We start from the raw sequence: 71,267 nt of genomic DNA, 5'->3' as shown, positions 1-71,267 counted from the left end.
TTATGAGCCAAGAAGTGTATTGCAGTGGTGGCGTCAAAATTCTTTAAAAATAGGAAACATGCTCATCAATGTTAGGGGTAGCTGAGCCGTAAGAGAGAACTGGACGCACGAGCTACGAGTATTTCATTCATGAACCAAAGGTGAAATTTTAACTGAACCCTGGAGCGTCTGCAATGTAGAATTTTTGTAAATCTTATCACCTTTACTGCCGCCTGCCCGATCCTGGGGAAACCATTAACAGTGCTCGAGAAATGGTTATCGTTGCACTTTTATTTTATGAATGAAACCATTCCCAACCCCTGCGCGTGTTAGGGGTTGTTTCTTGGCCCTAATCTGCAGCAAAAGTTTAACTTGGGCCAATCGCATTACAGCTATTTAACATTTGGTCAATGGCGGCGCCGACGGCAACGGCTGCGACTGCGGCTGCTATTGATAATGAATTATATGGAGAGCGATAGTTGCAGATAGTTTTAAGTATTAGACACGCGCCGCAACTTGACGGATGATAAAAAAGGGGCAACATCGACTAGATAGAGTAATTGAGTTGTAAATGCAGCTGTCTGGGGCATCTTATCGACACATGCGCCACTTTTTACTTACCCTACAATAGGATGGGTTTTTGTTTTTGTTGTTGTTGTAACTAAACAGGTAGACAAATGTGAAATGCATTCTGAGGCTCTAATATGGCACCATAAAGTTTTTCTATCTAGTATTTATTTACCAATATTCGCAATCAAATCTAGCGAAATGTTATGAGTTTCTAATTCTCTCTTGCCGCGGCCAGTATCTATTGTTTATAGTTACAGATAGACGGAACATAAATAACGTATCTATCTGAACATTGATGACGTTTCTGTTGTTCCGTTGTTAAAGTAACCATGACCTCCCAACTAAGTGGAAGCAAGAGCCACAGCTGATTGATTGTGCTGCTCTGGATAAGATATTGTGCTGCAGTATCTTAACTTTTCGTGTAGCTTACCCCAACTTGATAACTGGATGTGACGTATGCGATTCATTATCTGAACATCACAACGGTTTTGAGGCGTCTGAGTATTTTCAGTTTCAGCAATCAAAACCCCCAAACTCATATTCTAAAAGGATATGCACATTTCTAAAAAGGATTGCCACATTCTCGCCATTTACATAAAACCTTTTAATAGGACACTTCTAAGAGTAATATAATATGATTGTAGTTTTGTCAAATCAGTATTCAAATAGACATTAATATGTTATTTTGTCCATAGCTTGACAATATTGTAAATATATAATATATTATTAAAACAAGAGCTAACAGGAGAAAATATAACGAGTAATTTCACTAAGATTATTATATAGTTTTTTTATATGTATTTAATTGTATGGCTTTTAATTTTGCTTATATATTATATTATATAGTTTATTTATATGCATTTGAATTTATAGCTTTCAATTTGTTGTGCTGGCTAATGGCAGAAAAACAATGCTTTCCAGCCACAAAAATACCAAAATTATTTAAGTGTTGGGAAACACAAGTTCGTTTAGAGTATCATAAAAGCCGTGTTAGAAACGGCGTCAGGAGCAAGCTAGATTTTTGCTTCTAAAGCCGTTTCGTTCTGTTAGATGTGAAAAATGCATTAATACTCAAATTAAATATGCATTGTTTTGATGGCCTTCGTTATTATAATGAAAGCTCTACCCCAGCCAACAATAGAGTGGGGTTGTGTCTAAATGGATCTGGACATTGCAGAGTCCTAGAAAAAATACAAAGAGAGTCTTTTCACAATTAACAATAGTTCTATTTCGATACCAAACAAGCTTGGAAATTCGTATACTAAGACCAAATATATTGTTTTAAGTATGTTTTCCAATTTATATTGACTTTTTTAATATCAGGTTGGTTGGACACACATGACTAGATTTTGTTTTATTCTGAAATGCATATAATTTTGTTATGTTCTATCGCACATTAATATTATGCTTTGAATTGTCACATCCATAAACATAAATTATATTATGTATTTATGTACCTTGACATTCACGAAGGTATTCATTGATGTTATTGAATTCTAAGAGCTGAGATTTCTTGAATTCTTAATGTTCTTAAGCCATTGAGTTAAATTGAAGAACAATTTCTTCTTGAAATAAGATAATCGCTATTTTTTGAAGTTTTGTTGTGCTTTATCGATCTCCTTTTAAGTAAAAGTAAAGACCATCTCGAAGGTCTGATTTTAAGAGAGTAAACGGTGAACGGACGTTTTCGGATTGCTTCTAAACATACGAGATTCTTAGTATTTGTAAATCTATATTTTTGATTTCTTGAGGTAAGTAATCATTATTTAGAATAATATAATCATTACTAGGCGCGGTAGTCACGGATAGGTCTCTGACTCAATTATCAATACTATACACTAGCTTTACATAATTACACAAATTATTGATGTTTATTTCAAACATCGGCTTATTATGCCAAGTGTAGGTGGATAGGTACATACTTGTACAAGTAGGTGTGTTAGTCAGGGAAGACTGACTCACTTAGGCCCACTGGACATATAAAGTGTTGTTCCGTCTGCCCATGGTGTTTTGCGTTTGAATGCATATTTTAGACCCAACCAGAAACCTGGATGAATTTGGATATTTCCTTCGGTTCTTTCCTGTTTTAGGTAGGGCCGGGCAATCGCAGATAAGGATGGTCACTATTTTCTCCCCTTCTCCATGACAGAAGTCATTGTAAGTAAGCCGAAGTCTGTCCGCTGAAAGCCCCGATCACCACCAAGTGCAGTAGTTTGTGCTTAGTTTGGAGATCTGCGTTCAGTGTTTTTTTGCCGCGGATCATTGGTATATAGATGCTTTCCTCATCCAGATGGAGAGTGACAGTGTTACCGTGTCGTTCCAGCCCGTCGGCTTTGCAATTACCTTCTAATCTGTGCCTATGACCAATTGAGAGAGACAGAGAACTGTACTGCCATCTCTGGAAGAAATGAGAACAGTTTTGCATGTTGAGCCTTCACATAAATGACACAGAGTCCGAATATTTGCAGATGTTTATTATTCATATATCCGTAGCTAGTACTGGCGTAATGGTGAGGTCGCTCCTGGATAGCGAAAATTTCGGCCTGTGACTTCCGCTTGTGTAGAAGGGAAATAACAATTTCGATTGTATTTTTTATGTTTATGTGTTATTCTTTATTTAACCCTTCGTATGTCATTTTTTCTGATTTCAATGCGGGACTAGTCGGATACTACAACTACACTCTAAATGAAATACCAAACTGAGAAATTTATCTTTATCAAAAAAAAAAGAAAAAAAAAAATGTATATTTTCTACATTAAAGTTGTTTCTGGGGGGTGAAAAAATGTTTGTAAATGAAAATGATTGATTAAAATAAAAAATTCTTTTTATTAAAGCATTACTCCACATTTATCCCATTTTTAGTTGTACTTTTTATATTGGAAAATTTAATACAGAAATCGTATAATTTGCTTGTATCCCACAAATCACAAAGAGATCATAATTTCAATTCGCTAGCTTTTTTCAGTGTAATCAAATCAATTGAGTTTAAGCGGATATGATGTTGTAGATATGCATCTTAGACATACGAAGGGTTAATATCTGTCTTGGGTTGGAGAATTATTAAATTTTATGAAAACTCGTGACTTCGATTATCATCGCAGAAGATGATTGATGACCCTGAGAACCTGCTCTGGAACGAGCTCATATTATGTGATTCCTGGTAGCTATATATCAATGTGACATCAAGTATGTAGAAAGAAACAAGAAAGGAATGCTAAAGCCGAGCAGGCTCAACTCCTAAATACCCTGTACCACGCCACAAAAAATAAATAAATTTAATTTAATTAATTAATATATTTAATTAATTAACTAAATTAAATATAAAATATTACATACATACATTTACATCAGAATCGTGTCTATGCGTGTACTTGTACATATGTATGTATGTGTGCATTGGGCCTGGTTATATGGCTATAACTTTCTTTCTGATCAACCTATCATAATGAAACTTTGTATACGGATCTATAATCACTAACTGGATGTGTCTACCAAATTAGTTTAAAATTCGAAGAATTACGGGAGTTATAGAAAATCGCGAATTGGGGGAAGTAGGGGGGTGCATCGGGAAAAATGAACAAACTCGTCCTTTCTCGGGCTCAGGAGAATCTAGATACCAAGTTTAGTTATTCTAGCTCTTATACTTTCTGAGATCCTTGCGTTCCTACAGACAGACAGACGAACAGACGGACATGGCTATATCGACTCGGCTTGTCATGCTGATCAAGAATATATGTACTTTATGGGGTCCGCCACGCCTCCTTCTGTGTGTTACATGTACACTCGCACAAAACTAATATACCAAGGGAAACAGAAACATATAACATGTATGGAAGCTTTTGGAATTGAAGACATTGACTCACTAATAACATTCATTATGTTTACTTCTGTACTTTCCAAGTTGTAGCTGTTGAGCCATAAATATACAGGATTTCCCTTTTTTTTTAAAACCAGATAGGATTCAATATTTACATATTGAATTTTATTAAATTTAAGAAATAGTTTCATTCATATCGGTCGGCCGGTTTCAAGATATAGGGAATTAATCTGAAAGAAATTCTTGGATAATATTGTAGCTGCGTAGAGCTGGAGGTGGATACGGGCTATTTATTTAAAAGCAACAGCAATCTTGAGGTATTTTTCTGAATGAATGTGAATGTGTAAGTGAACAATTTTTACAATATTGTTGAACTCGTTAAATGCGAAGTAAAGCCCAGCCGAGGCCCCGGCATGAATCATCTGGGTATTGACACAACTTTAACGGTGTCGTGCCACCCCCAACAATTCATGACTGACGCTGACTGACGTCAAGGCCCGAACAATACGTACATACTAAACCTATACCTATACTATATTCAGTCAGTCAGTCACTGACAAAACAAAATTTGATGGCTTTGCGATTTTATTTCTTATTTAACAGACGCGAAAAATACTTTTTACTTCTATTTCCGCCAACACTTGTTCGGGGACTTTGAGCCAACAGGCCGGGAAGAGAAGTTGTTGTCAGGGCATAATTTTTTTGGGGAAGTCAGACTGTTTCCTCTGCCGCCCGCACGAAAGTGCTCAAATGAAAAGTGAAAAATGTGTGCGGCAATGTTGACACAAGAACGCAGCAGAGGCACACACATGCAGAGAAAATCAAACAAAGCTCGGGCGAGAGATCCAGCCAGAGCATGGGTCTATAGTGAGCCAGAAGAGCGTCCCCATGAACGGCATTTATTTTATGATTGTAGGTGACAAATTGAATGCGCTTTGTAGTTTTGCCGACGCAGACGCAGGTTTTAACTTTGGCTTTGGCGGTTTTCTCTTGTTGGTTTTTGTGGCGGAAATAGAGGCACACTTGCAAAGTGCGGTCAAGTTCGCACTCCATGTGGCCGGAACTTGGTCCGTAGCTGTTACCAATTAGCTCGCGCTCACAAATTGTTGAACCCATTCATCAATTGCGCCTTGTCCATTGCAGATGGAAGCGCAGACCACGCAGCAGCAACAGCAGCAGCAGCAGCAGCAATTGCAATTGAGCAAACAGCCAGTATTGCTGGACAAGATTAAAAGTGAGACCAGCAATGGCGCGGATAAATTGACGCAGCAGACATCCAACGCAGGCACACTGGAGGCGCAGCAGTTGGCGCAGGACCATCAGCAACAGCAGCAGCAACAGCAGCAACAACAACAGGCCACCACACCCGTCGGAGTTCTAGTCCAGACAAGCCAAGCCAGTGCTGTGGAGGCGGATAATAAGTTGGCCCCATACATGATAGTGCAACGCCCCCAACGCCGCATCCTTACCACAGCGGGCACCCTGTAAGTACTATAATAACACGAGTATATCATTTTACATTATCGTATTTATCCTTTGGTCATTTAATATACACTCAGTTTATTCCGATTTTAAATGGTTACCACAGCTTGCCTAAGTAATATTTATATGAGGCATACAAGAATGAATGAATGCTAGAGAAAGATAAAATGTCCTTCATTCAACTTATGTGATTTGTAAACAAAAAACGCGGAACAGAGGAGATGTTGAATACAGAAATATGTAACGTCGTTTTTTTTTTTTTTTAATATTGAGTTATATTTTCGAAAGGTGTCTAATTCAAATCCATTAACACTGCCCCAATCTGAAAGAACTATTGAGGGACTAATATTTAGAGTGGCATATTAGGCTTAAAGAAAGCATGGTAAGAATGGCAAAAACAATATTCGACTTTAGAGAGTATATGTTATGTATTCTAGATTAGTGTAATGAGACGAGTCGGTGCAGATACAAGCGCATAATAGCATTAAGAAATATCATTAAGAACAAATTTCTCTTGCAATTTATCTAGCACTTTTTCAAAAATCAGGCATATTCTAAAAATATTGATTTTTTGGGTATAGGGAATTTTACGGTCGGGCTAGCTTGAACCTATGTATAATTATGTTTGGTTTTATTTCAAATGAGGTTCAAGCTGTTCATTTGCCTATAAAGACTAAAGCTATTATCGTATTCATATATAATATATTTAAAACATCCCTTGAATTTTTAAACAACATTATATATTAGTGCTTAGTTAGTTAGTTACTTAGTTAACTTTATTTGGTGCAAATGTAGAATGAAATATAGTGTTGTTTGGCAATAAAAAGTAATAATAATGCAATTGTTTCAGGAATTTAATTTCTATCCCTTAAAGTTTTTCCTTAAAATTTAAGAGCTTTCTTCTTCAACGCGATAATATTTCCTTCAAAAAAAACACAAATTGTATACAAATTTAATTGTTAAATATAGAGAATATTATATAGAAAAATATTCTTACCTAAAATATAACAGATTACCGATATATATAAAAGATTCTTTAATTCAACTTTTATGGTGAATGGTTGTGATTAAACAATTTTATTCCGTTAATAAAGCGAACTGAACGATCCACGTGAAGTGGAGCTTTCCACAACCACCAGCAGCACGAGCTCCAGCTCGGCTACAGCCGCAGACGCTCACCAGGAATATCAGCGTACACATCACTCTTCACCTGCCGCCCACTACATCCAAATGGCTCCGCGCAGTGGCGAGGAACAGCAGCAGCAACAGGTGGTGACGAGTACAGCGTCGGGTGCCTTGTTCTCCTATTCCAGTGGACAAATTATATACACGGCGGAAGACGGGGCCGCCATTAAAATAGAGACAATTGACAAAAGCGAGGTGTCCTCTGAAGCACAGCAACAACAACTGCAGCACCACCATCATCAGCAACAACAACAACAACAGCATCAGCAATGTCCCACACCCAATGGTCCCTACACGGACACCATTGTGGTTTCCAGTGAACCACTGCAGCCCCATCATCATCAGCAGCAACAAGCGGCTGCGGCAGCAGCTGCCGCTCACATAGCCTCGTCCGGCCAGAGTCTGCCGCACAACGCTCATGTGAGCCTTCGCTATGAGGATAGACGATTCACCAGCGCCAACACCGATCCCGACTCGGCCAACACAAGCCTATACTATGAGGGGCCTGTGGTGGACGCTAGTGTCCATCCGAACGAGTCTAAAACGTATGCGGACTTGGGTAACGCCTACGCCTTCCCGCCCAGCTCGACGTTTCCCACGAGCAACTCCTATTCCACGGCGTTGCAGCAGGGTACGCTTTATAGCGTGCCGGCTGCTGCTTCGTTCATTACAAAATCAGACCCGAACATGAATCCATTGCGGCAAGCTGGTTCAGGCTCCTACCAAGCCATACCCTTTCAGGATAACGGAAATCCCAGCGATCCTGCGCTGTGGACCGCAGCCGGTCCCGAATACCAGAATGTCACATTCGTAAGTATTCGAAAGCCAAAATGTAGGCCGTGCACGGTTGCCACTTAAAGTTTGCTTTTCTTACCCACAAAAAGGAGAAGATTATGAACCAGACTAAAATATTATCAATACTATATCTTTTGCCTGTCGAAAATCTTCCACAAACTTTTAATCAAACATGCAAACAATATCCAAATATTTAAACTGTCTTATATTTGTGAATACCTGTTATACTTAAAGTGGAGCTCATCAAATTTTACATAACAAGCTCATTATAGTTTGAACTAGTAACTTTTTTATTACCAGCAAGGCTATTTACATTGCTACTCATTGCATCCAACTTTTAAATCTTCTGCTCATCCCTGTGTTTCGTAATGTCTTTGAAGCCTTTGTGATCTCTTCGTCTACTGCTCATTAGAATTGTTTGATCATTTATTTACGAGCACAATCATCTTCACATATCTTGTCGACGATTGAGAGTGCGATTATTTTCACTCATTGAAGAACACATGACAGTTTTTCCGGATATTTCTGAAAAGTGGCAACCGTAAAGCCTATGCAAAACTTCTAAATGTTTCTTCTCCGTACAGTCCGGCTATCACCCCCAGGTGATCGATGAGTACGCATCCGGGAATATGACTACCGCGCATTGGCCCATGGCCGCAACTATAAGCAACTACGACGGCACCCTGACCACGGCAACAGCCATACCACCTTCACATGCTGGAATGACAGATGTGAAGTGCGAGTCCTGTAGTTCGATGTACATACGTAAAGGCTCGGACTGGTTTTGTCCCAATTGTTCAGGCTATAGTCGAGCCGCACGAATGCCACCACGCCAGGCGAAGCCAAAGACGACCGCAGCGCCAAATAATAGGCGGAATGGGATTATCTGTGCCAATTGCCAAACCAACGCGACGACCCTTTGGCGCCGAAACAACGAAGGCAACCCGGTGTGCAATGCGTGTGGGCTGTACTTCAAGTTGCACAATATGAACCGTCCGCTCTCCATGAAAAAGGAAGGCATACAGAAGAGGAAGCGCAAGCCAAAGAACAATAATGGAGTGCCTATGCATTCACGAGCCACCCTACCCAGTAAGTACCATAGATCCATAGATTCTCTATATATAAATATAAGATTTCATTTTTACAGGCATGTCCCAGGGCGTAAACTTGATGGTTAACAATAGCCCGCTCTACCCCTCCCAGGTGATATTGAGTAACAATCAGCAAACCGGTAGTCCCGAGCTCCATGACATGTCCACAACTGGTGCCGCTGCTTCTGCTGTCGCCACCGCCGGTTCCCGTGTGGTGGCCATTGCTCTGAATCCATCGGTCCCGCCCACTTCAGAAGCTACGGTGACGGGCACTCTAAACATGTCGCGTCAACACGAAAGCCATTCGCCCTACAGCCAACCAGCGCAGAGTCAATCACCGCATTTGCCGAATTCGAGCACCTTAAATCGTCAGATGTCGCAATCGTAGGTAGAAATAAAGTCTAGCAATGGACATGATTGCTCTAATAGATTACATTTTGTATTCACACACAGAGTACCTCCAATTGAAACCGGCCGTAGCTCTAATGGTGAGCTCCCTCCAAGCGTTATAACGCGTGTCGAGCGTCCATCGAATAACTAAGCTATGCCCAAAATAATCTAAACCACCAAAATTGCCAAATTATGTATTTATAAGCTTAGATATAGAACTGTATCCCAGTAAAGTCAAATTATAATCGAGAAGTGATCGGCGTTCTTTAATATGAAACAAGGCATTCCAATTTGTAACAGATCATTTTTTATGTGTATATTACAAAAGAAAAAAGCTGCCAATGTGTATCGCCAGGAGGTTCTGGAACTACGGTCTATAGGGTGTGTTGTGCTCTGTTACTTTTGTCAGGCCTATATACTGCACATATGGACATTAATCGGACTGAGTTTGTGACTCACAGTAAAAGCAATTGATATCCCTTCCTAACTTCAGACTGAACAAGAGTTTTTGTCCGATTTATTTCCTGGTGTATATTTGCAACATGTTTGTCATTGAATTCCCTCTTCCTCCCAGAGTAGGGTGCATATTTTATGATTGCATGTAATACAATTAAGGGTCGGGTTGACCCGTTCAATATATTTTCAAAAAAAAATTATTATTTAATCTTAATGAAATGATCTGAACTCATTGTCCTATTTAATTATTTCGCGCACCTTATTCGACCGGCATTTCATTCCTTATACGAATGCAGATTAATAAAGATCGAAGCCAACTTATTAGATAATACTTTAAATCCGTTCTTTTTTTTTCAATTTTGAGAGCAGATGGCACGTTGAATGTGGTTCACTCTCCCAATAGCTAAATCTATACAATAACTATATCTTCCTTCACAAATAATAGTTGAAAACATAGTTAAAGCGAAAAATAAGATTTCTTACAACAATCCGTTAGTTAGAGACTGTAATAGGTAAACGTTGAAAAGAGTGAGACCTTGCCGATTTTCGCGCTGAAAAGTAATTAGTTATATGTATAACGTAGACCTATTTCATAAGTCGGCGATAATCAATAATGTCGGGGCGCAGTCAATTTTTTTGAATGATTACTTTTGAAAAAATTCATTTATATACGCACATTATATTTATTTGTAAATAAATGAGTTATAATGCCAAATTCCAAGTGATTTGGGACTTTGATGACTTTACCACTGGAGCGAATAACAATAACAACAACAACAACATCATCTACGGCATCGACGACGACAACGACGACTAAATAGTGACGTCGCAGTCGCCTCGCACCTTAAGCCGCAGCCTGTTATATTTCATTGTCAACAAAGTGGCAGCAAACCAAATTGATCCAAATTAATTTTAATGACCCTGTGCCCACAGTGCGGTACCCTGAAATCTTAACAAGGCAAAAGCCAGCGCCAAAGAAGCCCCAGCACCGGGCCAGTCTAAATAGCGATTTGGTGTCATCGCTTAAAAGCCTGTCCAATGGCCACAACGCCGGCGAAGAGTAACGCCACCGCCTGGTGCCGCTGCCTTTGATGTGTTGTCAATGGTATGGCAAAAATGTCTCGAGAACGGCGCTGCTCTGGAGACGTAATATTAACGCCTTGAGTGGCCCGACAAGTCAGAGTCAGAGTCCGAGCCCCAGCCCCAGCCCGAACCAGAGCCATAGTCAGAGCCATAGTCAGAGCCAGAGTCAGAGTCGGAGTCGGAGCATGTCCCTTTGCCTTATTTTCCCCTCGACTGAAGTTTGTTCTTTTGCTCTCTTTTGGCGTACGCTCGATCAATTAGGCAAACTTGTTTTACGACCGCTTTTATTAGTTGCGCCAAGTTGAGCTCCAGTCCGAAGTGTTTGCGGGTCGTTCGGCTGTTTCAAGGGACCGGCCGGTCCGCTAGCCCGCCCGCCCGCTTCATGGGTGAATGTGTGTGTGTGTGTGTGTGAGTGCAAGTGCAGGAATGAGTGATGAGTCGGCCGTCGCAGAATCGCCAGAAGCTTCGGAATGTGTTGAAAAAAATTCAAGCTTAGCGAGAGTTGTGTAGAAATTTTCATTGCGTTAGATTGAGATTAAACTTAATATTTTAATACAGGTATATGGGGAAAATTCTATATATAAAGACAATATCTGCAAATTAGTAAATAAGTAAACAAAAAGTCTTAACAAGACCAGAGGCTTGGCGCTGAACAGGTTCCCGGCCATATTAAATTATGTATTAGGCTCTAAGACAGGACTCTGTATAAGTGAAAAAAAAAACACTTTTATTTCAAATTATACAACAATATTGGCTTTCTAAAATTCTGGGGCAATGTAGTTTTATCTTGGCCCGAATTTGAACCCAGTTGGATTTATGAAAAAAATAGAACAAAAACAAGTGAAAAAGGTAAAATTCCGGTGCCTCGCATTTGAAATTCCTTTTACTTAGGTGCCTATTAGATGCAAAATACTTGTAAAAATTAAAAAAAAACATAATTGAATAAAAAACAAGAGAGTACGCTACAGTCGAGCAAGCCCGGCAGTAAAATAGCCTGTGCTCTCCACAAAAAAGAACAAGTAAAAAAGCTAAAGTCGGGTGTCCCGACTTTGAAATACTCTGTACATATGTTTACAATAATTATAAAAAATAAAAAAATTAAGAAAATAAAAAAAAACAAGTAACAAGTAAAAAAGCTAAAGTCGGGTGTCCCGACTTTGAAATACTCTGTACATATGTTTACAATAATTATAGAAAATAAAAAAAAGAACAAGTAAAAAAGCTAAAGTCGGGTGTCCCGACTTTGAAATACTCTGTACATATGTTTACAATAATTATAGAAAATAAAAAAAATTAAGAAAATAAAAAAAAATTTGATCGATTTTACCTGTCTCGGTATTCGAACTCACGTAAAGGGTTTATAATTGCACATTTACATAGCAATTGCGTCTGTGTGAGTGTATGTATGCCTATGGGCATCTATTCGTGTCTGTGTAAGCATTTTCGCAGTCAACCAAACAGCAACATCAACAACAGCCGCGGGCAGCGCTTGAGCAGCGCTGCAGCAGCGCTGCATCAGCAAATATATTTATGGCTATAACTTCTTGTTAAATCGGTCTATCGTAATGAAATTTGGCATACGGCCACATAATAACTAACTGGGGGTATTTGCAATTTTTTAGTCCGAAATTCCAAGAATTACGGGAGTTAGAAAAAATCGCAATTTTCATGGGAGAGGGGGGAGGGAGGGGAATTCCAAAATATACATTTTCTGCGTATTCACATAAGGCATCTGGGACTAAAATTTGGTGTTCCTAGGTCTTATAGTCTCCGAGATATAGGCGATTATACGAATGGAAAATCGAGAAAACCCCCATAGGGGGGAAGTGGGGGGGAAAATCAAAAAAATAAAACAAACTCGTATAGAATACACACATAACGCATCTTTGTGCAAAATTTTGTGTCTCTATCTCTTATAGTCTCTGAGATCCAGGTGTTCATACGGACGGACAGACGGACAGACAGACAGACAGGGCTAGATCGACTCGTCTCGTCATGCTGATCAAGAATATATATACTTTGTGGGGTCTGCCACGCCTCCTTCTGCCTGTTACATTTTTCAGCTCCCGCAAACCTAATATACTCTTGTACATTTCATGTACAGAGTATAAAAATTGAAAAAAATGTTTAAAAAAAATTACATTATTGAAAAAAAATTTAATTAATTTATTAAATTAATTAAGAAAATTTATTTAATACATACATAGATGACATTTTTATGTACAGTTTTACATTTACATCACTTATCTATGCTTGTTTATATACGTGTATATATAAGCAACAACAACAACAGCAGCGGGCAGCGCTGCAAGCAGAGCATGGGCAGCGATTTTATTTATGGCTATAACTTTCTTCGGAGTTGACCTATCATGATGAAACTTGGCATACGGACACATAAGCACTAACTGGACGTAACTACTTAAACTGATTTCAAAATTCCAAGAATTACGGGAGTTATAAAAAAAACACGAATTGCGGGGGAGTGGGAGGGGGGGTGTATCAGAATAAAAAAAATAAACTTGACCTGCCTAGGGCTTAGAGGAACCTGGATACCAAGTTTGGTAATTCTAGCTCTTGTACTTTCTGAGATCCTTGCGCTCATACAGACGGACGGACGGACGGACGGACAAGGCTAAATCGACTCGGCTTGTCACCCTGATCAAAGAATATATGTACTTTTTGGGGTCTGTCACGCCTCCTTCTGTGTGTTACATACATTCGCACAAAACTAGTATCACCCTTCGGGTACAGGCTATAACTAGTTTTAATAGATTATACCGCGAGTACCTTGTACCTTGGTATTGAGGCTACAATTATATTGGTATAACTTTCTTTACAATTGACAAATTACAATAAAATCGCAAGTAATTGCCACACTTAAGTAGAAAATTCCGGGATACATGGAAAATCACAAATGGCGGCGGAGTGGGAGGTGCACCTCCAACTTTGGAGAAACTGGAAATTGAATCTTTCTGAGGTCCTTGAGTTCATACGGACATGTGTTACATACATACACACTAAACTAAAAAAGGTATACTCCTTTTACCCTTTTGGTACAGGGTATAAATATGCTATATAGTATGCGGCCTGGGGATTGTATTTGACTATGGAGAGGTACTTATGAAATGGTATATGTAGGTAAATATGCGAATTAATTAATTTAGATCATTATTGACAAAAACAAAATTAGCAACATGGAAAGCGAAACTTAAAAGTAGTTTCTATAAAATCAAGCCCGTTTGCATTTATTGCCATATATGAAATCAAACTGAAAAGCGATTTAATGAGTACATGATCAAAATTTGCGAAATTGATTTAAAAAGCTTACTTTGTGCATAAATTTTCGGAGCTGTTTGTGGTTTTATTACTGTGCTGCACCTTTAAAATGATTCTAAAAAAAATTATAGGAAGAGATTATTATTTTTTAGTCTATTAGGGGCTCATATTGCATTTACACCTGATATTGATTAATTGGTTTAATTTTTATTGGGGATCATGAAGCTCCAACTTAAATAGCTAGTGATAAATTCTTTAAGCTTAAAGAAATCTAACAAACAATAAAACTTGTGATCAAATAACTAAAGTTATGTTTATAAAATGCCTCGAACAAATATATTCCATAATCACATTAGTTACAAGATACACTTGGATTTAAACCAGTTTTAGTGACTTCTCGTCTGGAAAACGACTAAAGATACCGAACTCTTTCTTTATACTGTTTTGCAGGATCAGCCCCATTCCGTAAAAGCGTTGGATGCAAAGCTAACAAATGGAATCCTTATTTTATATAATAAACTTGTGCTGTGGATGCGAGATTTTGAGGCACTATTGGTTGTTGAACCCTGCCTGCTCCAAGAAGGGGTTGAAGAGGCTCAACTTTACAAACTATAAATAATTTCTCTAAAACGTGGAGTTGATAGGTTTAAAGTTTTAAAGTACTACTTTATATTTTATTATTGTTATTGTATTTGTGTCATTATTGACTATGCTTTCAAATGTTTTGCTACTCCACAATCTCTTAAAATAATTGAAAAATATCCTATTTCCCCGTGGTTCAAACAATAGTCACGAATAGGCAGCTACTCGCTATTTAAACAAACAAACCTGTTTCGTTGCTTAAGCCATTTCTAGATCACAAAACGACTAACCAGACCATAAAATAAATAATTCAATGTGACGTGCAACAAGATATCACTGTCGTGAGTCTGCTGTGCACAATTTTTTACTCACATACTTCCCCACACAGACATTTCCGAGACCAGAGCGCCAGTGGATTGCGCACACCTGTGCCATTTATGACATTATCACCAAACTTATGACAATCATACAACTGTTAAAAAATTGTGTAAAGGCGGCGGTGGATAATGTTTGGTGTGTGCATGCATTTTAATGTACATTAACTTAATTGCTTTGAGTATGTATAAACATTTGATCATCTTTTACAACTACTTAATCGCTTAGACCACTCGACTATTACCATTGAGTATAATTAATAAAGAGCAAGACAAATAGTTGTGTCTTAATTATTATTTATAGGCCGCGTGATCCCATATTGCAGTGTTACTTGAACACCATATAACCGAATAAAAATAACTTGACTCCGTCATTTACTCATGATATGCATGTGCGGTATACTTATATTTCAATTTAATTCAATTTTTCTCCATCCATCTATCAATCTGTCCTTTCGCATGCGGGCAATGAATAGTATATGAGCTAGAGAGTAACATTATTCTAGAAGGAAACGACAAGTTTTAGCTTTTCTATACGAGTATGTATATCCTAGTTAGTTTTATTCTGATATTAAGATCAGAATTGTGGGAGCTTTTACAGAATGACAGGGCCAACAGCTAATATATCTAAACACGAATGTGTTGGATTCCACAGGAGATGTTTATTTATATTTAGACAGAGTAAACTATATTAATAGTACTTATTATTATAGAAGGAAATTCCAATTTCTAACTTCTCTATTCATCTCTGTGAGTTTTATTCTGATATTATTAAGATCAGAATTGTAGGAGCTTTTGCATCGCAAGCTATTAAAAAGCATCTCTGCTACAGATATGGAATGACAAGGCCAACAGCTAATATATCTAGACACAAATGTGTGCTATATTCTACGGGTGATGTATATTTATATTTAGACAGAGTACTCTAATCTACCAAATTATATCAATGGTACTTAATGCAAATCCCAGCCGTTATCAATTTGTGGCTTAACCATTCAACCACTTGGTAAATGGGATAAACAGCATTTATAATTCTAGTACTAAGTATAAGTAAAAGAAGTATAACATGAAATTTAATCCTCATCCATAAATTCTAAATGGCGTGGCAAGATTCTGGCCGATTTATTACATAATATGCATTATATATACCATATGTATTCACATAATGAGATGATGATGCGTAAACAGCACAATGTGTGGTGCATTTAATTACGCTGAAGTCACTTCGATGCGACATTTAAGCTATGCGTAGGTAGCATTTGGCTTTTGAACCCAAGAGGTTTTGAGGCGCCACTACGGCAACTTCAAAAGGCCGAAGCCACAGCCGCCACCAACAGTCATTGGCTGAGAAAGCTTTGTGGCATGCTGGTGGTGGTTTGCTGAAGCGAGTTGACCGCATCATTTTCGAGTTGCCGTCATCGGTCGCATTACAAATCGACAAACGACACGAAAATGCGCTTTAACAACGCGCAGTTAAAATAGATAAAAGCCTCGATAGGAAGACGGCGCTACCACCATGGGAGAGCGGCCAGAGAGCTAGCTCACCACCAAGAGAGGGAGAGATGGAGCTGCAGAGAAAAAAGTCTGGCGAGCGAGATTGGAGTTCAGTTGGACCAGTATGTTTATGATATTAAACTGTTTGCCATCTGATATACTACTATCCAATGAATGAGAAACTATCAAAACTTTATAACAGCTCATAACTGTAAAACAAAGGGAAATTCATTTTCAATTTTCAGTCTGAAAGAGATCTAATTTACGGCCGCATTCAGGCTCAGTGACTACAAGCAGTGAGGGACTGAGGTGGTTCCCCTACTACATGGGAGCGCCTCGTGCTGGCTCTGCTCAAGAGTTCTAGGAAAAAATATCAAAATTCCAAGAATTCACACAAAGACAAAATGGTACGAGTATTGCGGCAAACGAAAGGTGCGCAAGGTATTCCCTCGCCTCTGCTCGAAATAACTCACACGCGTCCCTTTCCCACTTTGTTCGTTCTAGAGGCTCCGGCTACGGGCTCGCTCGAACCCAAAATCACATTATCTGTTCTGCCCAATGCACGGTGACGACGACGACGACGGCGACGACGGCGGCGACAACGCTGCTAATGGATACTCCCCGATGCAAAGCATATCACTGATGATGATGGGATGGCTCTGGCCGGTCGACAACGAAAGACAGAGGCTGACGCCGCCGCCGCCACAGAAAAAAGAGGAAGATTGAAGATGCGGCGCTTATCGAAATACAACAACAACAACAGCAACACACAGACTGAGAGCAAAACCGAAAAAGAGTTCAGCTGGCTCGAGTTCAGTTGAGGACGGCAGTCGGACTCAAGCACCACTCTGCTGCACATATTTCTGTGTCTTTGCTTATCTTTGTATTCGTCTTCGGGCGGCAGACTTTTTCCTTCCCAGTCCTCCCGCTACAGCTGCCTTCTGCCCGCTGCCTGTTGGCTGATGGCCGATGGCGGATGGCGCTTGCATTTACACACTTGGGCAAAAGGCAAAATATTCATGGCACGGCATGGATGTGGATATGGATATGGGCATGGAAAGGGCCGGGCGATGGCAGCGCAGAAATGCGGCGCCAAAGGATGCGTTCAAATTATATTTGATCTTGATCGCGATGAGTGTGCCGGTGCGTATCCGAATGCGTATGCGTATGTGTGTGTGAGTGTGAGTGTGTAGTGGTACTGTAATTTAGATGGCGCCTGGATCCTTGTTTCACACTAATGCACTGGCAGCTTTTTTATGTTATTACAGCTCTGATGACATTATCGAATCGCTGAGAGAGCGTGTGATAGTGATATGGCTTAAAGCCAAGTTAGCCATGTTGATTTAAAAAGCATATTTGAAAAGATCGAAAAACATTTTATCGACTTTTGACAAATATGTTTAAAGGGAAACTAAAACCAAATCAAGATTTGTTCCACCAGCAGATGCAATGGCATGTTAATCACTCCCCAAAACAGTGGCATTTCAAAAGAACCTCCTAAGTACTACTCTGTATATGAGCACAATTAAATTCGTTTCAGTCCTTTACCTTAATTATTAAGTATACCGAATAAATCCAGCCAGAATGCATGAATGTTCTACTGGAATTGAATTCGAGGCATCATCCAATAACTTGACGAAACTTTTTTAGAAAAACTGAGTCAACCTTCAAACAGACTTGTACATTGTAAATAATAAAATTTTATAACCTTATCTTATGACTTTAATTTAATTATTAATCAATTTTATTCTACGGCTAATAATGTTAATGTAGTTGACGTTGTTTCGAAAATTGGGGAATCTTAATGCAAAGGGGAGCCCGGAGTTCCATACCTAAGATATCACTAATACATATATTTCGATTATTTCCTATCTAATTGTATGCATTTATAAAATACCCATTACGCTCAGATTTCATATGGATAATGTATAGTAATGAAAGTAATCTATTTAATTTTGTAATTTCTGAACTACAGAATGAAGGTCATTCGTGCCTAGTAATGTGTACAGATCTTCGGACAAGCTTTTGAGAAGACTTATTAGTTTTGAAATACGGATTTTAACACAGATTGACCTTCAGACAAAAAGAGGGCACATACTTGTATATAAAATAAAGTTCTTATAAAAAATCAATAAATTCGTACGACACGTTTTAATTTTGTTTAAATTTTTCTAAATCGATCGATTAGATCGATCGGTATCTGACAGGTGTTCATACTCTACGGTATCATAATTATTCGGATTAATACGTGTAGGTTGGCCTAAAAAAATTATATTTACACTTAATTAGCAATCGTGAGAATATTTTTGGAAAAGTATGTCCGTCCATGTTTTATGAGTGTAAACTTGAGATAGCGGGAAACAAATGGCATGTGTCAAGGAGCCTAAAAAAATTGCAATGACAGTGCCTCGGATAATGGCTGTAAACCTGCCGAATACAGACATTGTTTGGAAGTTAAAGATGGTAGAAGGTTGACAATGTTGGGAACTGTTTGTGTGTGAACGAGTATTTATACATACATACGTACATATTCGTATTTACATTTACGAGTATATGCTGCACAAGTTAGCGCTGTTCCTCAGATGGGACAGCCCCCTTTTGGTCACCATAAAAGTGACTTTCCTGCAATATCAGTGGGTTGACTAAGCCAGAGGTGTGGTGCTTAAAAGTTGAAAGGGGTCCTAATTCCAAGGCAACAAATATATGCCGTGTCTGAATATATTTTGCATTCGCACAACAAAATACTTAGTCCTGCAAAGCTTTGAAGAGGTAGATGAGGATTAACATTAAAATGGTAGTTATCAGAGCTTTACAATATTTAATTGCACAAATGTACCGAATAATGTATTCAAAATACAAATGCAAATACCTACGATATGCAAAATATTTCCTTTGCTAAAAATATTGTTTCATTTTAAGTAAGATAAATTATGGAACACAATTACATACTATATTTCATCTTCATTATCGTAGGCGTTATTCAAACAAAGAATTCCGCTTCCAAATTTGATTTCTAATCGACGTTTACTTGCCAGTTTGTTCATAGTACATTTTTTCTCCACGTTGGAATTATTACAATGCTACAGTCCAGCGGACCCAACACTTTAATGACTTTTATGACTATTCCCTCAAAATAATATAGAGTTTATAATACTTGTGCCACCTGCCTTCAAAGGGTAAAAGGGTAAACTAGTTTAGTGCGATTGTATGTAACATTCTGTGTGCTACGGGGGAGGAGTCGTCCGAACTTTGTATTCAGATTCACCTCCGGGAATGGAAAAGTTTGGGGTTTTCTTTCAAGGATATGCCATTTCTAAACGCAGTTATAGCCACAAAGTTAATCTCTTATTATTGTTGCTTTGGCTTAAATCGTGTGTGCACTACAGAGTTGAGATAACTCAGCTCCTGCTGGAAGAGTATTGGCAAAGTTTGCATTTATGACTCTAACTTCCACCAGAGTTACCCTTGACATGAGGACTGAAGAATCAGATCTAAGCACGAACCAGTTTGCCAAAATTCAGTAAAAATTTGGAATTTCTGGTGACTCCTAAAAGGCGGGACAGTTTTTTTTTTAAATAAACAAACTTGTATTTTCTTCTTTCTTGTACCAGGCGGACACAACTATGTATATCGCCTTGCTTTCCCTAAATACTAAGTATTTAAATCAATTTAAAAGTGTATTTGGTAAACAATATTTTACGCTGGACTACTTTTCCTATATCGAAAAAATTGATTAATTTCTATGATTTGTGTTTTGAGATAATGTTTATTATAACTTGATGTGGATATGCTAATAAGTTGAAAAGTTGTGTCTAATGCCGAGTCATTAGCATATCCACATCAAGGTATATGCGTACATTATCACGTACTTTGATTGTTTCTCTACATTCTACGTGTACAGTATTTCTGTAGCTGTATAAAATAATATTTTCTGATATTGCCAAAAAGGTAGCTGAAGCATTGAATTTTCTTCTCACTTCACTTACATACTTCTAATTAAGCCACGCTACTTTAATATATACATATGTATAGCAAATATTGTCAGTACGTAAGACTTTTTATACTCTGTACATGAAATGTACAGAAGTATATTAGGTTTGCGGGAGCTGAAAAATGTAACAGGCAGAAGGAGGCGTGGCAGACCCCACAAAGTATATATATTCTTGATCAGCATGACGAGACGAGTCGATCTAGCCCTGTCTGTCTGTCTGTCCGTCTGTCCGTCTGTCAGTCTGTCCGTCTGTCCGTCCGTATGAACACCTGGATCTCAGAGACTATAAGAGATAGAGACACCAAATTTTGCACAAAGATGCGTTATGTGTGTATTCTATACGAGTTTGTTTTATTTTTTTGATTTTCCCCCCACTTCCCCCCTATGGAGGTTTTCCCGATTTTCCATTCGTATAATCGCCTATATCTCTGAGATTATAAGACCTAGGAACACCAAATTTTAGTCCCAGATGCCTTATGTGAATACGCAGAAAATGTATATTTTGGAATTTCCCTCCCTCCCCCCTCTACCCCGCAAATCGTAACTCCCGTAATTCTTGGAATTTCGAACTAAAATTTTGCAAATACCCCCAGTTAGTTAAAATGTGTCCGTATGCCAAGTTTCACTATGATAGACCGATTTAACAAGAAGTTATAGCCATAAATATATTTGCTGCTGCAGCGCTGCTCAAGCGCTGCCCGCGGCTGTTGTTGATGTTGCTGTTTGGTTGACTGCGAAAATGCTTACACAGACACGAATAGATGCGCATAGGCATACATACACTCACACAGACGCAATTGCTATGTAAATGTGCAATTATACACCCTTTACGTGAGTTCGAATACCGAGAAAGGTAAAATCGATCAAATTTTTTTTTATTTTCTTAATTTTTTTTATTTTCTATAATTATTGTAAACATATGTACAGAGTATTTCAAAGTCGGGACACCCGACTTTAGCTTTTTTACTTGTTTTTATAAAAGGAGCTGAATAAACCATGTTGAACACAGAAATATTTTACGAGCTAAACTACACAGCTTACCATCCACTTCAATATCGTATAAATCAATTTCAGTACCTCGATTCCTTTGAACGTTATAAAGATATGCGCTCTGTAGTCCTCAAAAAAAAACTAAAAGTGTTTGCCTAACGCAATAAGTCCCAGGAATTATCTCAAATAGTCCAACAACAAACAGCCACATTACTGTCACATTGATTTCGGCCGGACAAGCTCATACTCGTAGTTGGTACACAAATCCCGCCATTCTACATACTAGTATGTATATTTGACCAATTTATTTAATTTCAGTCGAGAGCAATGAGAACGCTGTGCGTAAAATAATGTTTTATATTTCTAGGCAAATGCTTGTTTGATCCTTAGCATAAGTTGCTGCAAATAGTGGACTATTGATCCCTTCTTTACTCAGCCACTGTTGTCATTCCAAGCATGCAAGTTGTAGCATGCAACACTACTATTTTGTTGGGGCTTGGTCAAGCCACCATTACAAATTCTGTACATTTTTCGGGCCTCGCTTTACCGTGCCACACCCCGTGTCGCCTCTGCGCGGTCTTGGAATCGTGGTTGCGCTGCCTTTATCGCACCTCGCAATCAGCAGGACGCCACGGACGCGGCCGTCTGGATATGTCTGCCCGCTCATTGAACTTGCCACAAAACGAGTTTTGCCTGTTAAGGCAAAGGCACCTTTCCCCCATTTCGAGGTGGAGTCATGCAACGCGACTCGTTGATTGGCCAGACAAGTTCCTATTGGTGTGTGCGTGTTTGGTTCGTTGTGTGGGTGTCTGTGTGCGTGTGTATGTGTGTGTCTATAGATGAAGACTGCGGTTTCGTTTCATTAAAGTTTCACATAAATTTTGTTGCATGTTTATTGCCTTACCAGCCTTTTATGCGATTCTCCCGTCCCCGTCCCCGTTCCCGGTCTTTGCGAGTCCATTTCATTTTAGTTGCTTGGCTTTCCTTCCACTTTTCATATTCAAAGCCAAGTTATAAATGTACGTAGGTATGAGCGTTAATACACATATACACATATGAATGCTGGTAGCTGCTGGCGTTTGTCTTTTTTGATTTTATTGCCCTCGCCGTTTTCCTGATCGTGCTGTGCGCTTGCGTTTGGCGCGTCTCGTATTTTGGCAGCTCCAATAAATAATTTACTTTTATCGTGTTTGGCTTCTTTTAATTTAATAGATTTAATTTGTGGTAATTGCATTTTTGTAGGCACTGTGGTGTTACTTTTTATTGGCGGATTTCTAATGAAGACGAAAACGTACTATTTTACATCACTAGACAACTGGAAAGAGGAGCACGGAGAATTTTTCTTTATGAGCTGGCCTGAGAACTTGTGGGATCGGTTAAGGAGTCAACTATAATTAAATAACTTTCAATTTATGTGTACTTTTAATTCGGCTCGGTTCTAAAAGCAGATAATACATCTTTAGAATCCATAATTCAAAAAATGAAACCTATATATATTAAAAAGGGTATACATATTAGGTTTGTGCAAAGTATGTAACATGCAGAAGGAAGCATCTCCGATCCCATATATACATACATACATACCATGACGAGACGAATCGATCTATACATGTCCGTCTGTCCGTCTGGATGAACGCCTGCATTTCGGAAACTTGGAATGTAGACGCCCCTTGTCCCTAGTCTATACGAGCTAATTTTATTTCATTGATTTTCCCTCCCCTCTCCGCGCTATAGATTTCGCCAATACTGTCCACAAAACTACATAAACCAAACTTTGCACACATAATTAATAGATAATTATCTACTGTTGATTCAAATTTCATCCACATCGGTGAATTCTATGAAAAGTTATTAGGAAAACAATTTCATCATCAAGTAGGCTCTTCTTCTTCTTTTTGCTTCTGCTAGAGGCGCATATAACTCAATGTTGGAGGTGTATCTGGGTACAGGGTATTTCACTGGCGGGCTTGCTCGACTGTAGCGTTCTCTCTTGTTTGTACTAAGAGTGTTTTTGTAACGACCGTGAAAAGTATATAAAAGCCTGCACTATTTTTGATAAAACTTCTGATTTTGCTAAGTTTATTAAAGTGTGATTTTCCAACAATCGGATCTTTAGTATCTATATAAATGAACTTACTATATATATATGACTTGTTTTAAGCCAGATCTAAGTTTCGAAAAGCGATAAGATAAGTTCAAATTTGGTGACCCTATCTTCAATGGTTCAATAGTTTTCGGCCTTTTGTTTCAAATTACATCCATATAGGTCAATTCTAGGAAAAGTTATAAGCGAAAAGTTACCACTACTACGCCCAATAACTGCAGCATCTAGTTTGCTCTTCTTCTTCGCTTTGTTTCAGCTATGGGCGCATACAAGTATAATTCAGGGCCAGAATTTTATCTGGGTACAGGATATTTCACTGTCGGGCTTGCTCGACTGTAGCGTCCTCTCTTGTTTTTTGAATGAAAATGCTAAGTTACTTATTGTTCGTGTAAAGAAATCATGTTCTTTAGTAAAATTGCTGGAGAATTACTCTCAAATAACCCACAGAAACTACAAAAAAGAATGTTCTACGATAACAAAGGCAAGAATGCCGCACAAAGAATTGAATCAACAACGGGTGGACAAATTTTACAATATATGTATCTACCATTGTAAAAAAACTTCTTTAACCTTATATTTAAGGGTGCTTCCAAAGCTATTTATTTAAATTTTCCAGATTACATACTTTTAGTTTTTAAATATAGGTACATACATACATATGTATGTATGTATAACTGTGGTTGCAGAGACTTAAACTTTACCGATCTTCATCAGGGTCCACCTTCCGTAGATTTTAAAGGTATTATTAACAGTAAATGTTGTCTACATACCAAAGTATCAGATTTACTTAAGCACCTTGCTAAATTTGAAAATTTGGTTCAGTATTTGAATGCAGTTTGTTAAAACTTTGGCCAAATTAGAAGCAGGTTGTTTTTACGTTGACCTAAAACATTGTTATTATGCATATCAGATAACAGCATACATAAAAATATATATTTTAATTAACAATCAATAAGGCATATTGTCTAATTTAATTAATTATATATGATTAACACTAACTGGTGTTTAAATTAAAGATAGCGCCTTGGTTTTGACACTGTTCAGTAATTAAGGAAATCTGCACAAAATTCATCATTAAAAGCGCTCACGAATATAAACAGAGGAGGCTTCTTATCGTATTCATAAACTAATCAGCGAGTTGCGAAGTGTAAATAAATCAGACGTATACATATGTAATATTTAAATTGTTATAAATTGTATTCACAAAATTAATTTATGTGCGTGCGACAAATAAATATTCCTAAAATAGGCTTTTTCAACAGATCGGCCAAGTGATAATTGCCAAAGAGAGCCAGCCATATGTACAATAAAAGGAGCACGTTAAGTATACGACCGGTGCACCAATACATCGGCACACAGCGGGCACACAACTAAAGTGGGCAGTCCCAAGCGAGATACGCACACACACAGACACAGGCACGGGCATATCTAAACAAAACATCGGGCGATTTTAATATGGCCGCAATATGAAGCCAAAGAGAGAGACAACGATTAATGAAATGGGCAGAGCGACGAGCGCCAAACTCCATACGACGAATGGGCAACACCCCCTTTGAATGCGATAGGCACCAACGGAGCGTGTGTGCGCGTGACTGTGTACGTGAGCATGTGTGAGTGCGGAATACAAAATGCACGACGACGACTCGCGACTCGATCTGTGAAACCCGTTTGTTTGCCCACAGCGCGTAAACAGCAGCAGTCGTACTCACAGCCGGAAGCCAAAAGCAACACTCGCTCGCGTGCTCGCGCTCTGTTTCCCCATTCCAATCAGAAAACGACCATAAAAATCACCTAGCAAGGGAGTTGTTTTGGCCAAACTTCTGGCCCGCTTCGGTTACGACCACGTTCAGTTGGATTTTGTTTGTTTGTACGATAATTTCGTGTTACTCGCGTGCCGTGGCGTTAAAAGTGCACAAAAAGCCGTCGCTAGAGAAGCAATGCATTGCACTATAGAAAGCATATGCGACACCTAATTAATAAATAATTAATAATTAATTGATTGAAGAATGCCAAACAGGCCTAAATAGAGATCGATACAAATCCCCCACACTGTGCTTTTCATTTATTTATATGAGTGTCATATAATATATCGATTATTAATCTGCAATTAATTTGTGTATTGAGCCCTTATTGCGCTCAAAACGGTCATCAGTTTTGTGTGTGTGAGTGATATACAGCATAGCCAAATAAGTCTAAAGTATATTTAGGGACACTGGATCGAAATAAGGTGCATCTTTACCAACTGCGACTCTACGACTTCCCTTTTAGGTAAGTTGACATCATCTGCTTTACTTAATTTTTAATTAATATACGAGTAGTCATTGAAAAAAGGTAAAACTTAATATAATATTTTGTATAATTTAATATTTGAAATCTAGTATAGTTTATTGAAAGTTTTACCAGGGTTTCGCCTGTGGCTTAATAATTATGAGCTTTAAAAATATACTATCACAATGAAATATGAGTATCTTAAGAGATTAAATTCTTTAGATTCTTGGTATACATAATGGTTAAAAATTCAACGGCATTTTGGTAGAATAGGATATAAACATCCAATCTCAGGCAAATATTATGAAGAGATCCACTGAGCCGGAGCGCTCATATCTATATGATTATAACCAGGATGAAGTGCAGCACAAACTCTAGTCTTTGATGTTTAGAATTTGAACACGTGGTTTTGAATAGATACTTGTATTTCGATAAATCTTTTAATTTTACTTGTAAAATGAAGGGATTCTGATCATTTAAGAATAATGAATATGCATTCTAACAGGTTTTTCCAGAAGAATTAGACTTAAATGTAAACACATTGCTATATATTTGGAGTGTTATTAAGCTTTTCTTTTCATCGTGCTAGATCATGCTAGATCTTAATACGAATGCGCTTTAATGGTCATAGTTAAAACAGCACATTGAATTATAACATCTACTTGTATTCCAAAGAGAAATATGCGAACTTTAAGTCTTGGCTTCAAAGTATGTACCCCTTACCAGTCATCTATATTGATGTTTAATATACACACGAATAATAAAACAAACATAAATTTGAGTATATTTAAATTTATAATAATGTTATTTCTCAATATTATTTTTGAAATTAACAATTTGTTATGCAGAAAATGAGAAGTTTAAATAATTAGCATTTATTATTGTGCAAATAATATTGTGGGCTTTTACATTAAAATGTCAAGCCATGCGCTAATCGGCAACAAACAAATGACTTAAGCACGAAACCATATTGCGAGCGATCGGAACAACAGGTTTTCAAGTATATATGCATAAATATTAAGAGGCATTTAGGTACATACAAGCACATATCGTATGTAAAAAAAGCGACTAGTGTTCAAATTAACGCTTAACTATGTATATCACTGGAACTTTACAGTTTCGACTTTTACGAGTGTTCTGTCAAAGCCAATACTGTCTCGCTTAACTCAGTTCATCGGGTAATTAACTGCTGGCGCCGCCGGCCAAACAAACGAACAAAAGCCAGTCGCAATCTCAATGGGCTCACTTGCCAGACAACAAAGCATTTCCCAACCAACAATGACACAACTTGACAGCAGTTTCGTCCATGACCAGATTCCAGCAGCTAGGCTAGAATGCGCTCAAGAAAATGGCCAAGTGCAATAAAGTCATTAGGCTTAAATGTGTTTCGGTCATAAAAACGGGGCAACCCAACCAGTGCTAGTGCCAGTGCCAGTGCCAGAGTCAGAGTCAGAGTCAGTGCCTATACGTAAGACGAAACATAGGGTCCACAGACGCTGCGTGTGACCAGTGGCACGGATTGTGTCCGTGTGTGTACACGTCCAACTGCCGCATAATTTACGACACTTTTATGAACCGAAAATCATAAAAATGAATTCGAGTGCCCAGGCAAAGCGAAATCGAACATCCGTACCTCCATATTTTCCGTAAAAGTAACCTTGTTGGGCAATTGCATCATAAATCATGGCGAAAACCTAACTTTGGTCAGCTATTGCTAGGATTTCAATTGAACACTTCAACAGTTCAAATATCACATCAGTATTTTAATATTAATTTACAATAAAGTATTACCTTATAGAATAGAAAATAATATGACAGCTTGTAGAAATCCGAGATCGATCCAATAGGCCGAAGCGTACTATTCTAGTTAGCTATAATAATGGAATGCTGGTATACAATAGTAAATACTTGTAGATGACTATCTCAATCGATCAATCCGAATAATCCAATGGCGAAAATGAATCAGTAACTTCAACCGATTTCGTTTTGGTACGATACGAAATTAAAAGTAAAAAAGAGGCACACCATATAATAACTGAAATTTATTTCGGTACAATGTTGTTAAATTAAAAATGAATCCTCCTGAACACAATAATTAGTAAAAGATTTGAGATTAAGATGTGGAATTGAACAAACTGAATTTTTGAATTTTTTATTAAAAATCTTGAATTCAACTTTTACCAATTTTGAATGATTTGTCGAATTTATAACAAAGAAACATAGAAATTTACTTCCTCTTGTACTTTGGTACTCCAACAGATTTTAACATAATCACAAATGTTCTGAGAGTTGGGCAAATATTTGGACAAATCGATTCAAGAAATTTACGAGAATAGGCAAATCGAAGAAATAATATACTATTCAAATATATTTTCGTTCTAGAATATAAATAATATATGAAAAGAGCAACAAAAAGGATCAGAATTGAAAATTAACCCGTTTTTCAAATCAAACTGTAATTTCGAGCTTCGTATTTCTTTCTTTCACCGGCAAGCACAATTGTAGCAAACCATATTAGTCCACTTAGTCGTCAACATCCTGCAATAAATCCTTGTACATGTCGGCACAGGTAGAAAATAGTTACGCACGCAATTAAAAGTGAAAAGCAATATTTTCATTGAGGCTCAGCAGGTCAAAGGATACAGGTCAACCACGCCCGTAACGTAAGTGTATACAGAAAAATGCAGTGAGCAGTTCAAAATCCATTTAAGTAGAGTAGAAAATGTCATGTCGTGCGTTAATAATGTGTTGTGCAATGGGCACGGCACAATGACACGGTTTCCGATTTTATCGGGAGACATTCCAAATAAAAGTGTTTTTAGTGAAGAGTACCGCGAGCGTTATTTGTACACTGTATTCAAAGGGTACTCGAAAAAGCGTGTTAAGAAGGTTTATATCTGAATCTTTTCATCTATCTGTCCACCTGTACGTCTGCCAGTCTGTATATATTAGAGGTTATAAGCTCGATCTGTGGGGAAAGAGCAAGTTCCATTTCCATTTTCTCATGGGTGGCTTGGTTAAATCAACGCTCTTGTAAAGAATTTGCTAATCACTTTCTGCAAATCAAGCATTCCAGATGAACAACTAGAACAATAATTGTATGTGAATTGCATGATGAATTATCGCACGCTTTGGGCAAAGAGTATATATTCATGTACTATATTAATTATCAAGCAATTATATGTATGTATGCATTAATCAGAGTCCGAGTACAGCTTAGCTATCAAAACTACAAAGAAACGGGACAGTTAAGGGCGTATAATGATAAGCACGAAACGTGGAGAAATCGGAATTAATCCCATCGTAAAAAAAAGATTGTACCCAATATCCATTCCATTGGATATGTATTAGCCACTGATTGCAGTGAACACAATTTTATTTACACGCTGGCATAAACTTTGTACACCTGCAGCATGATTTTGTATCATTCACATGTTTTATTAGTTTTTTTGATTGTTTTAACACTCATTAATTAATTAAGGACACACAAAAATTAGGCGAGACATTTTCACAGCCCAGCAATTAAATGCAACAAATCTTGATTTTTCCTAGCTATAGCTTAGTCCATAGCTATTAATTGTGACTGGTCACAAATGTAAATTTCAAGAAAGCGCTACGGAGCGAGAAAAAGGGAGACAGCGAGATAGAGTAACGGCCATAAGCATAAGTCGCGCTGACGCCAATACACTTAAAAGCTTTGGACCGGAGGCAGCGCCAGACCCAGAGCCAGACCCGGAGAAACGGGCATAAGCGTCACAGCGCAACGCAATTTGAATTCCTTTTCAGAAATACATACCTACATACACGTAGACACACACACACACACACATACAGGCAGACAGACACACTTACCGGTGCGCCCGGTTTGAAATTTGTATGCCCGCGTGCCGAAAACTTGTCACTGCCATCGGTCATTTAGCTTAGTAGAGTGTCCGAAAGGTAGAGGCCGAAGCCGATATATGTACACTCATACAAACGTATATAAATTAATGCAGTCGATATACATATGTATGTACATATGTGACGTCTTTGGCGGTGCAGTGTGAGGCGGTGGAGTTCAAACGAAATCTTGAATTCATTTTAACTCCAACAGAACGAGAGAAATACGAGAGTTTTTGGGCAGGGCTTAAGACTTACATTCATTTCTGCTACATCAAAAAGGATATTAAAAGATAATACTTTGCTCAGTGCAGTGCAGTAAAACTATCAGTGCAATACCGAATATTTAGAAGCTGTCAACACGAATAGGCCTGCTCTGCTGGTGTGGCTTCATTACTGAAGAAAGCTGGAAAGAAGAACGAAGCCGATGTTGCTGTTGTGGAGTATGGCGCTAGCATACTGCTTTGCTACTAACTTCCTATTACATACCGATAACGTGTGCTAATCTTGGCTAACTTAAGCTCGGAATTACAGACAGTGACAAAATGTAGTGGGCCAGTGGAGGCAATAAACTTAATAGATACATACTTGTATATCTCGGTTTAATCAAGAATATATGCGTAAATGGCTCCCTCACTCATTTTATATACCCCTTTTACCATTTGGGTACAAGATGAAAAAAACTAAATAATAGAAAAAAACTAAATAATAGAATCTAGCTTCTTATGTCCCATATCCTAAGGGTATACTAACAATTTATAGCTGCAATAGAAATGATCGGATCCATCACTCTTAACAGAAATTAAAAGTTGTGATTTATTTATTTATCCCAAGAAAGAAGCAATGTATCTTTACGTTAACGTTAGAGCTCTCAGTTAGCAAGTATATAACAATATCCCCCCATCTTTAAGCTATACATAGTATCTCAAACTAGTGTTTATTCTATTATTCCTGACCAATAAGGCTCTTCTTTTTAAATCGGTGCTGGCACCTTATTGAAACTTAACACTCCAAGTCTGTGGTATAGCCTCTAAGAGCAATCCAAACAGATTCCAAGTTTTGCAACAGCTTGCGAGCTTTGTCTTATGACCTCATAAGTACTTACATGCCACACTCCCCACTGCCTGCCATTTGAAATGAGACGATAATGTGAATATAACCGACTTATGTCTAAATTATAAATATAAGAATAACAATAATACTAAAACAAGGCCGGACATTTTTTAGTCGTTCTAGTTCGACACTTGTACAGCTTATGCCGTACTCCTACTTGTAAAATACAACATAAGAAACATTTTGAAAATGTATAAGTTGAATGATAACGCATTTGTTTTAATAACCAACACAAAATTGATAAAAAATGTAAGGTCAATCCACACAGAGGACGTATAAAAATCCAAACATGATATAACTAAGGTGTTTGATGCCTTCAGCTAATTTAGTTTATGATATCCTTGCGTTCATACAGACGGACGGATTCGCAACAATCTGTACTTTATTGGAGTCACCTATAACTGCCAGTTACTTACATACTTTTAACAACCCTACGAATGTGCTTATCAAGTTTGGGGACTGTAGCTTTTTGAGAGCCTTGCATTTCGGTAGAGGTACAGATTGACGGGAGCAATCAGGAATAAATAATTATATCTTTTTCTTGGGGTTACATTCATCCGCACCAGTCTAGTATACCCTTTTTTCATTTGCCTCCAGAAAATTCAAAGTCAAAACTCACCGTTCGGTCTTTTCGAAAGAGGTTTGTCGCTTAAGTTGTTGGTTTGACTCTCACATGCTCGTTTGTACCCGCATGCATGGCTAGAGAGCAATTAGTTATAAAACAATATGCATTCAAAACAAGAAATAAAAATTTATCAGTAAATTACCGAAATACATACAAACAACACACACACTTGCATACAAATTACCATTTCCGCCATCATATAACTAACTGATAAGTCGTGCCAAGAGCGCTTAAGTGTGCGATGTTATGGACTGACACTTGCTTTTCAGAAAATCAGCAATCGGAACAATCAGTAAAATGCTTAAGCATATATTTGTCGTTTGACGTTTTGGTTGGGGGAACGCTCCTCTTATCGCATCGCCCAAACATACTTACAATACAATACTGACATGCATTTATGTATGAACATACAATTCAAGTTGAATTTTGTTGAATGTTGAATGCTAAATGTTGAATTTGTAAGTAGCCGCATTTCAATTGCGTTTCATGTGCTGTTAAGTGGGTGAGTACTCGATATGGCTCGCAGAGGGTCTGTGGAACAATGCACTGATGGTGTGGATGTGCTGGTATGACTAGGAATAGCATGGAACGCACTTCTAATGACACGATATTGGGATGCAGATGATAGTTTCAAGCAACACAACACCAGGTGGAGCCGATATATACAACATACCTAGAATTACTCGTTTAAGTATTAATAAATTGAGTGCAGAGCCGTATTGCATTAACATTGCTTTACAAATTCAAGAAAACATAACCCACTTTTTAGGTATTACATATAAAGATATAAGAAAACTGAGGGACAAATATAATTAAATGTTGTAGACACTACAGACTTGAGCTCAGACCTTTAGACCGAAGACAAAAATTGATAATCATTCATAGTAATAATAACCGAAATGAAACTAATTAGTGCCACCCACTTATTTCGCTCAAGCAAAAGAAGTTCCAAGTTATTTCAATTTATAGCTGTACAAATTAGTATTACTTTTTGGAGAGTTGTTGCTAAACGCTAGATAGAAGGGTGTATACAAGACAGAACTCTACAGTCGACAAGGCCCGACAATGAATACCATCGACCCAAACAAGTTTTCATTTTCCACCATTTATGTTTTCATTTTCCACCATTTATGTTTTCATTTTCATAAACCTAAAATACTCGCCATTTAATTATAAAAAATATAAAACAATAATAAAACATATTTATATATTTTGTCCGTTCTATTTCTATCCATAATAAAGTTTGAGTTTGAATTAAAAAAAAAAAATTAACTCGTCCTTACTCGGACCTAGGATAATCTGGATGCCAACTTTGGTTATTCTAGCTTTTATAGTTTCTGAGATCCTTGCGTTCATCCAGACGGACAGACGGACGGGCAGACGGACGGACAGACGGACGGACATGTCTAGATCGATTTCTCTCGTCATGCTGATCAAGAATATATATACTTTATGGGGTCGGAGATGCTTCCTTCTGTATGTTACATACTTTGCACAAACCTAATATACCCTTTTTACCCTACGGGTACAGGGTATAAAAAAGGAAAAATTAAAAAAAAAAATTACTAAAAAAAATGAATTTATTAATTAAATTAAATTAGAAGACATGTTTATGTTCAGTTTTAACAGCATACATTTATATGACGTGCCTATGCGTGTTTATATGCGTGTAAGTTTGTAGCACAAAGTTGAACCAAAGCAGCAGCAACAACAACAGCTGCGGGCGGCGCTGCCGGCAGAGCTGCAGGCAGCGCATGAGCAGCGATTTTATTTATGGCTACAACTTTTCAGAATTGGCTTATCATGATGAAACACGGACACATAAGCACTAGCTGGATGTAACTACCAAAATTAATTTTAAAATTCCAAGAATTACGGAAGTTATAAAAAAAACACGAATTGCGGGGGAGTGGGGGTGTATCAAAATAAAAAAACAAACTTGACCTGCCTAGGGCTTAGGGGAATCTTGATACCGAGTTTGGTTATTCTAGCTCTTGTACCTTCTGAGATGCTTGCGCTCATACAGACGGACGGACGGACAGACGGACGGACGGACATGTCTATATCGACTTGGCTTGTCACCCTGATCAAGTATATATATTCTTTGTGCGGTCTGCCACGTCTCCTTCTGTGTGTTACATACATGCGCACAAAACTAGTATAGCCTTTCACCCTTTGGGTACAGGCTATAAAAATATAATTTTGGCCCGCCAAAAACTCAATCGCTTCATAAAAGTCATAAATTAACTAGTAAATGGAACGCTCGTCCTGAGATGTACATTCCGTTGAATTAGTGAAAACTAACTTTTAGGAATGCAAAAGTGTAACTTCAATGTATAAAAAATGCAGACTTGAAGAATCCCTAAATTTATACCAAGTAAAGCTACACTGAACGACAGAGTGCACAAACCTAATTGCAATCTCTCAGAGATATACAAGTATATTAGATTTGAGTTTTGTGTGGTCAAATCTAGTCGAATAAGTACAAGTAGGTTTCTCCGATATCTATGTATATAAAAAAGTGTTCATTTCATTGCACCACAAATAGTTTATCCAGACTACGTGCTCAACAATTGTCTTATATCCAAAACTACAACTCCAACTTTAAAAATAGATTTGCCTACGAAAAACGCGAGCCCAAACTGCCCAAAACACTTAAATGCATCGGGCAGACTCGGGGCAGCGAGAACAGACGTCACACTCTAAGAAACGACGGGAAAATCTCATAATTACGCATAAAAAGAAATCAGAATATACATTTGAATACATTCATCGATATAGCCGTAGACATACTCGTAGTCGAAGAAGCTGGGAAGAGTGGAGTGACGGACTGGTGGAGTGAGATGCGCGGCGACTGGCGCACTTCGCCATTAAGAATCGAACCACAAATCCACTTATAATCACTACAAAAACCAATAAACATTGCTTTCATCTTTGCCGACCTTGCGACATGGTGGTGAGCGGCAAAGAGGTAGAGGGATAGGGGGAGATAGCAAAAGATCGTCTACGATCAAAGCGACAATGAAGCTATGGCTGTTAAAATCAAATGCACTATATAAGTAAGAAGAACATAGCAAAAAGAAAGTCTTAAGCGGTCGCGGTGGCGGTGGCGGTGACGCCACTTTGAAAATATTTTGGTGACATTTTTCCGGCTCTGCTCCGCCGCAGTCATTCAAATGGGCTTAGAAGGATAAGTGGAGCCAAGACAATTATCATTTGTCTACTTATTATCAATAACAATACCCTTAAATTTCCATCAGACTTTCTTCGCTCGACTTCATAATTACCCCTTTTTCCACGCTATGACGTCATGTACAGTGTGGAATGATAGCAATGATATGTATGCTTGATTTCCAAAAAAGCACGTGTCAAGTTCATAAAACTATATTATTGTTTTAATTTTATCAATCGTGTTTACAGTTGCTGGATAAGCCTCATAAAAGTTATTTGGAACGTCGCGAAGTTGCTCGAGACTCCGACTACTCATCAACGTTCTCAGCCTCCTTAACAAGATCTTGTATATATGTGCGTGTGTATGTATGTGTGAGTGGACGATCGCATTAACGCTTCAGCGGATGGTATATGAAACTGTTCACAAATTAAGGTCCATTAGCGCAGCAGGATGTGTCAACGTCGATTGAAATATGCCCATGTCTGCCGTGCGGTTTTTGTTTTGACATCTTTCGTACCCTCCTCCTTGCCCCTTTCTTTGATTCCTGAGCTTTGTTTTTGTCTTCCTACAGCAACGATAATAAAAATTGCTTTTAGCTGCGAGGGAGTTCAGGTTGAGGCCTTGCCATAACATTTTGATGGATAATTTATGTGTTCTGTTCAGATTGCACGAATTAACGCACATTGCTTGATTAATGATGTGGGACAATTGTTTTGGCCAATTTTGTAGGGTACCTACAAATATGCCATTCGTTCCGGCATATGCATACATATGTAGTTGAATAACGTGTTCGGTATTTTACATTGTCTTATGTATAATGTGTAAAGATAACTTTCTACGAGCTAAGAAGTGAAGCTATTGTTCCCTTTATTGTGCTTTTATTCCTCCAAGGCCCATAAGGCCGCGTACACTGCGAGAAAAATTACAGCCTACAATTGTGACCGAACCTGTTAATTTTTTTTTTATGTTTTAAATACAAACTACACTTGAGTGAGCTTAAATCAAGCTCGACCAAGATTTGTTAAGCCTTTAATCGAGTTAAACCACGGGTTAAAATGTTTATAATTAATATTATAACTTATAAAAAACTGTATACCCTAAACAATAAACCATTACACACCAGAATCAACTAGTCAATATAACGACAGAGTAGATCTTTATAAAAAAGGAGAATTCTTTAATTGTGATGTTATGCCCAATAAGCTCGTTGAATATAATAGCGCATGTGTATGTATGTATGTACGTAGTTTATTGTTCTTGTGCATGCTAGCATAACTATATACTACTATAATTGTATAATTATTAACGACAAAATATGGCTCAGCCGAGGTAATGAGTAGATCCTTTAACAGTAAAACAATATACAGAAAAAATCAATGGCAAACGATTTAAAAAAATGAATTATTATATTTCGCTTAAATTAATTAAACACTGAGAAAATTCAAGGTCGTGCCCATTATATAAACATCGCATTTGTTAGGCTGCCAAAAGGTACTCGTTCTCTCTAGCCTCTGCGCACACTTCCAAATCAAAACTGCTACCTACAGTTCTAGTTCAAGTAGTGCTCCGAGTGTTGCGGCATCGGCAACGGCATTGGCGACAACAACCGGTTTCAGATTTCAAGTACGGATATAATTGTTCAAGACTTACATGAAATTGACTAATTTTCCATTCTGCCGCAGTGAAATTAAGCGCCGTCTCTGCCGCTGCCCCTACCTCTGCCTGCGGCGAAGCCTGCCGCTGTGTATGAAATGTGCACCTACAAATTTATACCTGACAGGGTTGTCAGCGCGATACCAACACTCTAGTAGCTCTATCTCTATCTAACTCACCTCACCCTCCGACTCTGAGTGCGGCTGCTGTGCTCACGGATATTGAGATTTTGTGTGTGACGGCGACGCCTGCAAGTGACACTCTCTGTCTTCAATGCAGCCGAGAACCGGGCTGAGACAGATCGATGGACGGCGTGGACGACATGGACGGACGCACGGACGACTGGCCCATTGATGAAATTGACTTTTTATGTTGTTGGCTTGACTTCGTTTTGATTTTGCGTGGCGCGCAGTCTCAGTCTCAGTCGAAGTCACCGTCGCCGTCGCTGTCGACGTTAAATTAGTTGTTGATGTTGTGCCTGCGGCGGACTGGATTTTTGGGATTAAGTTTTTGTTTACTTTGAGGCGTTTTTTAGTTTGTTTGTACGCCTCAAGGAAGTCAGTTCGTTGAGCACTTCGCCGTGTGTGTCTTAAAAAATAATAATAAACAACGAAAAAAACAACAAAAGTATAAATGTATTTTTAAGTGCCCGTAAATGGAATAATAAGACAATTTATTGCTTTACAACCGCATTAATCAAAAGCTTTACACCAATGCCTATAATGAATAAAACAATTCAACCCGGAGTCATACATAATAAACGATTAGTTGAATGCATTTAAGGCGGTTAATAAAACTCCGAATTGGGCATTTTCATGCACTAAACATAAATTTTTGCCATAAACGGGAAACTGTGCAAAGTAATTAAAGCGATTTGTCAAAAAGCAGCTAAACATTTTGCTATAAACAATGGGCCTTTTACTAAGCGATGGTGATGTAAGTTTTTACTAAACAAATTTATAAAATTCGATTTTCTTGCTTATTTAAACGATAAATAATTCTAATGAAATCGCACAGGCACTGACTTTATTATAACACGATAAAAATCAAAGAATTTAAAATTATAACAAGAAAGGAATGCTAAAGTCGAGCAGGCTCAACTCTTAAATACCCTGTACCACCCCACAAAAAAGTAATTAAATTAATTAATTAATTTAATTAAATTAATTAACTAAATTAATTTAATTAATTAACTAAATATTAACTAATTAAATATAAAATATTCCATGCATGCATACATACATTTACATTTACATTAGAATCGTGCCTAATGCGTGTTTGTGTGCTTGTACATATGTATGTATGTGTGCATTGGGCCTGGTTATATGGCTATATATGCACTCGCACAAAACTAATATACCCTTGTACCCTTTGGGTACAGGGTATAAAAAGTTAAAAAGTATAGGATCTTAAAACCCCATAGTGAATGCAGTTTAATTTATAAGTATTTCTTTGTGAAGAACTATTTTTTTTTTAACTTAACCGTAGCGCTTCGATATAGATATATTTATATCTTCCATATTAGTGAGATTTTTACAAAAGTTTTTCAGGAATGATATTTTATATCATTAAGATATTAACGGCGGTAAAAGTACACCTAACAGTATTCTTGAATTCGGTCTAGCTATGATCAATCAATAAAAGGTTAAGTACCAAATAAATACTTTAAATAAAATCGCTCTTAAAATACAGATAAAGATTATTTAAAAAAGAATACAGCCTTGAACTTAGGAATACTTTTCATTAAATCAGATTATGTTTTCCGCAAATTAGAAATGTTTTTCCTAAAAGTACGGAAATTTGTTTAAACTTAAAATATTTTTGCATTACGTGTATATTAGTGTGGCGTGGGCTTAATTCACGTTAAAACCTATTATTTTTAATATAAATCGCAGCAGACACTTGATTCGATCCACGCTGCTACCATCATGACAGCAGCATTCATCCATTATAGGACAGATCTTAAATAAAGATTAAGGAATTACAAATAACATTTTTTTTGAGATCATATTTACATCAAAAACAGTAAAAACTCAGATTACACTTACGCTGTTTTTACAACCTTTAAATGAGTATTAGCGTCTTATAATTACTTTCAGTTATTACTTAAGAAATAGTGCAATAATGTTAGATCTGTAACTGCACTTGTAAATAGGCCTAATGCGTAAAGTCATGTGAAGTGCGTCCTCTTTCCTTTTTCACTACGTCCTTCATATTTTAATTCTTCGTCGCTCAGAGCTTAAGCGATTTTCGTTCTTTGTTTTCATTCCTTTCTTTGAGATGACAAATTATGGAACTTCCCACTCGTCGTCTTCATCAACAACGGCTACAACTGATCGTATCTGTTGATGTCGATCCGTTGCCGTTTTGTGGGTCAATTTAATGGAATTGATTTTTTATTTCTCTTCTTCCAATGCTGGACTACTCGTATAACCAGAGGCGTTGGTTGTTGCTCTCTATGCTTTTTGGTTTTATTTTTCGACGTTTTATAAGCGCCAAAGCGCCTTTTCAGCCACTTCCAAGTCGTCTTACTCCATTTCTGATTATGCCCATGTGTGTGTGCTCGCCGTGATCCTTCTTTACCTACTTGACCATATGCATTTGCATGGGTTTCATCTCCTGGCCGAAGTTGCTGCAGCATGTTGACAATTTTTCGTGCGGCCCGAGTCTCTTTGATGTTGCACCGGCCTTATAGTGGCAACTGCCGGCGCTCTGTTTGATCGAGTGATCTTCTAAAGGGAGCGACATTATAATGCACGCGTGGTCAACTCTTTGACGTTCGATACATTTTACTTTTTGTTTCTGTTTCGCTTTAGCTTTTGGATTTTGTTTTGACGACCTTTGTTTCTTTTTCGGCACTGTGTATATTTTAATTACTTAAAAGAATTTAGTAATAAAGCTGAATATATCTATATCTCATTCTTTTCCTTGCTTTCCATATTCATTTAATGTGGCTACGAAAATGGGAACAAATCAAAAACGTATTTGACTAAAGAAATTGATGAACAGAAGCAGAAATCTTTGGAATATCAAATTAGCTCATAACTAATTAAGCTATTGGAAGCAATAACAAAAGGCCGTGCAATTAATACAGATGTAAAATTATAGATACATATGGCTATGATTTGCCCATGCAAGAACAAAAAAGATAACTCTAAGATGAAGAGTTTCAGAAAGAGTTGTAAGAAAAGAGCCAACAAATTATTTAATATAATTAGTTTTTCACCGAATTTTTAATATTGCTGTAGATTCTGGGTTTTAATATTTACCAAACTTACCAAACATACATCTAAACATACCAAAGTATATTTTACTTCAAGCACTTGTGGTGGCTATGCGGGTTTCGATTGCCAACTTTTTATACCCTGTACCCGTAGGGTAAAAAGGGTATATTAGGTTTGTGCAAAGTATGTAACATGCAGAAGGAAGCATCTCCGACCCCATAAAGTATATATATTCTGAATCAGCATGACGAGAGAAATCGATCTAGATATGTCCGTCCGTCTGTCCGTCCGTCTGGATGAACGCAAGGATCTCAGAAACTATAAAAGCTAGAATAACCAAAGTTGGCATCCAGATTCTCCTAGGTCCGAGACGAGTTTATTTTATTTTTTGGAGAGCAGAATCAACATTCCCTGTCGTGACTGCAAAAGTGGCAGATTTCCAAGCGATGGCCATCTGTTTATACATATAAGATAATGCATACAATCTGTGTCAGAAAAAAACAAAATTGAAACACTTTGATATTTACAAAAATTTCATACATCATCGCATTAAATTTCTGGGATAAGATAAAGACGTCAAATATTTTTGTGTAAACTGAAAAAGAAATATTGGGCTTATAAATAAAGATATACAATTGGTGCGTTAATTGATTTTGATTTGAAGTACAGGTTTCAATGTTTCCTTTCGATTTACTCTTGCGTGTGTTTGTTGTTGATGTGCATGTGGTTGTTGAACTTTTGAAATGGGGAGAACGCAAAACTTAAAGCAATATTGAAAAGCACTTGAAATTGTAGAATATTATGATTTGGTGTAAAATTGATAGTAGACAAAAATAAATGATAATTCCATTCTCAAATGGGAAACAGCTTTTATAAAATTGTGTGCAATGCGAAAAGACGTTATACGTTAAGCCTAAAAGATGAAATTTATAAATATTCATAAGTATGTATATATGTAGGTAAATAAATGAAGAGTCGTGTATAATATTTTTTAACAAAAATGAAGTGATCAAGCAGCCACTAAAACTACAGTTTCCCAAGATAATTGTGATGACAAATGCATTAAGTCATTTAGTTACGCATACCTACAACCAAGAATTTATTTCTCAATGGCCATAGGGTGGGAACTATAGATAGAAAGGTTAGGAAGCTTCTTTTTTTTTGGTTTTCATCGTTTACCTTTCGGGAACCGTCGCAACTGTAGATCGACATTCTCAATATTCAATTGGTGTGCAATATAAATTTATAGACAAAAAGTTTTGCATACGAAAACATTTTCTTAGTCATAACATTTATATGACAGCTTTATGATTTAGAGATCTGACATGGTGGGTCACGATATCTTATATTATGTCCGTAAAAAGAATAGCGATCAACGTAGTAGTTCTAAAATAAAAGTATGGCAGGAATAATGAATAAAGTAGACAGAAATATGGGTGGACGGATATTCCCTAATTCGATTTCGTTTCATCTCGCTATTCTGATCCTATAACGTGTGGTCTACCAATCTTCCTTACCTTTACACTCTTCCGTAAAGAGTAAAAAAAGTCATATCTCAACCAGACCAGCCTTCGTACATTTTAAAGAATGCATCGAACTATGAAAACTTAATTACCAAAATTAACAAAATGGTCTTATTATTGATCATAGTATTTAAAAAAAAGTACATGAATAAACAATAAAATAAATATGTACGTATACGTGTACACATATTGACAATTTTATCAATTGAAAATATGAAATTAGCCTAAGAGCAGAACATATAAATAGTACTCATTAAATTACACCTAATTCTGTTTTTACACGGTAGATTGGTTTCTAAAAAAAACGTGTAAAAAAAGACATTGATCATATGCAAAATGAATCTTGCTAAATGGAATAAAGTAGTGTAACCATATATAAAATTTTCAAACCGTTTAAGTCAAAATCGTGTAAAAAAAGACCGTGTAAAAATAGAATAAGGTGTTGTAATGATTGTTGTATATTAGTTGCATGCTTTTATTTGCATTTAAATGTAATAAATCATTTCAAATCAGTATTTATTTATAACAACTGGGCTGCTTATAGCTTATAGTAGATCAGAACTCCCTAAACTAATGAGTTGTTTAACAGCTCACAAACTGGTGGAATTCTGAAAGACATCAGATATAAATATATGCTAAAGAATTTCCGAAAGGGTGACGAAACTGTGGTCTCTAATGAAAATTCCCAAATGAAGGACAATTGGTTTCAATTATTTTCCGAGATTATTTTTCGGTTATTTTTCGTTGTTAAAATCAAATTTAATTTTACATGACAAAGAGTGTACTTTATTCTGTGGTTTACCTGTACTCTGTACACATACCTATGTATATGTTTATTCAAAATAAGCGATTTGTAAAATAGTAAATTCGAAGAAAAGATTATTTGATTAGAAAGACTACAACACTATTTCTGTACATACTTAATAAAAGAGAACACAGAATTACGATTAACAAGAGAGTTCTAATCTGGTTTCGAATAAAAAAATTAAATCTCACAGTTAAAAGCGTCACTGAAAATGATCTTTTTCGATCCTTCGACACTTTACATTTGCTTCTTGTGCGATTTTTGACAGAATTAGTCGTACATACATACATACGTGTATGTGTGCATGAAACGAGTTTTCATCTCTCGTAATAAGCGTAGCAGAGGATGGGATATGGAAGGAAGGCATAAGCGTTACAGCTCAGCAAGAAGCAGGCAGCAACAAAATGGCTGCCAGCGGGGTGTTGCTCGCAATTGAGTTGCGAGCAGCCAATAGCAGGCCAAGCCTTGTGGGCGCAATGCCTGCCACGTAGGCGCGTCGAGTTGAGCGTGTTGTGTGATGCCTGTTTGAGTTGCTAAAACATTCTCTCATTTCTCTCCTACAGTCCGTATCGGATCAGCAGTCCACTCGCGACAACGCCGCTGCTGGCTGCAGCATCAGCATTGAGATGTATCATTCGAGTGCCGCTGCAGCCGCCGCTTACACAGACCTTGCGGCTGCCAGCAGCGCAGCCGGAGCCGGCGTCCCCGGATACCATCACCAGCAGGCCGTCAACGCTCCGGTCTATGTGCCCTCCAGTCGGGCGTTGACCAACAGCCAGTATAATCATGTGGCGGCGCATTTTGGGAGCGCTGCCGCTCAGAACGCCTGGACCACGGATAGTTTTGGCAGCGCGCATGCGCAGTTGCCGGCACAGTTTTATACACAAAACGCTGCCGTAATGATGACTCCCTGGCGGACAGCCTACGATCCGGGATTTCAACGCTCATCGCCGTACGAGAATGCAATGGACTTCCAATTCGGAGAGGGTCGCGAGTGCGTAAATTGTGGCGCCATTTCCACGCCTCTGTGGAGACGGGATGGCACCGGTCATTATTTGTGCAATGCTTGTGGATTGTATCACAAGATGAATGGCATGAATCGACCTCTGATCAAGCCGAGCAAGAGACTGGTGAGTACAGTGAGTAGCAATCTGCAAATCGACAACAGGATCGAATGCCCAAACATGGATTATCCTTCGCAGACCTCCAATCGCCGCCTGGGCTTGTGCTGCACCAACTGCCGAACACTCAACACGACCCTTTGGCGACGAAACAATGACGGTGAACCAGTGTGCAATGCCTGTGGTCTGTACTTCAAGTTGCACGGCGTAAATCGACCGCTGGCTATGCGAAAAGACGGGATTCAGACACGCAAACGGAAGCCGAAGAAAACGGGAGGCAGTGGGACAAGCACGAGTGGCACCAGCACGGGGACAGAAGCTATCAAGGAGTGCAAGGAAGAACATGGTAAGTACAGTCAGCATAATTTGAATCAACAAATGGGGGCAGCATAGAGGAGAGTAACTTATACAATAGAGCTGTTTGGATGCGTACAAATTGTAGTTTCTCCAAAATTGGAGCTAGACCAACAGCTGCTATGAAAGAACTTTAAAAGTATACACAGTTTACATTCTCAAATATTTACATTCTCAAATATACGCATAGAAAAATAGAATTTAGAAGCAAACAACAGCAAAACCGTTTTCACTTTTTAAAATGTAATTCATTAATTTAATGTATTTAAATTATGGCACATGCTTTTATGCAATTCTTCAATAGCAGCAATGACGTATGTGTGTGTGTTTTTTTATTCTATTTATTTACTACATATATTAAAAAACAGTGTAGAGAACTTGAAGAAAGAAGAATATAGGACATACACAGTTGAGCCAAATTAGCAACAACAGCTATAACTTCCTTAAGTGTTTGACTTAAGTCCTACTAGATGCAATTTCGAACTATAACAAAATTCAGGAAAATTACTTATAGCGGAGGAGTGGAGGTGCATTAGGGAAAATAGACAAACTAGTCCTTCCTCGGCCTTAGCAGAATCTACAATCCAAGTTTTGTTATTCTAGCTCGTACGTGTATACTTTCTGAGATCCTTGAGTTCATACGGTTTGACGGACAGACTGACATTGCTTTATTAACTCGCCTTGTCATAGTGATCAGGAATATACTATACATACTTTTCGGGGGCCTGACATGCCTTGACATTGCTTTTCTCTTGGCTTTCGCTTCTCTCGTAGTTGAAATCTGCAATTTAAAGCCGTTGTGTTTATCTGTTATCATTGAATTGTGGATGTTGATTTTATTCAAGCTACTTATATGTAACAGACAGAAGAAAGATGAAATTAAGTACTTTGGACCTGACTTTCAGAACTAAATTTTGCTAATTCTGTTTTGAATATCTTTAGAAACTGCCTAAGTTTGGCAACCTATACTTAGTTTTAGAAGACACCTTCCTAAAGACTAGAAATAAGTTTATTGATTTGTCGAACTGCAACTAATTTATGGTTTCCCGTATAGATTTAAAACCTACTCTCAGTCTGGAACGTCACAGTCTGTCCTCCAACATTAGCAAGCTGAGTCTCGCCTCCAGCTCAGGCTTGCACGGATCCCTCAGCAGCCATGGACAGCAACAGCAAACACATCAGCACCATCCACATGTACAGCAGCAACAGGCGCCGCAGCACCACCACCATCTTCATTCGCAACAGCAGCATCTCTTCCACTCGCAACAACAGCCCAGTGCTGCTCCCTCGAGCAATGCCTCAAGGCACAGCCTACCTCTGCATAGCGCCAGCATGCAGCTGTACACCCCATCCACCTTACAGAGTCAGAATCAGACAAGTAACTCCGTTGCAGCATCCCCCTACACGAGCAGCAATGCGGCCGGCGCAGCAGGAGGAGGCGGAGGTGCCCTCACACCCACCCTTAGCAATGGCACACCATCGCCCCACTATCAGCACCATCTGCATGCCTCCAGTACTTCGCATAGCCACCATATGCCGCATCATCATATACACGCAGCCGCGGCAGCTGCAGCCTATGGCGTGAAAACGGAGTCCAATACCAGCAACTACGATTACGTAAATAACTGCTACTTTGGAGCGTCCTTGGGTACGCTGGGATCTGTCTCGACGGCCTTGGGTGGAGGTTCGGCCGAGTTGGCTGGCTATCATCATCAGCACAACGTTATACAGGCTGCTAAGCTTATGGCTACCTCCTAAGCTTAGGCGCTGTGATCTCCCCCGCTATTGGTGATGCGAGAATAACTATCCAGTCAGCCCCTACATAAATACCTATATATAGTATATAGCTCTATATGTTGTGTTGGATAAAAATGCATACATTGATTGAAAAGACTTGGAAAGGCCATGATCTAAATTTCATTTTGAGCTTTTTTATTCGCAATTACGGTCGTAGGAAATACAAATGTGAAATTACCACTCGGTAGTATTTGCGTGAGACCAAGAGTTAAAAATGATATCTCGAACATGCCCCCAACTTAGTTTTACTTAACTCCTAGTTAACTTTTATGATCTATATATAACTAGCAAGTCCTCTTGTACAAATATTAGTCTTAGTAGTACGATGCAATATGCACAATATCGCTAATCGCGTATATCAAAATTTGCTATTACGTGTATGAGTGGTCCCTAGAACTATCTTCAAATTGTATATGGTCTGCACATATTTATGTATATAAAATTAAGCGTATAACAAGTAACACTCACCTTCCTTTAGTTTTATAGCATACATTAGTATTATGTTTCTTCATAAAAAATAAAAAAATAAAAACAAATAAATTCGATATTTCGTACATGGATAATTGAATTTATATTTCTATAATCAAAGGTAGAACGATGCTGAAGTATACTCGTACATCCACACTTTTCTATTTTTTCAAGATTTTAATATTAACCCGAAAATGGGTTGGGTTTCATTAAAAAAAAAAAATTTTGAGCTACTCTCCCAATATGATCTAAGAATCCTCTTTTAATCTAATATTTAGATGCTTTTCTGTACACCCTGTACCTCGTACACTAGTTTAGTGTGAATGTAACATGGTGGACCACGTAAAGTATAAATTCTTAATCAGTATAAAAAGGTACGGCCATGTCCCACAGCATGTCCACACACTTAGTGTGCTATAAACATACTTGAAACAGGACATGTGTACCAACACAACAATCTTAAAAAGTCAACTTACTTTTGAACCCACCTCGTAGTAAGTATAAAGTATATGTAGAACATATACATATGTAAATGTATGCAAAAATAGTTCATATGTTGGAATGCAAGTTTGCATGTATAGAACACCATTCCAAGGCTTCATCGCCATGATTTGAAGAATGTACGATGTTCCTTATTGAATTAACATCGAACGAACAATACAGGGAGATTCATTTTCGTGATGAGCAATCCATTCAAAAATGGAAAGAATCAGAAAATGGTTTGCAGCTCGACTGAGCGCCAAAGTAATTTGTGCTTAGACCATATAGCTCGTGCTACAACCATGTAGTTTGTGTTACCACCACAAAGTAACACAGTGTCAGTATCGAATGAACTACACAATATCGATGCTTTTTAAATACAAAGCGTCAGCCTAAAAGCTCAGTTGTTTTTCAGTGATTTTCCAGTGAATATCAAAGTTAAAATATACATAAAACATTTTATCACAAAAGTCATTAACAATAAATTGTAGCATCAAAATTAAAAAGGCCCAATCTTCGAGGATTCATGATTCATATTAAAAAGTGAAGTCAGTCAAGCGTACAACAATTTTAAAAATTCTTAAGAAAATCAATTTTATTCCTTCTAATTAACACATCATCTTTAATGGCCCAGTTACAGTATTAAATGCAATAACTCCAATTTGCAATTGCGTGATATGTACACAAATATATGTACTTATATACATATATGTACTTAATATTGCAAAACTATGAAAATATAAACAGCTAAATATAATTAGCTTAAAACATAATACACAAATCAAAACAAAATTGTGCAATGGGCCGGTAAAAAAAAGCTGTGACAACACACAGCAAGCCAAATTGGTTATTTCCGCAAGCTACGAAAGAAAATATTGAAAAAGAAAATAAAAATACGCAACCTTGCCGGACTGGACCACGACCACGACCACGACCGCGACAACATGCAATCTTGAGATTAACAGCACCAACAAAGTCATTGGCGCATATATTTATGTTTTTATAAATGGTAGCGACTAGCACTGGAAAAGAAAAGCGACTACGTAACGAGTTACACACACAAAAAGTTCAAAGCAAAGCTTCATCTAAAAAATCAGGTAAGTTGAAGCCAACCCGCCAATGTTAATGTATACTTTTGGTCCAAAGAGTGTGCGGAAACAAGTTGTTGCTGCTGTTGTTTTTGTTGGCTCTCTGATGCATGATGAAAATCCGAATATGTACAACTTTTTGATAGATGGTCGATGGATACACATGCATGTATGTACATAAATATGAACATACATATGTACATATATAAATACATACAAACGTGCATGTGCATATAATTATGCTTGGGGTCTTGCAGCGCAAATATTACGCAGCAATAGCTGGACGGATGTAACAAAAGTTTATGAAAAAAGTTGTACACTTCGGTTCGGGACGTCGTCGACTACGGTCAGCTGTAACGGAGAGTAGAGCTACCAGTTTGGTGCACACGCTAAATTCACTTGAAAGGAAAGCTCGCCACCTATTTTAAGCATAGGGAAAAATGATTGAAAAACGCAACTGGAACTCTAAGATTGGATATTGTGTGCTCGCTTTAATTCACCTGCTAGAGGTAGTCGCCTCAACTACGTACACCCGAGAGATTTTAAACAATAAGCCACCTTTTCAAGTGCGACGTAAGTATTAATATTCAAATACATTTTTAAGCCAAGTTGTAGGATATAGTAAAAAACCACATTCATTTAATTTTCCAATCACTTAGTATCAGGAATCACGTAGAGTTGTTAATTTTTTATGATGTCATTTAAAAAGATATACAATTATATACATATTTGCACTCGGTTTGGAATTACTAAAAAGGTACTTTTTTAAATAATTGGCTTAAAAAATAAATCCTGCTTAGTAAGTATTTAAAGTGACATAATGCCTCAAGTTAAAATCTTTCAATTAAAACTTAATTACAGTGTTGCTTTTTGCTAAATATGTATGTAACTTCATTATATATAAATACAGCACGTTTCTTTATCTATATATATGATTGTATTCTTTTAAATTATACCCAATATAAGTACATATATAATAAATATTTGTATTTCAACACTCTTTTTCTATTTCTTAACTTTTTAAGCATCCTGGCTACAAACTTGCAAACGATCCAATCCCAACGACGCAGATTGCTTCCACCACCTGTTCGAAGGTTGTTTTCCTGCTTTAGTTGCCGGCATTCCTGAAATCGGCGTTAAAAGCTTCGAACCATTGCACATTGATCAAGTGTCCGTCTCGAAAGGAAATGGAAACTTGGTGCTATCCGGAGGCTTTCAGAACCTCGTGATACGTGGTCCATCAAACACAACTGTTCAGCGTGCTAAGTAAGTTAACTTTTTAAAATATTGTATAGGACTAGTGCTTAATGAATAGCAATAGAATGCCAGTACAACGCCCCTCCCCTTGTGACTAATGACAACTTTTCACTGATTGTACTTAAGCCCAGGCTTTTAAACATTTTAACTCAAACGCATTACATTTCAGTAACCTTTTAAGATGTTTCTAAACCCCCGTTCCCGAATACCAGAATTTTTTCACGGCCCCCCTGCCTACGCCCTTGCCTCTTTTTATCACATTTGACTCTTAGATTAGTGATATATTTAAATAATTGTGTTGTTGATAATTTGGAAAGAATTTCTCTAAAATAAATGTATGAATCTATTGAAAACGAAAAATTAATTGAAATAAAATAAAATTATGCATATTAAAGAACGAATACGATACAAAGTAAATTAAATTACAATATACACACAATTTTCATGAATTTTTACATTCCAAACAATTTAAATCCATACATAAAAAAATAATTTTAATAATAAAACAAAACTTTCAATAGCTTAGAATTGAATTTTAAGTAAGTCCATCATAATATTAAGAAAGGATTGTTGTTGCAAAATTTCAATTTAAATTGATGGCCAACCCTAAAATCATTTATTTTCTTTCTCTCATAGCCTGGATCTGGGGAAACGTAGACTGGACTTTGAATTGAAGCTGCCACGTCTGCGTATACGTGCCAAATATAATCTCAAAGGCAACATTTTGCTCCTGCCGCTTGTTGGCAACGGAGATGTGGCTATGGTGCTTAAAGACGTAAATACGGCGGTTTATACCAAGATATCGCTACGCAATGAAACCCAAACGGGTGATGAAATCATACGTATTGATGAAATGAAAGTCAGGTTCGAGGTGGGAGCCATGCGTATACATCTCAAAAATCTATTTAATGGCAACAATGTGCTCGCTGCTTCAATTAACGCCTTCCTGAATCAGAACGGTAATGAGGTTATAGCAGAGTTACGACCCGATTTGGAATTGGGCTTAGCAGACATATTTCATGGTCTGTGGAATAATTTGTTCTCCAAAATGCCCACCAAACTGTGGCTACTTTAGATTTAGATTTTACTTGTAGTACCATTATAATTTATTTGCATTCGTTTTCACATTTCTTGTATGTATTAAAATTATGAACAACGATCAGTGCTTTGTTTTGGGAAGCAGCTCATCATAGCTGAAAGCATCAAACAACTTGTCGACAGAGGCGCGCAATATATCAACTAAAGCCTTTGTCATAAGAGGGCGGACCTCCTCGGCCAACGTTTTCCAATTCTCATTCAAAAAATCATTCATTTTTTGACCCAGTACTTTGTCACCATTGAAGAGATTATCCAAATGCATTTTCACATTGTCCACCTCGTACTTTACTTTAATGTCAGCGATTTTAATATGGGTTATGCCGTGCTTTTTGTACTCTTGACCATGGAGCTCCGTAACCATCGTAATATTGGCTGGAAAGTTTGAAATATTTATATAAATAAAATGAATCACATATTGCGAAATAACTTACTGAGATCCACACTGCATCGGCCATCGCCCAAAAGTGGCATCATCATAATTTTGCCCTTGATATTGTAGTCTGATTCCATGTGAAGTTGTGGGAATGTCAATGATACCGTAAATTTCAATGGCACAATTTGTAGATCATTTAGCGTATGCTTCGAAATACCGCTGATCTTTACATTCTTATAGATCGAGTGTAAATAAATGGCACCCGAATCTTGGTCCATTTTGATTTCCGGTACAACGAGCGGCTCCATCGGCGGTATATACAATTCGGGAATGCCCTCTATCAAGCGTTCTTCCAGGGACTCGAACGATTTTCGTGCGCACGTACTCAGTTCGGGATCATCACGGTAGCAAACCTTAAGGAAGGACGCTGCTTGGACATAAGATCAATTCAATATAGACAAATAATGTTCGGTACTTACGCAGGCGACTTTTGCTGTTTTTGTTAAATTGGGAGAACGCTTGGCCTGTACTTAGAAGTACGGCCATGTAGACTACCGACATCAGCCAATTTTTAACCATTGTTATTCTTATTATTAGGACCGTTGCCGCTCTACTAGTCACTGTCGTTGATTACTGTGCGGACTGTAGTAGTTGCTTCATTGGTTTTTATAGTGTTCGGCTCGGCGTTGACTCAGAATTGTGCCGCGACTGCGAATTGGCGTGGCATTGCAGTTCTCAGCAGTTTTAAATTTTGCAGGTAAGCAAAGCCTCGCCACAGCTGTTCTCTAATCTTTTCGGTCTTATATGATACGTATAGTATGTTTACACTACATATAAAGCATATCAACTTTCGTATGGAAATTGATTCAGCTTTGTTTTCGTTATTACTATTGCAGCTGTGATTGATAGTTTTTGATTAAATCAGCGAAGCGAAATTCTTAAATAAGCAACTATATGGATGTGATCCATGTAAAGTCTACTTTTTATTAAATTCAAAAATCTAAATGGTTTTATTAAATAGTTCTGATTACAGTAGTTCATTTTAAAAATAAAATTTCCAATTCTGAGATCTGTTATCAGAAATACTTGAATTCAAAATGTATCGTCTGTTTGTTTAAATTCTGGACTGCAGAAAATACTCAATTACCTGTTGCATTTTTACTCAAATCTTTGGATTCTAAAGTCGTTTTTGTTAGCAGGTTGGCAGCACCAATTCTGACATATGTAGTGTATTAACAAAGGATTTATCAACAAGAGCGTAAATAGTTTTAGGCGCCCGCACCAATGTAATGTGATGTAAAAATGCGTTTCCTCATGAACGACACATTAAATATGAACTCAATTGTGACGACAGGCGACGCAGATGCAGCCGTGGAGCACGTGAGGAAGTTTGTCTTTAGTTCTGGCGTAGGAGACGCCGAACGTTTAGAGATTAAAATTCCAGAGGTAAGTGAACTAGATTTGCCATACCTCCTAAACTAGCACACATTTCTTTCTAGCTTATGCAAGGTGCATACTCATTCTATACATGGCCATGTGCACCCATTTTGGCCCACTTTCTATGGGAGCGCCGACAGGAGCTGGCAGGCAAGCGGATTCTCGAGCTGGGTTGCGGGACCGCTTTGCCTGGAATCTTAAGTGCAAAGTGCGGAGCTAAGGTAGTGCTCAGTGACAACTGCATTTTGCCAAAGTCATTGGCTCATATAAGAAAATCGTGCCAAGCCAATATGCTGCAACCTGGACTAGACATTGATGTAGTCGGATTAAGTTGGGGACTGTTGCTAAACAGTGTGTTTCGCCTCCCAGCAAGCTTGGATTTGATTATAGCGGCAGACTGCTTCTATGACCCAAGTGTTTTTGAAGATATTATTGTAACGGTGGCTTTCTTGCTAGAACGAAGCCGTGGCGCGAAATTCATATTCACATATCAGGAGCGCAGTGCAGATTGGTCAATTGAAGCGTTGCTTAAAAAGTGGAAGCTCCACGCACTGCCTGTGAACATCGATGATATAGGCAAAGGAGTGGACTTGTTGGAAGCGATGGGCGGACATACAATACATCTACTGGAGATTACGCGTATCGAGGAGGAAGATGTGGGCGATATTTAAGACTGTAAACTAGAGTAGTAAAATATAAATAAGTATAATAAATATGAATTATTTGTCTAATTTCGTTATGACTATTTGCTTTCATATTGCGCCCAGTAGTTTGACGGGTGACATCACGAGTACAATAGCACCAAGCCGCCTAGTGGTGGGCAACAAAGTACTCTGACAAACTCACAGTCACTCAAGTATCGGTCACCACTAAAGAAGAGAGCGTCGTCTGCATCTCGCAATCGTCTTGGCGTTTATTTATTTCAAACAATAAATTTAGTGTAATTGATAAAAAGTGGATAGTATTGTTTGCGATTTTGTTAAGTTTTATTTTGTTTTGTTGCAACGCTTTAACATATTTGCACCGTGATCCTTTTTCTGCAACAAAGCCGTGTGTGTAAGTTTGTGTGTTGCTTTAATTTGTGCGCATCGGCTTCTGTGAAAAATCGAAGAAAGGAGCCAGCCAGCTGTCCGCCCTATGTTGAAATATTATATGTTAACTGTGAGTTCACAATCTTGAATGTTAAGAAATTCATTGGACAAATATTAAACGACAACTACCTATACACAAAATAATCTTCGCATGCTTATTATGTTTTACATATGTATGAATGTACATTACATCAAATGCAACGCAGCTGTGGGCGTCATTTTCTTCTGCCGCCGTCGACAGGGAGCCTACGTTTGTGTTGTTATACGTACAAACGTTTGTATGTGTTTAAAGTAATAAATACTGTAATGCAAAATATGTACAAAATATCAATTCGTACTTCAGTCCTCTGCTTAAAACGAATTATTAAAAACTGCACCAACCCAGAAATATCAACATTAATAAGGCGGTGAGAACAAACGGTAACAGACGGCATTTTGTTTTAACATTGCGCTCTTTAATAAAATCATTTGTTGTGGTGAGATCCGTTAATTTAAATTGTGAGCGTCAAAAGAGTAGATGCTTCTCTTTTTTTTTTTGCTAACTACAACAAGCAAACAAATCGGGCGCGACATTATTATTGATGTGAAAAATGTTAAATTTACATACCCACATATGTACATACATATGTACATGTGTATGCGTGTAGGTATTTGAGTTCTTCCTGGGGTGCTTTGACATAACGCGCTTTGAGCTATTTGTTGTTGCAGTGATTTCATCTTATGCGTGTTAGCAGCCGTTTTGTCAATTTTGCTAACGCTCATACAAACAGGAAGTGGATGCATATACATACTCACATACATACATATGTACATATGCATGTACATATGTATCTATAATATAAAACTTGCCGACTAATATCCTTTGAAACTCCAGCTAAATAACGATTGTAGTTGAGAAAATTGCCAAGAGCGCTTAAAGATTGAAAATCATTTGAAACTATCGATTGCACACTTTGTTTCGTCAATGATTAGAAACCGCCAACATGACAACCTGTGTCTGTGCCAATCTTCATAAAAATAATTTTTTCTTATTCCATATTTGGTCTTTCATGTCAACCATTCGCAATCCGCAACTGTTGCAGCATTGTCAGCCATAACTACCCTTTATAAAAATATAAGTTCTGTAAACTACATTTTTTGTGAAGGGTGTATCGGTAGTAAGACAGCTATGTATATGTTATAGTGATCTGGCATGGCCGGCATATTTGGGTCCAGCAATTCGGTGCATAGTGCTAGGTCGTAAGGCTGATCATATATGTACAACTAATAAGCACATTTGTATAGTGCCTATAAATGAGTTATGCCTATTTTTGAGTTAGAAATTTCCGATTTTAAACAAACATGTAACCCGTTTCATTTTTCAATAAAGGATTCCTTGAGATTACTATGATTAAAGGAATCGAAACTAGTTTCTCTGTCTTAAAGCTTTCGCTCTAAAGTTTTGCAAATATAATGGTTTTCTTTATCTAGATCGGACGACTATATCTTAAACCTGCGATGGGAACTATCATTCGCTTTTACAATTATTTCTTAGATTTTAAGGTAGCTATCTGAAATAAATTTGGTATTTGCACCTTATTGGACTTCTATATTATATATCGCTTAGCTGACATAAGAAGTACTTAGATGAATAACTTTGCTAAGTTGATTAAGTTGACTAAGTTGATTAAAGCGACTTATAACGAGATAGAACGCTACAGTCGAGCAAGCTCGACAGTAAAATAGCCTGTACTCTCCACAAAAAAAAAAAATTTTAAAATAAAAATGAATGTTGTATATACTAGAGGTTTATAGAGGTAACATATATTCAATCTTTGCAGCAACATTAGTTATGCACGTATATATTCCTAATATCCAATTAAGTTTCGGTAGGATATATGTATGTATAAACGAAAGTACTATATATAGTAGCGAATTAATAATTAATCCGCTTTTAATTTAGCTATTGCCTAAAATGGGGCGTCTTTTCATATATGTACCGAAATATACACTCATATATGAATAAAAATGTACACAAAAGTTCATAGATTTGACCCTCACACCCATGAAGACGATTGCATTTCTTTGCCCATTTTTTTTTACCCATAATTAAGTTCAATTTTGAAACATTAACTTTTATAGCGTTTGTCACATAAGCCCATAATCACATTCATATATGTGCGTTATTCCATACACGCACATCGTTCTGCTTCGTTGGTTGTATTGATTTTGGCGTCACCCAATGATTTTTTCGAATTCTATCTTATTTCGTCATTTTGTTTTCAGCCAAACGATTGTTTGTACGTTTGAATTTCGCTAAACTACAGTCCTGACCATGGCCGAGGACACCGAATATAAGAAACTACCCGTGGATGAGCGTTGCGTGCACAAACTATGGAAAGCGCGCGTCGATGGCTACGAAGAAGCTGCCAAACTGTTTCGGGAGCTAGATGATGAAAAATCCCCTGAGTGGTCGAAGTATGCAAGTTTAATTAAAAAAATGGTCGTCGATTCGAATGCTCTGGCTCAGGAGAAGGGTCTGGAGGCGGCCCTCATCTTTGTCGAGAACAGTGGGCTAGCCGGTCGAACCGTGGGCGATGTTATGACAGGGATTGTGCAAAAATGTATTGCGGCCCCCAAAGTCAAGACCAAGGATTTGTCAGTGCAGGTCACGTTAATGTATATAGAGATTGAGAAACATGAGGCAGTGATCGAGGAACTCGTCAAGGGCATGGAGCATAAGAATCCAAAGATTGTATCAGCGTGTGTGGCAGCCACAACGTTAGCGTTGCGCGAATTTGGTCACAAGGTGATCAATGTAAAGCCGCTGATAAAGAAACTCGCCCCCCTGATGAGCGATCGCGATAAAGCAGTGCGTGACGAAGGCAAGCAGTTGGCCGTCGAAATTTATCGGTAAGTTAGAGAGGGATCGAATATAGCTGATAGCATTAACTGTTCATCTGTTCAGCTGGATTGGCGCCGCTATGAAAGCTCAAATTGCCACATTGCCTCAAGTCACGCTCAAGGAACTGGAGGATGAGTTCGAGAAGGTAAAGAGCGAACGTGCTGAACCATCAAGGTATGTAAACCGAAGCTATAATAACTCGTATTTTTGCTAACCGGCTTAATATGCGACCTTACAGATACCTAAAGTCACAGCAGGAGAAGCAACAAAAGATTGCAGATGCCGCTGCTAATGACGATGCCTATAATGGTAAAGGCGATGCTTAAATGCTTTTTTAATATTATTTTATCCACAATTCATTTTGCTTAGCACGTAATTTTTAACAATATAATATTGCTTGCTATATTATCGATTGTTTTTCTAAACTCAATTTCATCATCACAGATGATGAAGCCGATCCTGATGTCGATGAGGTTGATCCCATGGATCTTATCGATCCTGTGGATATATTGTCAAAAATGCCAAAAGATTTCTACGAAAAGCTGGAGGAAAAAAAATGGACATTGCGCAAAGAGTCCTTAGAAACCCTTGAAAAATTGCTCACGGATAATCCAAAGCTGGAGAGCGGAGAGTATGGCACCCTAGTCAACACGCTGAAGAAGGTCATCACAAAGGATTCGAATGTGGTGTTGGTTGCCATGGCGGGAAAATGCTTGGCCATGCTGGCAAAGGGCCTGGGCAAGCGTTTCTCAACCTATGCATCGGTGAGCCAGAATTATACAAATAAATTCAATACATATATCATAATTATCTACATTACGCTTTTAGGCTTGTGTGCCCGCCCTGCTAGAGAAATTTAAGGAGAAAAAACCAAATGTTGTCAATGCACTACGAGAAGCCACGGATTATATTTATGCATCGACAACTCTGGAGGCTCAACAAGAATGTATCGTTGAATCTCTGGCCAATAAAAATCCAAGTGTCAAATCGGAGACTGCATTATTCTTAGCACGTGCTCTCTCACGCACACAGCCTGCAGCTCTGAATAAAAAACTAATCAAGGTCGTAACCACAGCGCTTATTAAAACACTCAACGAATCCGACCCAACAGTGCGTGACAGTTCAGCGGAAGCCCTGGGAACACTGATGAAGCTAATGGGTGAAAAAACGTTGGCCCCACTGCTTATGGATGTGGATCCCCTAAAGATGAGCAAGATAAAGGAATGCCACGACAAGGCTGAGATTAAAGTCAAAGTAGTCGGTCCCAAGAAGGAAGCTCGGCCTGCGACAGCTCCTGGAGTCAAGCCAGCAGCATCCAAAGTGGCCGGTAGCGTGGACCCAAAACCAGTGACACGGCCTGCTACATCAGGCGCTCGTAAGATTGTCAAAAAACCAGCTGCCTCGGGTGGATCTGGTTCCGGAGCTGGATCAGCTGGAGCTGGAATAGCTGCTGGAAAATCCTCAGGGAAATCCATAGCCTCAGAACGTGAAATGTCGCCTGAGGAAGTGCAGGCCAAAGCCGATGAAATTATACCCATGGATATTCTCAACGGCCTTGTTGATTCCAATTGGAAAAACCGCTTGGCAGCTGTGGAAAATTTTCTGGGACAAATCACAAGTTTTGATGCCAAACAGACGGGTATTTCACAGATTTTAATACGCACTATCAGCGGCCGAAAACCGGGCCTCAAGGAAATGAACTTTCAGGTGCTCAAATACAAGTTGGATATCATTCGTAGCGTTGCCGAAAACTACACGCTAACTACCATCACAGTGGACCACGTGGTGAATGATATTACCGAAAAGCTGGCCGATGCCAAAAACAGCACTACAGCTGCTGAGGTACTTACCGCATTTGCAGAGGCTACCAAACTCGAGTATGTGGTCGGAAAAGTGCTGACCTTTGCTCTGGAGCAGAAATCACCGAAAGTGCAGTCCGAGGCGTTCAACTGGGTCAACAAGTCCATCACTGAATTTGGATTCCAGTTGCAACCCAAAATGCTTATTGAAGATGTGCGCAAGGGTGTGCAGAGCATTAATCCGACAGTGAGAGGCTCTGCCATCTTGTTAGTAGGCACTATGGCAATGTATATGGGCAATGCTCTCATGATGTTCTTCGATGGAGAAAAGCCTGCGCTAAAATTACAAATACAAGCTGAGTTTGACAAGAATGTGGGTGAGAAACCGCCGAAACCGGTGCGAGGAGTTCAGAAAGCTTTTGCAGCCGCAGCCAACGATGATGTTGAAGTAGATGAAGGAGCAGGAGGAGATGAAGAACCCATTAACATGGCAGATTTGTTGCCACGAGTTGATATTTCACCACAAATTACTGAAGCATTGCTCAAAGAAATGGCCGACAAGGATTGGAAAACTCGCAATGAGGGGCTGAATAAGTTGCAGATCATTATTAGTGAGGCAAAGCTAATAAAACCGTCAATAGGCGATTTGTCACCAGCCCTGGCTCAGCGTCTAGTCGATTCCAACGCCAAAATAGCACAGACTGCATTATCCATATGCGAGCAGTTGGCCACGGCCATGGGTTCCGGTTGTCGGGCTCATGTGCGTGCCCTATTTCCTGGATTTCTGCACGCCCTGGGCGACAACAAAAGTTTTGTACGAGCCGCTGCACTTAATTGCATTAACAGCTTCGGTGAAAAGGGCGGCTACAAGGAATTCTTTGAAGCGGAAATGATTGCTGATGCGCTAAAATCTGGCTCGCCGGCACTTAAGGTTGAGCTTTGGAACTGGCTGGCTGAGAAGTTGCCCGCATTGCCGAACAAATCAATATCCAAGGAAGAGTTAGCCTCAATGGTGCCACACTTATATGCGCACATATGTGATCGCAACGCCGATGTGCGAAAGAATGCTAATGAAGCGGTTCTTGGAATTATGATACATCTGGGGTATGAGTCGATGGTTCGCGCACTAGACAAACAGAAGCCCGCCTCAAAGAAAGACATACAAGCTGCTCTTGACAAGGCGCGACCAAATATGCCCATCAAACCTTTGCCCAAAGGCAAGCAACAGGCCCCCATACCGGAGGAAACTAAGAAGGTGGTGCGTGGTGGTGGCGTTGCAGCACAGAAAGCAGGCCCAGCGAAAGCGGCCGCAGCGAGCGATAAAACCACTACGCAATCGCGCAAAAAGGAAGAGGAAGTAGATACTTCACCACTGCTGGCAGTGAACAATACGAAGAATCAACGGCTGATCGATGAGCAAAAAATGCGTGTTCTAAAATGGACCTTCACCACGCCGCGTGAGGAGTTCACGGACCTGCTGCGTGAACAAATGACAACAGCCAATGTCAACAAGGCGCTGATGGCCAATATGTTTCATGATGACTTTAGGTCGGTATTATATTATATGAAACTCTGATGACCTATATATCACATCTTTATTCGTTTACAGGTATCACTTGAAAGTCATCGAACAATTGAGCGAAGATTTGCCCAACAGCAGTAAAGCCTTAATATGCAATCTGGATCTTATCCTTAAGTGGCTAACACTACGTTTCTACGATACGAATCCTTCTGTGCTAATTAAGGGTCTCGAATATCTAGTGCAAGTGTTCCAGATGCTAGTTGAAGTAGAATACATATTGGCGGAAAACGAGGGTAGCAGCTTTGTGCCACATTTGCTGCTAAAGGCAATTATACCTGAACTTTAAAATGATACCACCGAAAACTTAATTTTCGTAATATCTCTTACAGATTGGCGACTCCAAGGATGCAGTGCGAAATGGTGTGCGCCGAGTACTTCGTCAGATAATACTCGTCTACCCCTTCACGAAAGTATTTTCGTACGTGATGGAAGGTTTGAAGTCGAAAAATGCGCGTCAACGCACCGAATGCCTAGATGAGCTCACTTTCCTCATCGAATCTTACGGCTTAGGCATTTGTCAACCGTCGCAGCAAGTGGCTCTCAAGGAGATTGCACGTCAAATATCGGATCGTGACAATTCAGTGCGAAATGCTGCACTCAATTGCATTGTACAGGCATATTTTCTGGCTGGCGACAAGATCTATAAGTTGATTGGCCAACTGAACGAGAAGGATCTGTCCATGTTAGATGAGCGCATTAAACGCGCTAAGAAGACTAAAAAACCATCTGCGACGCCCACAGAAGTGAGCAGCAAACCCCAAAGCTCGCAGATGGTCCAGCATCAGGACAGCATCGAGATCGAAGATGGCAACAGCAATGGCTGCGATGAGCTTCCATTGCCCGATGATGAAGGGTGAGTTTTGGTGTTTTTGTGGACAGGACAAAAAATTTACAGTGATATTAATAAAGGGTGACGACTCATAAGGTGCACAATTGAGTATTATCGACTTTTTCGTTTCATTTGACACTTTTTGTTTTACCTCAGTGACCAGCAAGAAGCGACTATGCGCCAACAAAGTCACTTGTCGGATCAGAGCGCCACAGGTCTAGCTGCTTTACTAAACTCTCTTAAACGACAGACGTAATTTCTTTTAATTTTTTATTTAACCTATATGTGTGTTTCTGGTTATGTTTTCACTATTTTAAAATTCGTTGTTCAAAATTCATAATGTGCGTTCAAGAAAACTTTGGATCAAGAATATAACAAATAATGTTAAAATAGGCTCATAATATAGTGAAAATACAGCTATATCCATTATGTTTGTCATTGTTTTATGTTTGTATGCGAATGTCTTTCTTGTTTAGTTTACAAAATTGAACTTTGTGTGTTGTCGCTGTGATAGTGCCTTAGTCGGCATATGTATTGTTATAGATCTAGGAGCCTTTTCAATTGATTGCCTGGCATATGATTTTACAATAAGCAAACAAATTTTAGTTTTGTACTTAACATTTACTTAAAAAACGGTTCATTGCTCAAAATTTAAAATCTATCTTGGAAACGGGAGTATTTCCCCGGAAATATTTATTGAATTATTAGTTAACAACGATACATATGCCCACTAGTAGAGTAGATATTGTGTTGTTTTGACTCGTTTGGTTTCGAAAATGTATGTATTTTGAATTTTCACAGAACGTTCGATCAGTTGCCGTCGACTCAGCTGCTCCAACTGCAACAACAACAGCTGCAACAACAGGTTCAACAATTGAAACCAAGTGGACCCTTCGGCCTAGATCCGGATGTTATAGCCGAAATCGAAAAAGGCTGGGTACGTGCCGATCAAATGTCACAAAAGGACATACCTACTGTTGATATAACGCTGCTCTACGAACCTATAAGAGTTATACCTACACGTGGAGGCGTCCAATATCCGCAGGAGAAGTTCGATCGTCTCATTTCGAGGCAACATTATCTGCAACAAACCATGACGACGCCTCCATCGGCAGCAGTCTCAACGCTGTCTGCTGGCATTTCGCCGTATCGCAGTCCCATGAGAATCCAACAGCAACAGCAACAGTTCACAAACGCGCTGGACCATGTCGGACCTAAGTAAGGCTTACGTTAACATATTAAGCGTACTGTCTGTTCTAATTTATATGCAAAAATATTTACAGTTTGGCCGATGTCCTGCCCAAGCATGATCCGCAACTGGTAAAGGTTATAAAGGCCATTAGCAGCACTGATACACTGAAGGCTCGTGCTGCAATTAACGAGCTAACGGAAATAATTGAGACGCCCGAAAAACAAGCCGTTCTGCGGGACTATGAAGAAATATTTATACAAAATGTGCTGGCACAATTGAAGGTGAGATACCAAAACCGTACATTTATATAAATAAGCAATGTAATTTTTTAATCGTATCCCACAGAACCTTTCGCAAATACCCATATCAGAGTCCCTGGTTGTGTATCAACCACTGCTTTCCATATTATACACATTTTTCCATGCAAAGACCTTGGGCAAAACGCTTAGTGTAGCTTGCATTAAGAATCTCATGTCAGCGTTGCTGCATCTTATGGCCGATCAGAAGTTGACCAGCAGCGATGAGAGCCAATACAATAAAGTGATCAACGGAATATGCTTAAAAGTGCTGGACAAAGTGAATTTCACGAATTTAAATTGGTGAGCTATAAAACATTACTGCCTAGTTATTAGTACTTTGCTAAACAAGCTCGAATCCATTACAGCGCACTCATTCGACTACTGCGTGAGACCTGTCCTGTGGCTGGGCTGCCTAAATTCACGGATCTGCTGATGAAGTGCATTTGGCGTAATGTTAAAATGTTGCCTGAACGCTCGAACGAGCTGAACTATGATGCCGTCATCTTGGAAGTACATGAATTCATGCTTGCATTGCCCAGCACCTGGTGGCAGAATCGACCCTCGGATACGCCACTGCGAACGGTCAAAACTATAATACACAATATGGCTAAGGTGAAGGGTAACGCCATATTGCAGCATCTGAATCAGATACCAACGCATTCGGAACTGCACACTTATTTAATACGTATACTTAAGGTGAACGACAGGATATGAGATCAATTTACTCCATATTTGTTATACCAGTTTTTATGATTAGAATTTCCAAAAGGATGGCACCGTCGCCAATGTTGGCGCTTCCCCGCAGCGTCAACTGACATCGAAGGAGTCATCCTCAAAGCGTATTTCGCATCAAACACACGACACGGTGTCGCAAATATTCAAGTTGATATCCGACAAAGATACCAAACAGCAAGGCTTGCAAAAGCTTTATGACTTTAAGGTTTGTACACAGATATCGGATGAAGTATTTGGTTTTATAATGCTTTTACAAATATCTGTAGCAACAAAATCCCGACATTGATTTGAGCTCATTTCTACAAGGGGCCAGCGCCACTTTTCACAAATATATAGAAGAGGGCTTAGCTGAGATTGAACGCAACAAAAATTCTGGCTCCAATCAGCCTGATAATCGCACAGGTTTGTATGAATGACCACTTCCTACTAACACCTATTAGGCAACAAACCTAACAACATGCACCTTGTGGTTCCCACATTTATTCGACTACTACAGCGGCTACACGTCCTTATCTCGCAGATGCTAACTATCAGAATGCCGAACGCGAAATAGATCCCGAGTACTGGCTGGATCGACTACAATACTTGACTGGTGGAGGCGGTGGTGGCAGCAAACTATCATCACACCACACTGGCGACGGATCAAATATGTTTGACAATAAAGTGGCTGATGAGAATCTCTGTTTGAATTCAATAAATTCGCAGAAGGCGTCCCTAATAAGGCGAGAGGTAAAATAAGCTTCAAACGCCATATTGCCTATACAAATAAATTATTTATATTTTTGACTTTTTTTTAGAAACCTGAGCTATCGCCAAATCGGCTTCTTCATATACAGGCAAAACTGGCGCAAATAAAAAAGGAAAATCATGCCCAATAGTTATACGGCGCTCTTCTTTAGTTGATGTTGCGTCACAACAGTTGGGCTGGGCTGGGCTGCGAAAGCGTACTACTTGTAGTTCAATATTTATTATTATATTATATTGACAAGTATTTCAACGAGCTCCATTAGGGTGGCTGTGTAAACTGCATACATACATACAATATATATACCATTTATTATTTAACCAATTATTGCTTATAAGCTCCTCCATATATTCACATAAATAATTGTAATGTTTAATAACAAGTTAAAAACTGTTAACAACAAGCAACAACAACTATTCACTCCCTCACTACATTATTCGAGAACTATATCTACATTATGTATTTGCACTGAGTTTTTCAATTTACTGAGTTAATTGCATGTTCCTAATGCAGCTTGTTAATTAAATTTGTTTTTCTCTTTCGTTTCATTAATTGTTTGTAGTTGAGTTGGATTGAGTGACAACGAGTTACAAGTCTATAGTGTAAGGTTAATAATGTTTGCCACTATAAAGAAACCATGTTAGATAAATCGTTTGAAGCGCAAAGATCACGGCTCAGTGCCTTGTTTCTGCATTAGTGCATAAATATGCAAATCGTTTATGTGAAAGTAACATGATGTACTCAAATTATTATTTATATATACGCGTAGATAAGCAACATTTTATCCGTAAAACATGAACGTTTTCTTTTTAACAATTTTTAGTTTAGGCTTCATTCTGTTTAACATTACGATCACAATCACACAGGCGTATTTTTGTAACCACATCATTATTTATGCAAGAATAAATGTTATATTTCTAATTATACCAGCGAAGCTATTTTTGAACTATTCGGCAACTGGCACCACATCTTCAGTAATATCCGTAAGTACTTCCTCCTCATCGCCTTCTCCATTCTTCGATTTGCTTGCGTACCGAGACGAAATCGTGGCCACTCGTATGGCGGCCTTAAAGCCCACACGTGCCTTCATCTTGGCCAGCTTTGATTTCCAATTGATGTCGCGCGATGGCAGGGCATTCAAGTACTCAATCATCTCTTCCTTCTTGGGATCTACAATCGCTAGTACGGACATACATCCGTCGACAGTTCCCAAAACTATGGCACGACCATCCTTGCTGCTCTTAATAGCCGTCAATTCTGCTTGCAACCGATAGTTGGCTATCATTTCAGTGTCCATGGTGCGGAAGACGCGTATGGTCTTGCGACCACTGTGGTAGTACGCCACGTACTCATCGTTCTCGGTGAATATGCAAATAACCGAGAAAACACCTTCGGCCACTTTCGGTATATAGGTCTTGACGGTCGTGCCCTTACGCAGCTCAAGCATCTCCAAGCCACCTCTGTAAAGGATAAAAATTGTGTTATTTATGTAGGATTATTATTCAATTTCAGCAATATGAGATGAAGTGGGAGGTAAAGTTGAAACAAATGAAAATATCCTAATCCTAACGAATTTGTATTTTTAACACATTCTCAGGGGTGTGAAGAAGGCCTACACTTTGAGCTTCAGAATATGTCTATATCTATATCTTAGACACCGTCAAATTTCGCGTTATGAACTAAATTGTATTATAATTCTTAATGTGGGATGGAATTGGAGAACGGTATTGAAACTTCAACTTATTACGTATTGGAAACAAATTTCAAAATTTTGCAGAAACCGACAAAAACAATCTAATCATTTGTTAGTTTACAGCAATATTCGGGATACTAACCTGGTAGGTGCATAGAGTCCACATTTACCGTCCCGTGTAATGCTACCGCCCCATTTCGGAATGGACCGAACATGCTTCTTCGTTTTAATATCCATAATGCTGCCCTTTTCACTGCTTATCACAGCTACCTGGTTTGCCTTGTGAGGCATAGGCACTAAGGAAAACACTTCCTGAAACGATAATATGGCGCCCAATGAACGAATGACTTCTAAAGGAATATCCCTAAAGAACAACATACCTTCATTGAGCAGCCTTTGAGCAATACTTTTGATATAAATGAGCCATTCGTAGCACTGTAAACGCCTAGACAATCCTTGTTCGCCTTATCTACAGTGCACACTACGATATTAGCATTATCCGCAGTTATAACCGATTGGCGAAAGGGCAGGCCAGTTACCATACGAATGGGGAAATCGAAGCGGAAAATAATCGTGCCCTCTAAAACAATAATATAAATATTTACATATGTAAGCTTTATAAATTTGGATTTTAAGAAACCTGGCACGGATCGCACTGTTGCGATGGCCGTCAAACGATTCGTCTCCTCGCCGGCTGCTGCAATTATATCTCTTTGATTGATGTTTGGCACCGACACTGTCAGCACCTTGTAGCCATAATCCATAAGTGTGATTTGTTGAATGCCGGGTTGGTCGTCACGATAAACCACCTGTTCCGAGACCCGGTTCCAAACTAAAAATTTACCCGTTTCCGAGGAGATAATGTAACGTCCATCGGGTGTTATCTCTGCATGTGTCACAATGGCGCCCAATGGGCTGTCTGCTAATTTCGAGAGTAGACGCCCAGACCGTGTCTCCCAAACACCTACACAGCTGCGGGTCACCGTGACTGCGATATCTACTTCGGAGAGACTTATATCATCGATTTGCAGCTCATGTCGATCTATGACATGGACCTTTTCAAATATGTTGTTTATGTTCCACACCTTCACTGATCGATCAATGGAAGAGGTAACGACATTATTCCAGTTTCCAATTGTCAACGCTTCTAGCTGTATGATACGCCCGAAATGGGCATCCAATACTTTGGCCAATTGGCCTGAGCTCAAGCACCACACGTATAGGTTTTTACGCACCCCCGCGACTGCATAGTCTAGCTTCGAGCTGACCATAATCGAATTCGATTGCATAATCCGAGTGGTTATATTACGTACGCCATGTGGGAGCGCCAAATACATAGCCCCTTCAGTTAGACGTTGCTCAGCGCCATCCTGATCCTTACCGCCGAAGTCCCATATGACAAACCCCTTGCCAGCAGTGCCCAAAAGCATGCGATCGTGCTGATCCAACCTCAGCTGCAATAATATTTCCTTGTCGTCATTTTCGTAGCGTGGCAGGCTCCCCAAAAGCGACCAATGTATATCGCCACTCGCTTCATCCTCTATGAACTCGTAGATGGACACCTCAAAGTTCTCCTCATTGGCGCAGCCGTAAACTTTGGTTCGAGCCTTGTTCATGGCCAAAGCGCTGAAGAAATTCTGCGATTTAGAGTAGTTTCCGGAACGGCAAGAGTTTAGGCGCAGGCGCATTTCATTTATTGAACCCGACCAGAATATTACATTATAGTCCTTGGGACTGAAGAACTCCATAGCTAGAAGTGAAAAAAGCCAATTAATTTCCTTAAAGGCATATAATTTTTCGATTCTTACTCAATATCTCCCAATCTTTATTCTCGCCAGGTACCTCTAGAATATAGAACAATTTATTACAAAATCTCACTTTTCACCAGCAACTCACCCCGTGAATCCACAAGATTGCCACGCATATCGAATTGAGCCCAACGTAGTTTGCAAGTGATAAACAGACTGAATAGGGATTATCTCATGAATCTATTACATACTCCTCAATAACATACTTCTGATTTAGCAGATGTAGTCCACTTACTGGACCATCATTTTCCTCAAAAGGACTGTTAATCACCACAAATTCGCTGGACAACATGTTGAGGAGGACTGTTTGATTGTTATTTGAATAGGCAGCCGCCCATTTGTTGTCCGGACTCAGAACCAGTTGCTGCATAATGCCCTCGATGCCCGGGTTAACATCCCGGGTTAAGTCCGAGGTGGACAAATCAAAGGTAATGAAGTGCGTTGATATGGAGACCATGTAGCGCATGTCACTAGTCAAGCAAAACGCGAACACAGCGAACTGATGTCCCTCTAACGAATACTGAAATGTACTTGGTATATACTATATATGGAATATTGTGCCTAGCTCCAACCTTGAGTGGCCCACCGGGCGTGTGCAGGCAATGATTGACAGGTATGAGAGCACAGTCCTTGGGTCCAGAGCTGTCACAGGCCCGCAATAACATTTTTATGTTTGGATTACCCCCAATTTCGGGTAACAAGCGGCCTAAATTATGTTGGGGGTGTAGAACTTCATTCATATATACTCGTTAAAGAACATAAATTGTATACTATTACCTATTAACTGTGGTGCCAGCATATTAGGGTATATGGCCAAGATGGCCCCACCTAGGCGTAACGCGTCAGCCACCAGCATAAGCTCACGTTTGGCTTCCTTGTCATCAGTGTTAGTCGAGGCATCCTCGAAATCGGCCAGGACAGCCTGCAAAGGACAGCTGGAGAGCTTGGCGTGCAGCCAGTCGTAGTTAAAGAGCACGTGCTCAAATAGATCCTTAAAGCGACGCGATCGCACGAAATGAAATGGTAGCTCGCCGAACTGTTGGTTTAAAAACTGTAAGAGATCAAGTTTAAAATTGTAGAAACTTGATCTTACCTTCCGCAAATTGTAACGCTTAGAAAGGCCATCTTTACTTGTAAAAACCAGCGGTTGAATTGGCACTTTCCGGTCTGCCGATCCTTCCTTTTCCGTCAGGCCAAATCGATGCCTTTGAATTTCTGTGAATCTAAACGGTTTTGGTATACCTCCGCCCCAAATACCAAGATAATAGTCTGCAATCATAGAGTGAAAATAAATCGCCATATTCATGTTCTTAAAATATCGCTCCTTGGCCGTGTCACGAAACTGCCGATGGTACCAATTCATCACATTTACCCCATCGGCTTCACGTTCACTCAGGTAGTTGGGTAAATCGTTGCGTATACGTGTCCACAACAATGGCGGGATACGCCGCACTGGAGGCATATGATACTGATAGACGTCGTCTATTATTTTGTAAGGTTGATAGAGCAAATGAAAAGTATTAGCAACAATTTCCAAAATAGTTCCATCAAAGTTTAACAATGAAGTCCACCTTATGCGATAGTTTTTAACTAGTTACCTAGAACTTTGTCATCCAATGAGATCAAATCCTCCAGCTCGCTTTCAGACAATCCCGATTTCGAAGCAGTTATATAGGCTAGCGCATGAAAGACCAAAATACGACCGTGCTGTTTTTCCACCCGTTCGAACAGGAGCATGATTGAGTCCATGACGGTATTGGCTAAATGAGTCTCCTGCGGACGCGTATAACTACGCCATCGACATATCTCGGCAAAGACCAGCTTTACGAATATGGGCAGAGAGCATTTGCTAATTGCATTTGCCACCAAGCGCCACTGGTAGTTGTTAAGATCGCGACACGCGGTCTTCATCCACATTTTAATGACATTCATAGCCAGATCCTCGCCCAAGGCAGTCACCTCTATAAAGTTCTCCTCAACGTCAATCATTTTGCAGAGGACGTGGTACTCGTGCGAAACCGTAGGATTAGCAGGCTCGTTTGCACACGAAATAATTATCTGTAAGCAGTCCAATTGGCTTTATAGACCTCTAGGGCAATGGCACATTCGAATATTGCCTCATGCATAACGGCAAACATACATACATACATACATGCTCGTACACGTAGGTAGAGTCGTTTTGAGTGAGGGTGCCATGCAAAATGTTTGGTGTTAGATGTGATATTGTTTAGCACGCACATGTCAAGCAATTTGGAGAACTTACGCACATTTATTTTGCATTGCTCATGAATAACGGATTGGCTTAATTTAAAAACAGTGTTGGAAATACATGCAAAAAGTGTGAGAAATCGCCAGATCGTCATTTCCATGCAATTTTGTCAGTGCAAGAATTTGGCAAAAGATGAAGGAGATCTAACATGCAGTTAAACATTAAGGTCATGCTTCCTAACCCAGCCAGCTAGTCCTGCCCTCTAACCACTCACCTTACAATGTGGTGGAAGGCGTGTTGGTATCCACGACACTTTATTCGAGTCTTGAGTACCCGTCAACTGATCAACTGAATCTAAATATAAGGTCAGCGGTTGGCTCACACTTGCGTAAGTTAGTAATTGCTTAAAATGTGCTGTTAAAGGTACAAGATCATCTGGTATATTCTCAAAGGGTAGCATATAGTTGTACGATATCTGTTCGATTTGGAATAGTTGGAGATAATATGGAATATTGGACGTTGTATGTACATATAGTATACAGTATTAAATGCTTCTGATGCTCTAATATCACCTGCTGACAAATCGAAATCAATGTAGCTGTCAAGGCACTCGAATCTGGCGTGGTGCCTAGGAACCGTATAACATTTATAGGTCGCTTATCGGCAAACCATTCGGTTGCCACCAATGAAGCGCTCTTGGCCAATAATGAAGTTTTACCGCAACCTCCGTCGCCAAAAAGGACAAGTGGCTTATCTGAATCCCCCAGCATATATCGCTTTATACGTTCGCAACTTTCCTCGCGTCCGTAAAATATTTTCACCGAATTGTTACAAGCGTGCAAATGCTGAAGGATTTCAGTTACTATCTGCCCCTGTGCACTGGAGTCTTCTTTGCGCATGGCCCGATCTACAAGCTTAACAACATTCTTATAGAAATGCGAAATGAAATGATTTAAATATTCCTCGTGCGTTTCAATGTCCAGGCCCTCGCGGCCGATCCACTCAACCGTATATCTGCAAATATCTCGACTATATGACACATTTGTGGACAACCTTGTACATACTTTTGCGAATTGCTGGCCTCCATCTTATTGGGTAAGCGCGTATCGCGCAGATCCCCCAACAGCTTAGCCGATTCCGTGTCCAAACTACGATTGATAATGTCCACAAAGAGCGAAGCCTTCTTCAAATTTTGTAAATTGATGTTGTTGATATATCGCACATAGGCCAGACAGTGATTTTTCGTATTTTTCACATTCAAAATTCCATTAATCACTTCCCGCTCGGTGACTACATGTTGATATCTTTTCTATTGGCCATGTTGTACAAATTTGAAATATCCACTTACCAGACATGAAATAGTTATGGACATCATCCTTGGACATTTTATTGCTAGCTCCAAGTGAAGCAGCTGCCTTACGCAGCAGCTTCTGCATTTTGTTTAGAGTGTCCCACCACACGGCTTGATCCTCGGCTTGCAGTTTGGGAACACGCTGCAACAGGCAGATTAGAACCCGAATATACTTTTTGCTATTATTTGCAGACCTTGTTGTTGAAATTAATCAATATCGACGAGATGGGCTGCAGTACCGATATCGGAGGAACAGCGTTGCTGTCCTTCTTATACCAAAGATCAAGTAATGCGCGATCGACGCCCATCGATGTCAACTCCTCACAAATGAGCTGCAGCTCGGAGGAAACGATGTAGGTTGGTATGGGTCTATAACCATATTTCTGGCCAAGAAACACTATAAAATTGGGACCCATCGATAAGCGTTGGCAATTCTTAATTTCCCGCATGCACAGCTCTGTGGTCATATGATCGTCCGTGGCCTCATCTCGAACGCCCCAACGCATGTCAACCACCTGAAACTCCAGACCGTGCTTCTCCCGACAGTAGTCCTTTATTCTCGGATAGCACTTGGCCATAAGTGTATTTCGCTCCATAGTCGTGTCTACAAAAATCACACACAGGTTACATAACACCACACATTTCTAATATATTGTAGATGTCGGTTGCCCACCCGTAAACGTCGAGCTGGTGAAGATACGCACAATTTTGGAGCTAACCGGCGGCAATGACTCAAGCGAGCCCGAAAAAATGGAATCTATTGTGCGGTCATCCATGTTTGACAACTATTAGTTGGTTTTATCCAACTATGGAATACTTATATTTACGGGAAGATACGTTCCGCCTTCGTCGAAATCAAATATATGTCTGCGCAAAAAACGCCAGCTCTGAAAACTCCGCATAGTTCAAATTCTACATAGTACACGTTTGATTGTTTGGTCGATATTTCTCAATCGCCAGTTGACAGTCGCCTAGTTGACGGTTGTTGTTTTGGGTTCAGTTGGACTGACACGACACGCTCCTCGTAAAACTTTCCCGGCCAACACTTGTTGCGTCACTTGACGGCTCCTTGACTACCGTCAATGCAATGCACCGTTGTTTTCGAACTTTCTTCGGCAGGTAAGCGCATGTATGGCACCTGCCCGATTTCCATTAATACGAGTATTTCGTCAATTTGACACACATCTGGTGCCCGTGAATGCTCTCAATGGCCACGCAGACATTTCCGTGCTTAAGAAGCATTTACATATTTTGTGAGAACTGTGGGTGGCGCAATCTTTCAAAGTCATCTCTACGTCACCGATGGCTGCGAAAAGCCGCCACTTTCTTGGCATTGTGGGTGTGTGTCGGTCACGTCTTGCACTTTTGACCTTGACCTTTACCCACACAACTGAAATGAAACGACTCTCACTGCTACTGGGAAAATACTCGTAAATAAACAAAGTCGATTTTGGAGTTTTATAACAATATGTATGTTACGATTTTTATTTTGCATATGGATTTCTTTTGCTATTTTGGGTGTGCTCATGTTTAGTTTTGTTGAGTAGAGTTTCCGTACAAATATTCCTTTAGAAAGAATTTCCCCCGCTAATATAAGAAAGTTTCGTATAAAATACTTACGAGTAAGTATTGCATATAAAAGTTGCACATTATAT

At 38.9% G+C, this 71,267-nt stretch overlaps 7 protein-coding genes across 13 annotated transcripts in view; 5 read left to right on the top strand and 2 right to left on the bottom strand.

Annotated features, from left to right (window-relative positions):
• Positions 1-9,562, top strand: part of LOC115625239 (box A-binding factor) — a 10,870-nt gene extending 1,308 nt beyond the window's left edge. For 2 of the 3 annotated variants that reach the window (XM_030520230.1, XM_030520231.1), the window contains exons 2-6: positions 5,511-5,851; positions 6,944-7,844; positions 8,414-8,918; positions 8,977-9,304; positions 9,374-9,562. In XM_030520230.1, coding sequence (XP_030376090.1) covers positions 5,511-5,851; positions 6,944-7,844; positions 8,414-8,918; positions 8,977-9,304; positions 9,374-9,461 — 2,163 coding nt within the window. In that variant the 3' untranslated portion in view covers positions 9,462-9,562. Of the gene's footprint in view, positions 1-5,510; positions 5,852-6,943; positions 7,845-8,413; positions 8,919-8,961; positions 9,305-9,373 lie in introns of all 3 variants that reach the window. The other variant, XM_030520229.1, reaches the window with a different exon arrangement.
• A 27,717-nt stretch (positions 9,563-37,279) lies between these two features.
• Positions 37,280-45,296, top strand: LOC115625613 (GATA-binding factor A). 2 transcript variants are annotated; one of them, XM_030520748.1, is made up of 4 exons: positions 37,280-37,306; positions 42,486-43,052; positions 43,125-43,389; positions 44,452-45,296. In XM_030520748.1, the coding sequence occupies exons 1-4, from the start codon at positions 37,280-37,282 to the stop codon at positions 45,153-45,155; spliced, it is 1,563 nt and encodes a 520-aa protein (XP_030376608.1). In that variant the 3' UTR covers positions 45,156-45,296. The 2 variants fall into 2 exon arrangements, with proteins under 2 accessions (XP_030376608.1, XP_030376609.1); XM_030520749.1 differs by having other exon boundaries at positions 42,486-43,061.
• Positions 45,297-47,670: 2,374 nt separating this feature from the next.
• LOC115625452 (protein takeout) lies at positions 47,671-49,562 on the top strand. The gene is made up of 3 exons (XM_030520500.1): positions 47,671-47,803; positions 48,256-48,496; positions 49,124-49,562. The coding sequence occupies exons 1-3, from the start codon at positions 47,671-47,673 to the stop codon at positions 49,560-49,562; spliced, it is 813 nt and encodes a 270-aa protein (XP_030376360.1).
• On the bottom strand, positions 49,558-50,594 carry LOC115625614 (protein takeout). Its single transcript, XM_030520751.1, has 3 exons — positions 50,438-50,594; positions 50,017-50,385; positions 49,558-49,957 (listed from the first exon to the last, which is right to left on the bottom strand). Exons 1-3 carry the CDS (start codon positions 50,535-50,537, stop codon positions 49,647-49,649), a joined length of 780 nt encoding a protein of 259 aa, XP_030376611.1. The 5' UTR covers positions 50,538-50,594; the 3' UTR covers positions 49,558-49,646.
• Positions 50,595-51,199: 605 nt separating this feature from the next.
• LOC115625434 (methyltransferase-like protein 23) lies at positions 51,200-52,126 on the top strand. The gene is made up of 2 exons (XM_030520480.1): positions 51,200-51,404; positions 51,458-52,126. The coding sequence occupies exons 1-2, from the start codon at positions 51,261-51,263 to the stop codon at positions 52,064-52,066; spliced, it is 753 nt and encodes a 250-aa protein (XP_030376340.1). The 5' UTR covers positions 51,200-51,260; the 3' UTR covers positions 52,067-52,126.
• A 231-nt stretch (positions 52,127-52,357) lies between these two features.
• Positions 52,358-62,954, top strand: LOC115625065 (protein mini spindles). Of its 4 annotated transcripts, none has more exons than XM_030519947.1 (17): positions 52,358-52,556; positions 54,752-55,378; positions 55,434-55,544; positions 55,609-55,679; positions 55,815-56,134; positions 56,199-58,717; positions 58,779-59,016; positions 59,081-59,604; positions 59,737-59,832; positions 60,382-60,798; positions 60,864-61,053; positions 61,118-61,371; positions 61,437-61,767; positions 61,829-62,011; positions 62,073-62,208; positions 62,327-62,535; positions 62,604-62,954. In XM_030519947.1, the coding sequence occupies exons 2-17, from the start codon at positions 54,801-54,803 to the stop codon at positions 62,682-62,684; spliced, it is 6,258 nt and encodes a 2,085-aa protein (XP_030375807.1). In that variant the 5' UTR covers positions 52,358-52,556; positions 54,752-54,800; the 3' UTR covers positions 62,685-62,954. The 4 variants fall into 4 exon arrangements, with proteins under 4 accessions (XP_030375807.1, XP_030375806.1, XP_030375809.1 ...); XM_030519946.1 differs by having other exon boundaries at positions 62,303-62,535; XM_030519949.1 differs by lacking the exon at positions 59,737-59,832.
• A 378-nt stretch (positions 62,955-63,332) lies between these two features.
• Positions 63,333-70,446, bottom strand: LOC115625067 (NACHT and WD repeat domain-containing protein 2). Its single transcript, XM_030519950.1, has 17 exons — positions 70,286-70,446; positions 69,807-70,216; positions 69,610-69,754; positions 69,326-69,551; positions 68,834-69,275; positions 68,536-68,736; positions 67,651-68,110; positions 67,146-67,534; positions 66,830-67,088; positions 66,625-66,758; positions 66,259-66,572; positions 66,141-66,208; positions 66,053-66,088; positions 64,885-65,994; positions 64,625-64,824; positions 64,387-64,556; positions 63,333-64,011 (listed from the first exon to the last, which is right to left on the bottom strand). Exons 1-17 carry the CDS (start codon positions 70,386-70,388, stop codon positions 63,498-63,500), a joined length of 5,181 nt encoding a protein of 1,726 aa, XP_030375810.1. The 5' UTR covers positions 70,389-70,446; the 3' UTR covers positions 63,333-63,497.
• Positions 70,447-71,267: the final 821 nt, after the last annotated feature.

Source organism: Scaptodrosophila lebanonensis, unplaced genomic scaffold (assembly GCF_003285725.1).
Source record: "Scaptodrosophila lebanonensis strain 11010-0011.00,11010-0021.00 unplaced genomic scaffold, SlebRS2 tig00000072-arrow-pilon, whole genome shotgun sequence".
Classification (NCBI taxonomy): domain Eukaryota; kingdom Metazoa; phylum Arthropoda; class Insecta; order Diptera; family Drosophilidae; genus Scaptodrosophila; species Scaptodrosophila lebanonensis.
This window is presented reverse-complemented; position numbering and strand designations above follow the sequence as displayed.

Bases quoted from the DNA above. Each gene is read 5' to 3' on its own strand.
- LOC115625613 (XM_030520749.1), top strand. From the start codon at position 37,280: ATGGGCCTTTTACTAAGCGATGGTGAT. The intron at 37,307-42,485 runs GTAAGTTTTTAC...TCTCTCCTACAG, and splicing joins TTTTACTAAGCGATGGTGAT to TCCGTATCGGATCAGCAGTC. The intron at 43,390-44,451 runs GTAAGTACAGTC...TTTCCCGTATAG, and splicing joins GGAGTGCAAGGAAGAACATG to ATTTAAAACCTACTCTCAGT.
- LOC115625452 (XM_030520500.1), top strand. From the start codon at position 47,671: ATGATTGAAAAACGCAACTGGAACTCTAAGATTGGATATTGTGTGCTC. The intron at 47,804-48,255 runs GTAAGTATTAAT...TAACTTTTTAAG, and splicing joins GCCACCTTTTCAAGTGCGAC to CATCCTGGCTACAAACTTGC. The intron at 48,497-49,123 runs GTAAGTTAACTT...TTTCTCTCATAG, and splicing joins ACAACTGTTCAGCGTGCTAA to CCTGGATCTGGGGAAACGTA.
- LOC115625614 (XM_030520751.1), bottom strand. From the start codon at position 50,537: ATGGTTAAAAATTGGCTGATGTCGGTAGTCTACATGGCCGTACTTCTA. The intron at 50,386-50,437 runs GTAAGTACCGAA...ATGTCCAAGCAG, and splicing joins AAACAGCAAAAGTCGCCTGC to CGTCCTTCCTTAAGGTTTGC. The intron at 49,958-50,016 runs GTAAGTTATTTC...CAAACTTTCCAG, and splicing joins CCGATGCAGTGTGGATCTCA to CCAATATTACGATGGTTACG.
- LOC115625434 (XM_030520480.1), top strand. From the start codon at position 51,261: ATGCGTTTCCTCATGAACGACACATTAAATATGAACTCAATTGTGACG. The intron at 51,405-51,457 runs GTAAGTGAACTA...ATTTCTTTCTAG, and splicing joins TAGAGATTAAAATTCCAGAG to CTTATGCAAGGTGCATACTC.
- LOC115625065 (XM_030519946.1), top strand. From the start codon at position 54,801: ATGGCCGAGGACACCGAATATAAGAAACTACCCGTGGATGAGCGTTGC. The intron at 56,135-56,198 runs GTGAGCCAGAAT...TTACGCTTTTAG, and splicing joins GTTTCTCAACCTATGCATCG to GCTTGTGTGCCCGCCCTGCT. The intron at 62,012-62,072 runs GTTTGTACACAG...AAATATCTGTAG, and splicing joins AAAAGCTTTATGACTTTAAG to CAACAAAATCCCGACATTGA.
- LOC115625067 (XM_030519950.1), bottom strand. From the start codon at position 70,388: ATGGATGACCGCACAATAGATTCCATTTTTTCGGGCTCGCTTGAGTCA. The intron at 66,209-66,258 runs GTATGTTATTGA...ATCCCTATTCAG, and splicing joins CTACATCTGCTAAATCAGAA to TCTGTTTATCACTTGCAAAC. The intron at 64,012-64,386 runs GTTAGTATCCCG...TATCCTTTACAG, and splicing joins GGACTCTATGCACCTACCAG to AGGTGGCTTGGAGATGCTTG.